General features: G+C 43.1%; 3 protein-coding genes, 1 long non-coding RNA gene and 1 pseudogene across 7 annotated transcripts in view; 3 read left to right on the top strand and 2 right to left on the bottom strand.

Moving 5' to 3' along the window:
• LOC127034313 (uncharacterized) overlaps window positions 1-11,957 on the bottom strand; it is a 24,070-nt gene extending 12,113 nt beyond the window's left edge. For all 3 annotated transcript variants that reach the window (XR_007769348.1, XR_007769346.1, XR_007769347.1), the window contains exon 1: window positions 11,380-11,957. This is a non-coding gene — a long non-coding RNA (uncharacterized LOC127034313). The remainder of the gene's footprint in view (window positions 1-11,379) is intronic.
• A 70-nt stretch (window positions 11,958-12,027) lies between these two features.
• On the top strand, window positions 12,028-20,927 carry LOC127034307 (arylamine N-acetyltransferase, pineal gland isozyme NAT-3-like). Of its 2 annotated transcripts, XM_050923024.1 has the most exons (3): window positions 12,028-12,135; window positions 16,161-16,340; window positions 18,956-20,927. In XM_050923024.1, exon 3 carries the CDS (start codon window positions 18,961-18,963, stop codon window positions 19,831-19,833), a length of 873 nt encoding a protein of 290 aa, XP_050778981.1. In that variant the 5' UTR covers window positions 12,028-12,135; window positions 16,161-16,340; window positions 18,956-18,960; the 3' UTR covers window positions 19,834-20,927. The 2 variants fall into 2 exon arrangements, with proteins under 2 accessions (XP_050778981.1, XP_050778982.1); XM_050923025.1 differs by lacking the exon at window positions 16,161-16,340 and having other exon boundaries at window positions 12,039-12,135.
• Window positions 20,928-29,494: 8,567 nt separating this feature from the next.
• LOC127034309 (arylamine N-acetyltransferase, pineal gland isozyme NAT-3-like) lies at window positions 29,495-47,106 on the top strand (annotated as a pseudogene).
• Window positions 30,306-38,077, top strand: LOC127034308 (arylamine N-acetyltransferase, pineal gland isozyme NAT-10-like). Its single transcript, XM_050923026.1, is given in 3 exon segments — window positions 30,306-30,604; window positions 36,026-36,247; window positions 36,250-38,077. Coding segments are annotated over 2 exon segments (864 nt in total). The 5' UTR covers window positions 30,306-30,604; window positions 36,026-36,030; the 3' UTR covers window positions 36,897-38,077.
• On the bottom strand, window positions 42,785-57,546 carry MPHOSPH6 (M-phase phosphoprotein 6). The gene is made up of 5 exons (XM_050923028.1): window positions 57,343-57,546; window positions 48,365-48,477; window positions 47,118-47,208; window positions 44,173-44,270; window positions 42,785-43,727 (listed from the first exon to the last, which is right to left on the bottom strand). Exons 1-5 carry the CDS (start codon window positions 57,391-57,393, stop codon window positions 43,592-43,594), a joined length of 489 nt encoding a protein of 162 aa, XP_050778985.1. The 5' UTR covers window positions 57,394-57,546; the 3' UTR covers window positions 42,785-43,591.
• Between the last annotated feature and the right edge of the window lie 14,270 nt (window positions 57,547-71,816).

Here is a 71,816-nt window from a genome sequence, read left to right as displayed (position 1 = left end):
AAACAAATTTGAATTTAGCTCAGAAGAGCTTGGCTTTTACAGACTATTTTGTTCGACTTGTCTTGAAAGACAACAGGGCCTCAGTAGTTAAAAGGATCTTGAGATAGAAAGGGAACTGGAAAGATCCTTTAAATAAGGATATCTCCAGTACTTCTTGCCCAGAGATGAATAGTACTGGTTGCAAGAGAAGAAACAGAATAACGCTAGGGGAGAAAAAAATCTTCACTTCCATGACACAGCTGGTTATAGATATCCTGAGGCTAAGGGATAGATACTGTGGATCCTTTGGGAATGTAGAATGAACAGATACCTCTAGTGGTCAGAATGGTGGGTCTGATGGGCCATATTACACCACTGATTTTTAAAGAGCACTTCCCAATGACTTTAAAGGTGAGGCTCTGATTGAAAAATAATCAATGGTGTTATATCACCCATGGCATTTCAAATACCATATATTACACCTTTACAACAGAGCCATGGCAACGTACAAGGACAAAATGGAGATTAAAGCGGAGCTGACTTCGAAGGAGTTTTCTGTTATTGAATCTGTACAGGCAAGTAACCTAGATGAAATGCTGTCATAAACAGATAGCTAAGGGTTAATGTCTCTTTCACCTGAAGCACCTGACCAGAGGACCAATCAGGAAACCGGATTTTTTCAACTTTGGGTGGAGGGAATTGAGTGTTTTTTGTCTTTGTTTTCCGTCTGCCTGCCTTCTCTGAGCTTTGGAGAAGTAGCTCTACTTTCTAGTCTTCTGTTTCTAAGTGTAAGGACAAAGAGATCAGATAGTAAGTTCTATGGTTTTCTTTTCTTTGGTATTTGCATGAATATAAGTGCTGGAGTGCTTTGATTTGTATTCTTTTTGAATAAGGCTGTTTATTCAATATTCTTTTAAGCAATTGACCCTGTGTTGTATCATCTAATACAGAGAGAACATTTGTACTTATTTTTCTTTCTTTTTATATAAAGCTTTCTTTTAAGACCTGTTGGAGTTTTTCTTTACTTCAGGGAAATTGAGTCTGTACTCACCAGGGAATTGGTGGGAGGAAGGAATCGGGGAGATTTGTGTGTTGGATTGCTAGCCTGACTTTGCATTCCCTCTGGGGGAATAGGAAAGTACTTTTTGTTTCCAGGATTGGGAACAGAGAGGGAGATTCACTCTGTTTGAATTCACAGAGCTTGTGTCTGTGTATCTCTCCAGGAGCACCTGGAGGGGGGAAGGGAAAAAGGATTATTTCCCTTTGTTGTGAGACTCAAGGGATTTGGGTCTTGGGGTCCCCAGGGAAGGTTTTTCAGAGGGACCAGAGTGCCCCAAAACACTCTAATTTTTTGGGTGGTGGCAGCAGGTACCAGGTCCAAGCTGGTAACTAAGCTTGGAGGTTTTCATGCTAACCCCCATATTTTGGACGCTAAGGTCCAAATCTGGGACTAAGGTTATTACATGAGTGGCAGCTGGTGGGAGATAGACAGAACCCAGAAGCCAGTAGAAATATTATATTTTTCTTTTCTCTGCTAAGGGCTTTTTAGCAGAGAGAAACAGTTTGGTTTTAAAAGGGAACCAGAGAGAAATTTTTTTTCTGCTCTCTCTGGCAGTTTGTGGCTTGCATGTTAAGCAGAAGTCGTTAAGGACTATTAACAGTCTTTTGTCACACAATAGCACTCCCATTGAGAGTCGTACCAGCACTTATAGGCATGCAAATAAAGTGGTTTTTCTGGTTTCCCTTCATTGAACATTAGCTAGAGAGAAAAAAGGAAAATTAGCTAAAGGCACTGTTGCTAGGCAGACTTCAGGAGGCAACAGAGAACCTGCAGTTCAGAAAATAAACACCGGAGGGCACCCCAACACCAGAAAACAGGAATCATGACTTCTAAGGCAAAAATTGCGGCCGAAGAACAAATCAAAGAAGCTGAACACAGGCGACAGATGGAGATGAAAGAAAGAGAAGAACAAATCAAACAGGCAGCACACAAAAGAAAACTAGAAGAAGAAGAGTTCGCCCACCGAAGGAAACAAGAAGAAGAAGAGTTGGCCCACCGCCGAGAAATGGAAAAGCACCAAAAAGAAATGGAAAAACAACAAAAAGAGAATGAAGAGAAGGAAAAACAGAGAAAACATGAACTGGAGTTGGCAAAAGCTGGGCTGCATGTGCCAGCCAACCCTAACAACCCGGCGCCAAATATTGCTCCACAGCACAGGAAATTTCCCACCTACAAGGCAGGTGATGACACCGAGGCCTTCTTGGAAAATTTTGAAAGAGCCTGTCTTGGGTACAGCATTCCCGAAGACCAGTACATGGTAGAATTGAGGTCACAGCTCAGTGGACCTTTAGCAGAGGTGGCAGCTGAAATGCCTAAGCACCAAATGAATGACTATAAACTTTTTCTAACCAAGGCCAGATACAGGATGGGGATAACCCCAGATCATGCCCGTCGGCGCTTCAGAACCCAAAAGTGGAAACCAGAGGTGTCATTTCCCAAACACGCCTACTACATTGCAAGAAACTATGAGGCCTGGCTAACAGGAAACAACATTCAAACCTTGGAAGAACTGAACCTCCTCATACAAATGGAGCAGTTCTTGGATGGTGTTCCTGAAGACATCACACGGTACATACAAGATGGAAACCCCAAGAATATCGCTGAGGCGGGGGAGATTGGAGCCAAATGGATGGAACTGGCAGAAAGCAAGAAAGCTACTGTCAAGGGGAACGATTACCCCAGGGGGCACACAGACCATAAACCCTACAACCGAGGACAGCCAAAGACCCCACATACCACCCAAGTAAAGCCACAGATACCCTACCCTTCAACCTCACCAGTCTCCAGTAACTCACCTCGGCCCAGTGACCCATCAGATGGAAGATGCTTTAAGTGTAATGAACTGGGACATATCAAGGCCAAGTGTCCCAAGAACACCATGCGAGTGCAATTCATTACACCACCATCACACCAAAGATCCCCAGGCCCGGATGCCTCTCAAATACCCTTGGAGCGAAGGGAAAATTTGAGAGTGGGCGGAAAGAAGGTTACTGCGTGGAGAGACACGGGGGCACAAGTGTCAGCTATCCACCAATCCTTCGTTGACCCCAAATTCATCAACCCAAAGGCCAAAGTTACAATTTACCCCTTCATGTCACAAGCTGTAGACTTGCCTACAGCTCAACTGCCTGTCCAGTACAAAGGCTGGTCAGGAATGTGGACTTTTGCAGTCTATGACAATTATCCTATCCCCATGCTACTGGGGGAAGACTTGGCCAACCAGGTGAGGCGGGCCAAGAGAGTGGGAATGGTTACACGTAGCCAAACCAGGCAAGCTTCCAGACCCATTCCTGTTCCTGAACCGTCCACAGAGGCCCCGTCTGTGTTACCAGAGACCCAGACAGAGGTAGTGGACCCAGATTCCATGCCTACCACTGAAACAGCCACAGCATCTCCAGTCCCAGGCCCGGAACTGGAACAGCAACCAGCACCAGCAAGTGCAACCACATCTTCAAACTCAACGCCAGAGGGCGCCAGCGAGCCAGAACTGGCAGAAGCAAAAGACAGCCATACCCAAAAGGCTCAGCCAGAGCCTGAAATGCCCTCAGGTGCACCAGCGGAGAGCGGTTCACCAGCAACGGAAACAACCCCATCACCTACATCGCTTCCAGAGGGACCAAGCCCAAGTCCACAGTCTGAGGAAGAACTGGTGACCCCAGACTCAAGGGAACAGTTCCAGACTGAGCAGGAAGCGGATGACAGCCTTCAAAAAGCTTGGGCGGCGGCACGGAGCACCCCACCGCCTCTCAGCTCTTCTAATCGATCCCGGTTTGTTATAGACCAAGGACTTTTATACAAGGAAATTCTTTCTGGTGGACACCGGGAAGAATGGCAGCCGCAAAAACAGTTGGTGGTTCCAACTAAGTACCGGGGGAAGCTCTTAAGCTTAGCCCATGATCATCCCAGTGGCCATGCTGGGGTGAACCGAACCAAGGACCGGTTGGGGAAGTCCTTCCACTGGGAGGGGATGGGCAAGGACGTTGCCAAGTATGTCCGGTCTTGTGAGGTATGCCAAAGAGTGGGTAAGCCTCAAGACCAGGTCAAGGCCCCTCTCCAGCCACTCCCCATAATTGAGGTCCCATTTCAGCGAGTAGCTGTGGATATTCTGGGCCCTTTCCCAAAAAAGACGCCCAGAGGAAAGCAGTACGTACTGACTTTAGTGGACTTTGCTACCCGATGGCCAGAAGCAGTAGCTCTAGGCAACACCAGGGCTAACACTGTGTGCCTGGCCCTAACAGACATCTTTGCCAGGGTAGGTTGGCCTTCTGACATCCTTACAGATTCAGGGTCTAATTTCCTGGCAGGGACCATGGAAAAACTGTGGGAAACTCATGGGGTGAATCACTTGGTTGCCACCCCGTACCACCATCAAACCAATGGCCTGGTTGAAAGGTTCAATGGAACTTTGGGGGCCATGATACGAAAATTCATCAACGAATTCTCCAATAATTGGGACCTAGTGTTGCAGCAGTTGCTGTTTGCCTACAGGGCTGTACCACATCCCAGTTTAGGGTTTTCACCATTTGAACTTGTGTATGGTCACGAGGTTAAGGGGCCATTACAGTTGGTGAAGCAGCAATGGGAGGGGTTTACGCCTTCTCCAGGAACTAACATTCTGGACTTTGTAAGCAACCTACAAAGCACCCTCCGACACTCTTTAGCCCTTGCTAGAGAGAACCTAAAGGATGCTCAAGAAGAGCAAAAGGCCTGGTATGACAGACATGCCAGAGATCGGTCCTTCAAGGTAGGAGACCAGGTTATGGTCTTGAAGGCGCAACAGGCCCATAAGATGGAAGCATCATGGGAAGGGCCATTCACGGTCCAAGAGCGCCTGGGAGCTGTAAACTACCTCATAGCATTTCCCAATTCCTCACTAAAGCCTAAAGTGTACCATGTTAATTCTCTCAAGCCTTTCTATTCCAGAGACTTACAGGTTTGTCAGTTTACAGTCCAGGGAGATGATGCTGAGTGGCCTGACGGTGTCTACTACGACGGGAAAAAAGACGGTGGCGTGGAAGAGGTGAACCTCTCAACCACCCTGGAACGTCTACAGCGGCAACAAATCAAGGAGCTGTGCACTAGCTTCGCCCCATTGTTCTCAGCCACCCCAGGACGGACTGAACGGGCATACCACTCCATTGATACAGGTAATGCTCACCCAATCAGAACCCCACCCTACCGAGTGTCTCCTCATGCCCAAGCTGCTATAGAACGGGAGATCCAGAACATGCTACAGATGGGTATAATCTGCTCATCTACCAGTGCATGGGCATCTCCAGTGGTTCTGGTACCCAAACCAGATGGGGAAATACGCTTTTGCGTGGACTACCGTAAGCTCAATGCTGTAACTCGTCCGGACAACTATCCAATGCCACGTACCGATGAGCTATTGGAAAAGTTGGGACGTGCCCAGTTCATCTCTACAATAGACTTAACCAAGGGGTACTGGCAAGTACCGCTAGATGAACCTGCCAAGGAGAGGTCAGCATTCGTCACCCATGCGGGGGTGTATGAATTCAATGTCCTTCCTTTCGGCCTTCGAAATGCACCCGCCACCTTCCAGAGGCTGGTAGATGGTCTACTAGCTGGACTGGGAGAATTTGCAGTTGCCTACCTCGATGATGTGGCCATTTTTTCAGACTCCTGGCCCGAACACCTACTACACCTGGAAAAGGTCTTTGAGCGCATCAGGCAGGCCGGACTAACTGTTAAGGCCAAAAAGTGTCAAATAGGCCAAAACAGAGTGACTTACCTGGGGCACCAGGTGGGTCGAGGAACCATAAACCCCCTACAGGCCAAGGTGGATGCTATCCAAAAGTGGCCTGTCCCACGGTCCAAGAAGCAGGTCCAATCCTTCTTAGGCTTGGCCGGATACTACAGGCGATTTGTACCCCACTACAGCCAAATCGCTGCCCCACTGACCGACCTGACCAAAAAGACCCAGCCAAATGCAGTTAAGTGGACTGATGAGTGTCAAAAGGCCTTTACCCAACTTAAGGCAACGCTCATGTCTGACCCTGTGCTCAGGGCCCCGGACTTTGACAAGCCATTCCTAGTAACCACAGATGCATCTGAGCGTGGTATAGGAGCAGTGCTCATGCAGGAAGCAACAGATCACAACTTCCATCCTGTTGTGTTTCTCAGCAAGAAACTGTCTGAGAGGGAAAGTCACTGGTCAGTCAGTGAAAAGGAATGCTATGCCATTGTGTACGCCCTGGAAAAGCTACGCCCATATGTTTGGGGACGGCGGTTCCAACTACAAACTGACCATGCTGCACTACAGTGGCTTCATACTGCCAAGGGGAACAACAAGAAACTTCTTCGTTGGAGTTTGGCTCTCCACGATTTTGATTTTGAAATTCAACACATCACAGGAGCTTCTAATAAAGTTGCTGATGCACTCTCCCGTGAGAGTTTCCCAGAATTCAGTAGTTAAAAAGTGTTCTTAAAATGTAGAAGTCTGTTAGTTATATACTTAGGAGTATATGTAAAGGTGTATGTGTTGTATTAATCTGTTTATTTTCAAGTTCTAGAAGGAAATCGCCGCCAGTGAGCTTCCCCACTGTCTGCAATTTGGGGGGCGTGTCATAAACAGATAGCTAAGGGTTAATGTCTCTTTCACCTGAAGCACCTGACCAGAGGACCAATCAGGAAACCGGATTTTTTCAACTTTGGGTGGAGGGAATTGAGTGTTTTTTGTCTTTGTTTTCCGTCTGCCTGCCTTCTCTGAGCTTTGGAGAAGTAGCTCTACTTTCTAGTCTTCTGTTTCTAAGTGTAAGGACAAAGAGATCAGATAGTAAGTTCTATGGTTTTCTTTTCTTTGGTATTTGCATGAATATAAGTGCTGGAGTGCTTTGATTTGTATTCTTTTTGAATAAGGCTGTTTATTCAATATTCTTTTAAGCAATTGACCCTGTGTTGTATCATCTAATACAGAGAGAACATTTGTACTTATTTTTCTTTCTTTTTATATAAAGCTTTCTTTTAAGACCTGTTGGAGTTTTTCTTTACTTCAGGGAAATTGAGTCTGTACTCACCAGGGAATTGGTGGGAGGAAGGAATCGGGGAGATTTGTGTGTTGGATTGCTAGCCTGACTTTGCATTCCCTCTGGGGGAATAGGAAAGTACTTTTTGTTTCCAGGATTGGGAACAGAGAGGGAGATTCACTCTGTTTGAATTCACAGAGCTTGTGTCTGTGTATCTCTCCAGGAGCACCTGGAGGGGGGAAGGGAAAAAGGATTATTTCCCTTTGTTGTGAGACTCAAGGGATTTGGGTCTTGGGGTCCCCAGGGAAGGTTTTTCAGAGGGACCAGAGTGCCCCAAAACACTCTAATTTTTTGGGTGGTGGCAGCAGGTACCAGGTCCAAGCTGGTAACTAAGCTTGGAGGTTTTCATGCTAACCCCCATATTTTGGACGCTAAGGTCCAAATCTGGGACTAAGGTTATTACAAATGCTCACATAGATTTCCTTAGGCTCAGAGAACCTGCTTAACTTGTGTTACGAAAGAACAAAGATGATCAGTTTAAATAGCAGAACTGGATGGAAAGTTTTACAGCTAAAGAGAAAACAAACAGCTCTTTGTCTTGGGCAACGCACATGTGATTGATTTTTGCTGGTATAATAGTTTCCCTCTTGTGTACCCGTGGAAAGAAGAAATGCAGGAAACATAGTCAAATTCATGGCTGGGATGAGGTAAGTGACGGCAATTTTAGTGAAACCTGAGGAAAAATTGACCCATGGAGAGTAAACACAGTGGGACAGATTCACAAACAGAAGTAGTGGAGATCAACTGGTGTCAATCAATTTAAGAACTGATCCAGTGTAGGGATTCATACATCATTTTAACAGCATATTTTAATACCCTGCTGGGCCAGCTGACTCGGGGTGGTTTGCCATTAAACACAGAAACATTCAATTCTCGGATATATTGACTTTGCCGTGCTCCAGATTGGTGGTGACTGGATATGCTGGCTGTTTATTAGTCTAGGTGAAGTGTCTTGGGATGCTGCCTGATCCCACTTCTGCCTCCAATGGACACATGCCCATGTCACTCACACACATATCAACCCAATTAGCACTAATTCCTACTCTGGTTGTCAGGTTAGCAGAGATACAGATTTAAAGGATGACATTTAACTGCCTGATTTTCAATGGTAGGGCACACACTTGGCCCACTTTTATGTGTGCACAATCTAGCATGCTTGCATACCTACACACGTGAACTCACATTATGTACACACAAAAGTAATTGGACATCATGCCAGAGTGTGTATGTATTTGGGTACATACTGATGCGCACAATTGCTTTGCACATGGAGGCTGGATTTGAAAATTAGGCTCAAATGCCATGAACTTTTGAATGTGCTGCAAAAATCCATTGGAGTATTTTGCTGCTCTTGCAGGAGCTTGTGCCAGTTGTGAATAAAGGTTACAGAAGCTCCTGTTTGGTACTATGAGCATTCCTGCAAATCTTTAGTCTTTGGATTTTGCCTGGAATGGCTGCAGATTAACAATTAAACTATCAGAGAGAATGGAAATGAACCCTTTAACTCTGGACTGTTGGCACTGAGCGCTAGAGCTTTTCACTTCCCTATAGCTCGGGCTGTGGGAATCTACACCGCAATGTAGATATTCAGGCTTAGGCTGGAGTGAGCCTGATTGTTTACACTGCAAGTTTAAGCTGTGAAGACTGAGCCCCGCAAGCCCAAGTCAGCTGATACATGCTCTGAGACTCAGTGCTGCAGGTGTTTTATTGCAGCATAGATGTACCTCTAAATGATTTACCCACTCTGTGGTGGAGCAGAAAATTAAACACAGGTCTTCTGAATCCCAGGCTAACAGCCTAACCACGGTATTGTCCTTCCTTTAGCAGAGTTTTTTTCCCAAGGCAGCTTTGGACCAGTGTACCCAAATCTTCCTTAGGTTTTGTCTATGAAGGACTCAGTTAAAGAAATTCCTCTCTTTTAGGGCGAGAAAGTTGACCCTTCAGGAGCACTGCTAAAGGAAATGGGAAAAGCTTTCTAGATCCAGAACAACACGATTCTTTGCTCAGGATTTTCAGGTGAGGCTGCTCCTCTACCAACCTGTGGTAGAATCTGCTTTTTATGAATATGTTTTCCATTCAGTTGCACTGATAGGTTTGGCTCACACCCTTTAGGATCTGTTTCTAATGTTGACACTTACCACTCAACAATGCAAATTTTGGGGATGATCCTCCTTCAGACTACAGGTGATAAATTTTATCACATAAACAAGTCAGGTATTATGCATTCTTTCCCATCATTCAGTTGATGCCATCACAATCTCACAAGGGTCTGTCTTTTGGCATATTCTTAGGTCTGGTCTACACTGGAAAATCTACACCCTTGAGTGACATGGTTAAGCTGATCTGAACCCCAGTGTAGACAGCTGATGGTCAACAGAAGAAATTGTCCATTGACCTAGCTACTGCCTCTCGAGGAGGTAGATTACCTATGTTGATGGGGAACTCTTCCCATCAGCATATGTAGTGTCTATACTGAAGTCCTACAGTGGCACAACTACAGCATTGCAGTTGGGCTGCTGAACCATTTCCGGTGTCGACAAACCTTTAGTTCCTTTTAGAATCTCAGAACCCTCAATGATCATTGAAAATGTAATAGAAACTGAATTATTACTACTTTAATTTTGTTTTCCCTTAATTCTAATTATTATATTCAACAAGAAGCTGTAATAGTGTACTGAATAGTACTATATTCTTAAAAGTTCCTTTAATCTTAAAACTAATTTTAATTCCAGGTGAGTTTATTTATTCCAGCCTCCAGTATGGGAAATTTTATACCCAATTTTGTTCCACATTAGATAACTTCCAGAGTTCACTGTCAAATTACCATTCCTATGCCAAACACTAAAATGCTTTTTATCATTTCAAATTAAGTACTTATTCATTAACCAAAATTAATACAATAAACAACTTGATTAGAATTAATACTATTTTCTAATACTAAAACATAACTCCAGTTAATTGTTAAAGGACATTCCCATATGGAAAAGCATGTATATATAACTCAGCATCTCACTGATACTAAACAACTTTACTACAATTCTTAAAACAATAGTAACTAACTTCAATTAAATTTGTAACTATTTTAACTTGGATATTTAGTTAAATTGAATCCACAGCACTATACTCAGAACTTCAGATATAATCATACAAAGGAATATTTGTTGTCAATTTGATTTCTCATATAACCATGACGATCTCTCTTTGGGCTATTGGTTTTTTGTTTTACAAAGATGATAAAAATTACACTTAAGCTAATGGTTCCCAACTTGAAAATCTTGAGGACTTCACCAAAAACTTTTATATTGATTTACATCTTACCAGGAGTCTGGTAAGTGCATGAGACGTCTAGAGTGTGCATTTACTTTGTGGTTGTCACATATTTCATATTGTACCAATTACCAGTGCAATATTATGATCTTGGAAAGGTATCAATCCCTTTAGGTTCTTAATGATTGGAATCTGTACAACTTAAAAAAGGTGGAAACAAAAACAACCCAAGAGGGTTGAACCCCAGGATAAATTCTTCCCTGTGAGCTTCACAGCTGGGATAGTTTCCAGGATGAAAGAAGGCTGTCTGGCTGTCCTCCTTTCACGCAATTTATTGCTCTTTTCAAAGAATAGATAAGGGTTCCAGCAGGCAGCATAAACCTGTAAACTAATCATCAGAAAGGAAACAAAGCACTAATTTGAACCTCTCAACGCTCACCCAGAGGTTTTCTGGGCCTTATAAAATGTACGTCTTTCTTTCAATTTCAGCATTAAACCCTGTATCAACTATTCCTTAATAATACTTCTACATTGCCATTTCTAAATACAAATAAATGACAGCACACATTTGTCTATCAAATTTAACCCCTAACATGCCACTCCTGCATTTGCTGACTGAATCAGTGTGCTGGGGATTAGTTACCATCTACAATTAGTCTCTCATCCAAGTCTTTTTCTTTGTCCCTTATACTGGGAAATTGCATATAGGAGATCACCATTTGTTTATTAAATACTCTTCGGTGGGTTCTGCCAATGTCCATGAATATTATAGTTTGGTTCAGCAACTGAATACTTCTAAACAATAGCTCAGAGTTCCCCTTTTCTTTGGGTTTATATGAGAATAAATCCACACATGGCCTCTTCTACCTCTTGGGTAAAGGGCTAACTAGCTAACTCTCCTCAGCCCATCCCAATCCACGAATTAAGCACAGCTCTTCCTAATCAGGGCTACTCCAGAGCAACTGCTGTTGTTGCAGTGCCCAGAGTGCTGTTTCCCAGCACTCTGTCACACATCTCCCTGCTTACCTGACAGGAAGGTGTTTTCTTTCCCTCTTACTGGAGGTGCTACCTCGTGGGGCTCCCTTAGTAATCCTCCAGGTCCCGCTTGTGGAGCCCACTCATTCTTCACCCATAGAAATCACTGCTGGTGGGGGGTGGTCACCTCCATAGCTTGGTTTCGGCCCACAACTCCTCACACCATGGGCATCCTAGGGATTGCTCTTTTTATTCTCCTCCTTTATATCTGCTGGTGGCTCAAGGACTGTCCCCTGCACCAACTCTGTCACAGCCCTACAAACCTTGTGCCTGACCACTACCGCTAATGACGACAGGGAAATACTTTTTTACTAGTTCCTTGGACCATTCGAGAGGCAGTGTGGTCTAGAGTTCAGATCAGAGAGCGGGTGCTCCCTCCATCTCATGGCCGCCTGCGACCCCCACTGATCAACTCCTCCTCCTCCCTCCCAGTTCCTCCTGCATGCCGTGGAGCAGCTGTTCAGTGGTGTGCGGGAGGCGCTAGGATGGAGGGAGAGGAGTATGGACAGGGCGCGCTTGGGGGAGAGGGTGGAAAGAGGCTGGGAAGAGGTGGAGGGCGGCTGGGAAGGAGTGGAGTCTTGTGATAAGGGATACAACGTATGTGTTGACAAAAGTGATGCAGCAGTTTAATCTCTTGAACTTTGCTACTTGAGCAGACGTCTTTTCAAATACAAGCAGTTTCTACAGCACAAGTCCGAAGTCCCATAGCTAATCCTGAGATATATAGGAACCATCAGGATCAGAATGGTAAGTACTCACAAGGGGTATAAGTACATTAGAAAAAAGTAAAATGTGTCCAGTCATATTCTGGGTCTGAGAAATTGACAGATTGAAAATCTGGGCTATCAAGTTCCCCACTGAGGCTCTTTTTTTAAAAAAAAAAATTGATAGTTCCTTGCACATCAACTCAACCTCAAAACTACTGGTAATAGCTCAACCAAAGACAAGTGTTTAGGTCTGAGTTCCTTTGCCAGACCTGAAGAAGAGCTCTGTATAGCTGGAAAGCTTGTCTGTTTCACTAACAATTATTGGTCCAATAAAGATATTACCTCACCTCTCTCTAATATGCTGGGACCAACGTGGCTACAACACCACTAGAGACAACTTTCTTTTCTGTAAACTTTATATTTGGAACAGTTTTCTGATCACTAATAATGTTTTTTTTACGGAGCCTTTGACATAAGCCTATCAGAGTGCACAAGAATTTCATCACTCTGTTACGCTTGAAGACAAAGTAAAATTATAGTGACATCTAGTGACCATTAAGATTTCACAGTGGTACCAGCAGTAGCAGTAGAATATGTTGCCGGTAGAGAACATTTTAATCACACAGTATTCAGAATTCGATTATTAAAATTGTTAAGAGAATGAATTAAAATGCTGATGGATGTAATAACGTGACCAACCCTATAATTTATTGAAAACAGGCTTGCAAATTCTTAAGAATGCAGTGAATGATTACAATCAAGCCTGGTTAATGTGAATGATCTAAAACAACATGTTTTTTCAGCCTGAAATACAGGAGAATGTGGTTAATAGAGAGTTCTCTGTGGTCAGAGAAACACCAGATCACCTGCCTATCCCCAATAAGAGAAATTGGAGAAATTTAATGTAGCAAAGATTTGCAATTGCCCATTTATTAAATGTATCTGTATAAATAGCTAGAGCTGTACAATTTCATGAGAAGACAAATATCAATGTATAGAACAGTTTCATGGTCTCTATAATGCCAGGTTGTTAAAAATAGTGATTGTACTTTAATTCCTCCAAACTGCATGTCAGTTTGAAATCCCAGGCAGGAGAGTACTCTCCCTGCATTTGGGGCTGAGAAGACCTGCACTAGGACACACATGGCAGTGACAGAGTCTGAACTTGGACCTCTTTGGACTCATAAGACTCAGCTGTATCCTTCTGCATTGAGCCAGGGGTGCTTGCTGTCATTTTAACCCCCCAAGGGGGTAAAATAGCATCCTGTTTAAGACCCACAGTGGTGACTGAATCCTAATGCCTTCACGGGGGCTGCCACAGACCCGCTCTGCCATCCCTTATCCACCCAAACTGCTCGGAGGGCAATAGAAGTTTCAGGTATTCAAGGAATGCAGGACTGGATCATCCTTAGTAAGGAATCAGAGGGTGCTCTGTTCACTTCAGAGTGGTGAGTCTGTTCTACTTAGCCTGTGTAATGACCTGGGCCCAGCTGGGTCATCAGCAGAAGGGCTCGTACCTGGGCACCTCTGGTTCTTTGAATAAGCCTCTACTTCAGCTAGAAGACCTCTCTCTGTAAGCCAGTGCTGCAGCAGGCTCATCGCTCTCATGCCAAGCCACTGCTAGAGGGGCACAGAGCGCAACACTGAGCAGGGGGGTTACCCTGCGAAAAAATAGTCCCCACCACCAGCAGTGGGCCTGCTGCCCAGGAGCTCAGCTGCCATATGAGGGGTCAGCGTGCACCTCTTGAACCCATTCCCAGCGCTGCAGAGCCAGTGGGTTCTGACCTGGGGGAAGGAGCAAGCACCTTGTGCTGCTCCCGAATGACACTTTCTAGCTGATGAAGGGAAGTTGCTGTTGAGAGCTGTGGTCAGCCTTTCCCTCTGAGTTAGAATATCACTGGGAAGCAGGTTCTTTCAGGGCATGATCCAATGCCCATTGAAATCAGTGGAAAGACCCACTAAGTTTACTAGGCTTTTCATAAGGCTCAGAGGAGGGATGGAAGGGGAAATGTGTGAGGCAGTCTCCCCTGACATCAAGAATGTTCTGCAAGGAGGAAGCAGTTAAAGACTGTGTTGTGGGAAATGGGTTCCTTTAGGTGTCGGACTGGCACCGAGCCTGGCTCTAGTTAGTGCTATCAGTCCCTCACATTCCTACAACACCCCAAATGGGGAAATTCCTAGCGAGATTTAAAAAGCAGAAGAATGCTTAGCGGACATTGCTGTCTGATTGCTTGGGGTTTGGCTTGCTCTACAGCAAAACACTGGGTTCTGACTCTGTAAGTACGACAGGATCTAACCTGGACAGTGAAATCTGTTAAGTGTTGCAATCCAGACAATTATTTTTGTCTGCTTACAAACATGGAGCTTTCCAGGGGATGTCTGCCTATGTCAGGCAACCTGTTCCCTTGATGATAACGTGGCTTGGACCTCAGCACAGTCACATGGGGTGAAAGACCATCCACTGATGGCAATGACAAAGAGCAGCAAAGTACTGAGATGTGTGACAGGTTGTGCAGCGGGTTACCACAGAGATTTGTGCCTGAACTTATTTATCTGCACAATCAGCAGTTTAGTGAAATGTTTTGTTGATATTAAATTAGGATGTTGCTGAGCACAGAGAATTAATACAAAAGAATCTAGAAATAGTTGAGGCTTGGGAGGAAAATAGCAAAATGAGATTTTGCTTAGAAAGATTCACACTACTCCTTAGGTGGAAAGCAGTATGAGTTATACTCAGTGACGGGGGGAATGCTACATAGCAGTAGTTATTCTTTAATTCTTATGTAGCATCCAGAGGCTCCAGTCACTATTAGAGTCCCGTAACGCTTGACATGGTTCAAACATCCAAGAAGACACAGCCCCAAAGAATTTGTATTCTGCAAAATCTACTGTAATCCACAAAGAAATGTAGCAGAGACAAGGGATAACAAATTAGACACTAAACTACTGTAGTAAGATGAGGCCCTGAAACATAAATCCTTATCAGAGGCCCAGTATGAGGCCTAAGGCCTGAACTAAAGTAATGGTCAAGACTTTGCTAACATAAAGCAAAGTTAAGCTGTGAGCCCGAGGCTGGTCCTGCTTGAAGAAGCTGGCAAGGAAAGGGCTGATGTTGCAAAAATGCATATACCTAAAAGGTACTGGACACTAGAGATACAAACATATGCCAGGATGATACCAGAATACTCCAATACTTGCACATTACACACACAGATAACAAAGAACAAGTGAACCCACCTAAAGACAGGGCAAAAGGGTACTATGATGGATGGAGTTGTTTTGTTCTAACTGACATGGACATGGTAAGAAGCGGCACCTTGCTATGTAGAGGGGTTGTACCTTGCTACGTAGAGGGGTTGCACCTCAATATGTAAGGAATGAGGTATGACTTGTTTGTACCTGTGTATAAGAATGCATCCCTGGGGCAGTGTCTTTGTCCAGCCTAGGGGGCAGTGGAGTGTCCCGCCACTGACAGCTGTGTCCATTGTCAGGGAGCACATATGTACTAGCAGAACTATTGACATTTGATACGGGGAGCTAGAGACTGTGTTTCATTTGACAAAAAACCTGGCCGGGTGCCTTCGTGTCTTATCAGAGTCTGAGGTCATCGGGGGTTGTCTTGGAGTCTGTTGTGTCAGCTATTTGCACAGAGCTGAGGCAGCACACAGAGGGAACACACAGCTGACTGTTATCAACATTGGACAGAGCAGAGCACCACACCGGTAGAGTCTGACAACCGCTACAGTACAAGAATTTGGGTTTGCTGCCCAATCAGCACTAGGGTTTGTATTTGTATTCAACAGTGCTAGAATCTTGTCATTCTTGTGACATATCAAACAGTGAAAATCTTCTCAGATCAACTGTTCATGAACTTTCAGCCCTAAATTCCTGATCAACACTTAGCTGCCTAATATCCTGAAAAAAGTACCACCCTCCAATATTATAATGTTATTGAAACAAATAACTCTCCCTATCCCCATCTCCCTATCCCTGACAACCAATTAGTGCAACTAAAATTTGCTAGCTCACTACAGCTGAACTCCTCCCTCCTCTGACTTTGGTCAGTTACAGAAGAGAGTGAAAGTGACCTGATGAAAGAAGGAGTTTCTCTCAAGAGAAGCTGGAGAACTGTTCTCTATTCCCAACTTCACCACATAAAGGACTGAAAACTGGGCCAGACGGGTTAGTGCCTAAAGAAGCAAGAAAGTGAAAACTGGTACACCTGTGATTGAACTGTTTTTACAGGTAAGACATCTTTTAAACCCAGAATCTTTGTGGCTGATTTAGTCATAAATGTGCATTCAAACGTTGCCTGAAATGGCTACACAGCATAAGAATTGAGAGGGAATGTTCAGCCAATTTCAGACTTGACTTCTCTTGTATCAGTGTAACAGACTTACTGGTTTATTCTCTCAATTATCAGCCTCAGCCTGAATACACATTCACATCATCTGGCTTGGTTCAGATGCCAGTGTGAAAGGTGACCCAGAAATAACCATGCCAGATGGACAGATTCAGACACTTCTGATGTTATGCCTGGTCCTGATAGTTGTAAGCAATAATACGCTTTATTTTGTTTTCAAAGCCAACATACTTTCAACACATTTAAAATTAGAGTAGCAACAACACAGTAAGATTTCCCTTAAAGAGGAAAAATCATTTAAAATACTGTCTTTACTTCTACCAAAAAAGAAACAAAAGGAATTGAAGATAGCAGTGTTGACAACTCTTGTGATATTTTGTGGTTTTCTTAAAAATTTCAAAGCTGGAATCAGGTTATTACTTGACAATCTCAGATCTCATTTAAAAAAAAAATCTTTTTTCTAGCCCTCCTGGTTGCTGTGGAAAAGCTTGAAAATGTGACCCCTAAATGCACCAGTTCCAGAACGTAAATAAAAAGAACCCAAATTTATTATTTTTTAAAATTTCGTGATTTTTAAGCCAATCATGTGATTTTGGGGGCCTGTTATTTGAACCTTTGGGGTTGACAATACTGGGATAGCTACAATTTACATTTCTATACGTTCTGAACAGCACCAGTTGGGAACATTTCTGACCCTGCCTGAATATTGTCCTAATTGGGAGCAAGCTTGTTTTATATTTGGGGTATTTCCCCCCATTTCTTTCATATGATGGGGTTTTTGTGGGGTTTTCAGTACTGCGTCCTGATAACTTTATCCCAATTGAATACTTCTTATATCCTTAGTGTAGTAAGTTTTAAATACACAAATCATATAAACCAAGGAAGAAGTGCTACCTAGAGAGCAGCGCAATGGGACTTTTATCCCTTGGGCTTCGGACACCTTTATCTTAAGGCACAGAAGGTACCTGAGAATGTTTGAGGCCTCTTGGATTAATCATCTGTGCTCTGACCAGTCATACTGAATCTGATCCTCAGAGTAGGCTGATGTTTGATAGTTTTAACTCTTTGGTCCTCTGGGTATAACCATTAGCCTATTTGTCCATATCAAAATCTCTGTTCCCTTCCCAAAGGGTCACCAGTCCTCTGGGTTTTCTCCACCAGGTCCTGGCTTCTCTCCTACATTACTTACCGTGAGCTGTGATCTTGAGTAGTGATCTGTGCCCACCCAGGACATTATATTCTGGAAACAGCCAGCTAGCCTGCGCACCTTGGTTTGATCTGCAGCTGTTGCTGGCTGGCTTGTCTTTCATTCCCCTAGCAGTGGAAAGGAGAACCTGGTCTCATTGGCCACACTGCCCTTTGTACACTGAAGTTTGGGAGACCCCAGAGTACGTTGAATTGATGGGTGGCGCATTCCCTAATTCCAGTGCATTTGCGTTCCCACTCAGGCCCCAGGGTTTCTAAGAGTCAGGAACAACGGTGCAGACAGAAAGAGCCAGGTCCTGCTGTTGACCGGTAAAGGGGTTGTAGATCTACTTGCCCATTCCTGACCATTGACTTCCAGGCACAGGGTCTGCTGGTTGCCTCTGAAGATTGTGAGAAGGAAAAGCAAGTAGGGAGAATAAGGGCAACTATCCTCCCTGCTGTATCTCACATTATGTAGTGGGAGGGGAAAATTCCACGGTGGAGATGATGCTTTGTCATAGTCCTTGATTTCCTTCTTTTGGAAAGTGAGCATCTGCTGCCTGCTCCTAACACCTCACTTAGACCAGTGAGGCACAAAGCTGGGGAGCTGAGCCACCAGGGATGGTGGTGAGTAAGAGGCAGAAAATGAGCCCCTCCCATTCACCCCTGCTAACGAGAGGAGAATGAAGCTGCTAAACTCACTGAAAGCCCACAGCACCAGGAGTGCTAATCTGCTTCTAGCTCCTGTCAGCACTAAGAGCAGAAGACAGTGGGATGAGTGCCCTCTGCCAACCAGTGTGAATAGCACAGGAAATATTTAACCAAGCAGTGCCGAGAAGGCTGGCCTCACAGTTAAAAAACTGGATCAGGGCTCAGGAGTGCTGGGTTTCTGGCTCCCACTATGACCTTGAGTGAGTTCTTTAAACCCAGATCCTCAAAGGTATTCAGGCATCTAACTCTCCCTGAGGTATGCACCTAAATATCTTTGATAATCTGGGCCACAGTTTTCTCCCTGACTCAATATCCCACCTGAAAAATGGGAACAATACCACTTCCTTTGTCTGACTGGTCTATTTAGATAGTAAGCTCTTCTGGACAGGAAGTACCTCTTAAAATGTGTACTTGGAGTGCCTAGGACACCTGAAGTCACTAGGCACAATGGTAAAACAAACAAACTCGTCTCCTTGTCTTCTGAAAGGGGCTTAGTCATGTTAAACAATCAGAGTGTAAAGAGGTTCTGCTCCTATGATGGATGTTGACACTCATCTAAGAATTTCAAACACACACAATTGTTCGTTTGCTCACCATACAGGTAACATGAACATCACGGAATATTTCACCAGAATTTCTTATAATGGCTCCTACAAAAACCCAGATTTGGAGACCTTGACTGCAATATTCCAGCATCACATCAGGGCTGTTCCTTTTGAAAACCTCAGCATCCACTGCGGGGAAACCATCGAGTTAGATTTAGAACCAGTTTATGACAAAATAGTGAGGAAGAAACGTGGTGGCTGGTGTATGGAAAACAACCATCTCTTATACTGGGTTCTGAAAACGCTGGGATATGACACCACCATTATAGGAGCAAAAGTTTACAGCCCACAAGAAAATGAATATAATCATCATATTAATCACCTGTTGCTAAAGGTAGTCCTGGATGGGAAAGCATACATAGTAGATGGCGGCTTTGGAATGGTTTATCAAATGTGGCAGCCAATGGAGCTGATTTCTGGGAAAGACCAGTCCCAGGTTCCCGGCATCTTTCGCTTCACGGAAGACAATGGGATTTGGTACTTTGAGAAAATCAAAAGGAAGCAATACAATCCCAACCAAAGCTTCTCTAATTCCAATAATCTGGAAAAAGATGCATGTAAGAAAGTGTACCTGTTTACCCTTGAGCCAAGAGAGATAGAAGATTTCAGGCCCCAGAATGTGTACCTCCAGACATCTCCAGATTCTCTGTTCGTAGCAAAGTCCATCTGCAGCCTCCAGACCACTGATGGCCTGTGGGCTTTAGTTGGGTGGAAACTCACCAAGGTTATATACAATTACAAGGAGAACATGGATCTGGTGGAAACCACGACACTTACAGATGAGGAGGTGGAAAAAACAGTGAAAGACAAATTCAGAGTAATGCTAGATCATAAACTCATCCCAGTTAACAGCAGCAGATTGTCTATGATTTAGTTTATTGGCCAGAATATAATTTGCTACAGCTACATCAAATAGAATCTCTTTCCCAGCATCCAATTATTGCAAAAAATGAAAGGCTAGGCTGTCACTGTCTGCCTTGCATAGAACCAGGGGTGGCATGTAGCAGTGCTACCCCAGCAAAGAAATTGTGACTCTTGGAGCTACAATTTCTTCCCTGCTTCTCCCCTGGCATCAACTGATAAATTAAGTCTTCCAAGCTTATGCCAATAGCAGAGTACTTTCCACTCTGTGTGGGCTCCACTGCTCTGGCTGGTACATGGGGTGGGGTTGGGTGTGTGGGCTGAAGGCAAGTTTAACCCCATGGAGCTGCCCTTTCCAGAAGACAAAGTGAGGAGGCCATGCCAGGAATACCCTTATGCCTCCTTGCTCCCCTGCACTGCCATGTAGAGCAAAACATACCCAGGCTCTAAAGAAATGCTACATTATAGCTGAAATTTAATAGCCAGAGATGCTAGGACATTCAGAGTTCAGGTTGTCCCAGTCACCCTACGTGTATCCTCTTTTGCAATTGCATTAGAAAAAGGGTCTTTCATTATGTAGCTGCACACCTGTGATATACTGGGATTAGTACTTATGGACTGACTCTTTGCAACTATCAAAATTGCCATGGATGAACACAACTGCAGCACGGGGTGGGAATTTCCTGCCCCATTTGTGGCTCCTCACAAAATCTGCAGCATCCACATAATATAACCACAAACGGGCAATTCTAGGGAACAATTTTTGAGGCACGGACCAAATATTTTTGCATTTATAATCCTGACCCAGCCATGGTCTTTCTGTAACCCACCGTCCCCTTGAAATGCATATGATTTCTACTCATCATATTATGATAATTAGTCATCATACTAATGACTTTTACTCTCCTTCAGAAAGAACTTGGTCATTTCTTTTTAATCAATCTGCCAGTTGATCCTACTCTCATCACTGAGACTTGGGAAGGGCTGTTATTCCCCTGCCCAAGTTAACTAAACATTCATAAAGACTGTTCTGTTTGTCATGATTATTTGTATGTTCAGAAATATTTTATGAAGACCAGCCTTCTACAGTAAAATATCTGAGGCCCATTTTGTTGTGTGATGTGCGTGGTTGTAGCCATTGTATGCACTGGTTAAAAATGGGCTGCTGGCTTACAAAATCTTAGTCATACACGGAGTTGATACATGAGTTAATGGGATTGCTTCCATATATGAGGGGCACAGGAAGTGACCCGTGTTCTGTTGGTTTTATTGACCAACAGCCAAGATTCCTTTTCACGTAAAAAGTCATTTAATATTCTGGTTGTTGATGAATTATTAAAAAGAAGCTTTTGCATTAAAATCAAGCTTAGTATCAGTTTACTATCAGATAGGGCCTCTATCAGGAGATTGTATCCTTTCCTTCAAGGGAAATTGACTTACTCAGCTAATAGGTATTTTTCCATCCGTCCATCAGTGGTGTCATTTGAACGATATGATTAAAATGCTGAGCAGTCCCAAAAAATGGGCTGAGATCAGTTAAATGTGATTAAAGGAACAGAAATGTGAAGTGTTCCACGTAGACAGAATAACTTCCTGCTGCACCATCCGCTGCGACATTCAAGTGCCCCCAGACTCTCACATGACGAATTCAGTCAGTTTGGCTGCACACATGCGGTGGTTATTTACAACTGCTCATGCCTTCCCTCGTCTTGCCACAAGAGGAAATGAAATTCTAAAGCAAGAACATACAGTGAATCACCATAGAAACAGGCTCAGTGCAGGGAGTCCCGATCTCCAGATGAAATTCTTGCAGGGCCTAGCTAGCAACATGGGTATCCCATCACACATCATAATATTAGAGACATCAGCTCTAGCTATCTTAAGTATGTATGTCACCCTCATTACTGTCTTATCTTTAATGTATTTATCCTTACAAGCATCTCATATCTAGGAAAGCACTATTATCCCCATTTTACTGAGGAGGAAGTGAGGGGGGAGAGGGAGGGATAACTCAGTGGTTTGAGTATTGGCCTGCTAAACCCAGGGGTTGTGAGTTCAGTCCTTGAGGGGGTCACTTAGGGATCTGGGGCAAAATCAGTACTTGGTCCTACTAGTGAAGGCAGGGGGCTGGACTTGATGACCTCTTGGGATCCCTTCCGGTTCTATGAGATAGGTATATCTCCCCCCATACAAAAAAAGAGAGAGAGACTAAAGCCTAGATCCTCAATGGTATTCAGGATTTCAATGGAAATTAGAAACCTAATACCTTTCAGGATCTGGGCCTAAGTGACTTGTCCAAGTTACACAGAGGGGCTGTGGCACAGCAAGGATTTGAAGTCAGGTCTCTTCAGTCTCAGAATAGCATCCTAGTCAATAGGCCACATAGAAAATGGATACACTACAGCGGGCCTGAGGGCTACCTGAAAGACTGGGCTGCAGAGTGCTCCTCTCCTCTGGCACATACGTAAGTTATTGTGGGCATGTTGGAACTATGGTTTGAACAACACATGGGAAATGTTAGGGTTTCCAAAGAATGGGGGAAATACAGGCAACACAGCCTCAGCACCCCAAACTGGATGGAGCAGTTTGACAGGCAGGCCTGATGCTCAGTCCAGAAGTGCTGGAGGAAACTACGAGGCCAAATATCCCAGCTTTACAAGCGACCAAAATAATGCATGCAGATAACATGTTACTCACAGAAATACTGACGCCTGGGGATTATGTGCTGGCAGAACCCACCTGGTCATCTCAGCTGGCCAAGGGGCACCTGGGAAGTTACACACACTTATGGTGAATTCACTCAGCAGTACTCGCACCATAGCATGCCCTCAGCTTGCGGGAACCGCTGCACTTCCATGTGTCTGAGGGGTGGGTGGGAAAGGCTTCTTAGGAGTAAGCATAGTACTCTGGACAGGGTGGGCCAGGACTTCATGCCAGCTCGACACAAGCCAGTGTGGTGCGGAAATTTGTGGTGAGCCAGTCCACCAGCTAATGTGGATCCCCACACCTGGGCTGGAGTGATGGCCGAGAAGGGGCTGTTGTGCAGTTCCAGACCCTCCTCCTGTCACAGTACCTAGGTAAGCTGCTCCTTCTGAGAGCCTTGCCCAGTCCCCTGAGTGCACCCCTTCCAAGTGACAGGCCCACGCCTCCACACCTTCTTGGGGCAGGAGTCTGCAGTGCAATCCAACCACTTTCTGACTGGCTCTCTGGATTGTACCTTCCTGGTATACCATGATACCGAGCAGCTCCTTGTGGGCTTGACCCTGCCAGAGCTCTCCTTTGGGAGCCAGTAACACTGTGCAGTGACACAGAAGCCATTTCTCTAAATCAAAATATGATTTATTTGCCCAAACAGTATACACAGCTGAGAGTAGATTTAAAAAATAACAGAGATACCTATACACATATTGTTTTCCCTATGCTTGGCACTCCCCTCCAGCCCTAAGGTAGACATGACTAAGCCTCAGTGTCCCCTATTCTCTCTGAGTACCACGTTACAACTAGCTAGCTGCAGACCCTGGCTCTCAGGACTGTCTGTCAGCCTCCCTGCTGACTCTGTATCCCTGCACTGTATTCCCCCTCTCTCCCTTTCTGCCAGGGCAGCTTTTAACCCCTGAGGGTCTTTTGAACTCAGTCTTAGCCCTGGGAAGAGAAAAACATCTTAAGTTGGATGGTTCCAGCTTCTTTCCCCAATTGATGGCCAAGCTCTTGTTGTCTTAACTCCTTTAAGTGGGCACCTCAGAGACTGTCTTATCTGTGTCATTGTTTTACTGTTCCTGGGTTCCTTAACAACCCCCCTTTACAGTCTGTTTTGATTTAACTCTATGCAACTGGTCAGGCTGCAGTATAAACCTGAATGAGGAAACCAAGTCAGACATAAGATTTCTACACAGTCATACAGATATTTCCAGTGTGTCAAAACCCTGCAAAAACAGCTTTAGCAGAGGGAACCAAAAGGACCAATCTCTTAGGGTATCTCCACAGCCACTGTAGAACTAATGCATGAAATTGTTTTAAATTGTTCACTTTATTAATGTAACTTCATAAGTAAAGTTTTATGAATGAAACAACATTCATTCACAAAACTGGTTACCCCAATAACTGGCTAATTGACGGTTAAGATGCTTGTTAAGAGCCATAGCTGTTCAGCCAGTTGCCCTTGTAAGTTTCACTGTCAATCCAATTCCTGATTAAATCACTGAGACTTGCACTGTTTCAGTATTGTAACTTCTGTTCACTGTGTGCCATTCACTACACTTGTCTACGTCTGTTCACTGTTTGCCATATTGTAATTCAAACTCCATTTTACAACGCTTACTCCATTTTGTAAAAACTTGCCGCAACCTTCGTTTTTGCAAAACCCTGCTGTAATCTTATTAGTTTAGATGTGTGAATGAGGTATGTATGGATGATTAAATCAACCTCCAGCACCAGCCTGTCCTGATGAAATAGAGTTCAAACACCAACAGCTGAAAATGCAGACAACAGCCCTAACAAAGTAAAAAAAGGTCACCCTAAAAAGAAAAGAACAAAAGTACAATGGAAGGAAGATCAAAGCCAGGTCTGAGGCTGAAAGTCATGTCCGCAATTGATGAGTGATCAATCACATCGAACCCAGAGACAGCGTGACACAGCAAGACCTATAGACTCTGGATTCAAACTAAAGCCTACAAAAAAGGATGGGTGAGATGGAAGACTTTGGAGGGTAACGTTTTGCTGCCAGCATGGGAGTGCAGACCCAACCCTTTCTTGTGCCTGGCTTTCCTGGCCAGTTAGTCACCACAAGCTATGAACCTAAGCTGCAAATCAAGTCACAGACTCAAGCTATGTTCAGGGCTGGTAACTATGCAGCAGCTGCAGAACATTTGGGGTGTGTGTGTAAGTATGAAGGTATTAGCTAGTGGTTATAGATCAAATTGTTATCATAATAAATGTAGCATCTTTGCCTTGCCCCCTGAAATGATCCTGTGTAGTTTTGTCTGCCTAACACCACAAGATGTGATGGCAGCTCAGGCAAACGTGCCCAAGCTGAAATCCAGCTGTGAAGCCATGGCAGGCCATGCTTCCAGAACCCAAGCTAGCTAGATTAGAGCTAGTCTGGGTATGTCTACATGAGCTGCAATCACACCCCAGGACTGCAATGCAGACATACCCTTAGCTGACTCTTCTCCCAGTCACTCTCCCTGCAACCTGTGGCCTGTTACACAGCTAAATACTTCTCTGTCAACCGTTTCGGTGTCCACTGTTCCGGACTTATTGTTCAACATACTCAGAGAGGAGCTGATGAGATCACTGGGCCAAGCCTGGGTCATTCAGCAAACCCACGTTCTCACATGTCAACGGTTTGGTCTTTTCTTAATGTTATCTCAGCTGTTGGAGTCTTAAAGGCAGAGCAACCACATGGGCTCAGATAATTCAGGGTACGCTTACTACACCGTCCACAGCAGTGAACCGCTGAGCCCAGGGCGACGGATGTGGGCTCACGCTATGGTGTTGAAAAATGCTGTGTAGACATTGAGGCTTGGGCTGGAGCTCCAAAGCTGAAGTCCACTCCCATCCCTAGGCTTCAGACCCTGAGCACCAGCCCGAGGTGCAACATAAAAGCACGGTCTCTTACAGCTGTTAATGCTGTAGCAGGAGCCTGAGTCTGTGTCTGTCGAGTTGGACTGGGAGGGTCGCTGCCATGGGCTGCTGCCGGCTGAGTAGATGTACCCTCAGGGGCTGGCTGGGAATAGAACCCCCCTTCCACTGAATGAACAAAGGTGCCTCCAAGGCTTGATATAGGGATACAAGAACTCCTCACCACTACACTGCCCGTTCAAAAGTTGCCCAGCCTGTCTGCAGATCAGTGACTTTAGTGGAATGAATTGGCAGCTCTCCATCTCAGTCTGGGCAGGTGTCTTCCATGCAAACACCACCATCACAGTCATGGGGGCTTGTGGAGTACTGAGCAGGGGGGCTAAGGACTGGAAATCCATAGAGATAGAACTACTCTGACTGATTGGCCCTGGAGGGCAAGTTTGTGGGGGCACTTTGGAACATTGCATAAGGAAAATTTACCCTGGTGATGCCTGTGCTGTACTTGCTCTTTGGATTGCTAGAGAGCTTCTGTCCTCAAAACAAACAGTGATCCAATGTGCAAAGCTGAAAGTTTAAACATATTTAGACTGTGAACCTTTTGTTGTGTTTGTACAGTATCTAGCACAAGTGGGTCCTAGGCCATGACTAGGGGTCCTAGGAGCTATGACAATACAAATAAACCAAACTATTATTAATAATAATGTATAACACACAAGAGGACACTATCCCTCTTTCCCTAAATGGCTCTGCCAGAGAGTGAAACACTCAGTTCTGCTATATGGTAAAAAGGGGCCTGCACCTTTAAGAGCAGGAGTTTCCAATGCAAATATTTTCAGGGAACTTTGGAGAGAGCCAGAGGAGAAAGCCTGACACTGCAAGTTTACAGGAGATTGCGTAGGTGTCTTATTCTTAACTTAATCTGTTAGATACATTCAATGGCGTACAGAAATGACTTTTTTTTTTTGTGGCTGCAGCATTCCAGTGCTTGCACCTACTTCTGCTATTCATTTTGAGGAAGTTTAAGTTTTAAAAATAAACGGAGTGAAATGTGTTGCAAGGCAGCAGCCACACTTTTCTAAGTAAAAGTATCAAGTTTATGTGTTTTTAAGCTAAAACATTTGAGACTTGAATTAAGCATGTCCAATGGCAGTGGAAAAAAATTAGCTCCAATCTCAGAAGCAATGCAACTTTACATCAAATGAACAGTTTAGTTGCATGCAAGAGACTCATACTTTGCAAGTTTTTCATGCATGTTGGCAGTGAGGAATTATTTCTTACTATTCATTCTAATTATGAGAAGATACAGATATTCCCAGGGAAGTTTGCAGAGAGAGAGAATTAATGTGTGAATCTTGCGAGCTGATCCCATGAATGCTGAATGAAATCCTGCTGTGGTGGGAACAAAAATAAATGAGTGAGATCAGATTCAGGGCCTATACTTTTGGCAATCCAGGTTTAGAACACAAACTGGTAACACAGAGACTACCTAGTATACCAGGGCTTGCTCTCATTTCAGTATGATCACTAGTGCGGTGAGAACAGTTGCACAGAGCAATCCAGCCTGTCACAAGAAGGGACACTTGCCCTAGGAAATTTAAAATGAAAGACACATGGCTTATATGTTTTCTGCCTGTCTACCCTCATGAAGCCAGTCTTTAATTGGCTAGCACAGTGGGCCCTTGTGTTTGGCAAGGTTGTGTAGGTGTGTGGGTTTACATCTAGCTCCATCCTTCCTTGCAACTGGGCCATGGCACTACGGCTAATGGCTCCGGGATGAGTGACAACATATGCAGGTAACCTGCAGAGCCTAAGTCCAATACTATTGACTAAGAGGTAGAATCAAATCTCTTCCCCAAAGCTACCTCTGATCCAACAGGGAACTTATAGCTTCTTGAACAAAGTAAAACTCAAGTAGGTGCCACACATTAAAAAAACAATTCAGGCCCATCAGGCCAACCAGATTTACCAGGTTCTGTCTGGAACAGCTCAGCCTATTCATAGTGAGTGGACATTTCTACCCAGAGATGAATATTGGACCAAAAATCTGAACAGAAATAACAGACTCTCTGCAGAGTCCTAGAGCATCCTGGGGACCGACTGTGAAGCGACGATGCTGCAGCTCTGGCTAGCTGAGGGGGTGTGGCAGAATGCCCCCCTCCTCAAACAAAGGGAGGGAGAGGAAGGGTGGCAATGCAGGAACTGGTGTCAAAGAGGCGCTGCCACATTTTTTGTGATCGCTTTGGCTATTCTGAAGTGATAATTTTCCCCCTCTCCTGCCCCTCCTTTGAGTTACACTGCTAGGAAACCAATAGCTGACATCAGGCTGGTACAGGCTACAGATGAAGAGGCCTGTTAGATCATCTGGTCTACTTTCCTGCCAAGATAGCATTATTCCCAACTGTACACCTGGAGTGAGATTTTCAAAAGTGCTCAGCATTAGCCTAACTCCACTCTCCTGGGAGTGCATGGAGAAGCTCTCACTGACTTCCATTGGAGCAATGCCAATGTTGAGACTTTTGAAAACCCCACTCATCTCTCGATTTAGTTTAACACAAGTTTAGTAGCTTTAAATATGCCCAGGGATGTAGTTTCAACTACTTCACTTGGAAGACTATTCCATAGCCTGAGACATCTCACTATCAGGACGTTTGTCCTGCTAAGTATACATTTTCCATATATTAATTTATATTCCTGCTAGTCAACGCCCCCGCTCGCAACCTTTGTTATGCTGAATCGTTCCTTTTCCTCCTCAGTGCTGACAACCTTCAAGTACGCGTGGGCTTCTGCCTGTTCATTGCTGCTGAGGCAAGCAGTCCATATTTAATGCTCCTAATCTTTCCTCAATAGTCAGTTCTCCCAACCCCCTCCTTTGTGTTACTCTTCTCTGGGTTTTCTCCACTCAGTCAACGTCTTTTGAGTAACAAGTGGTGCTTCTCTTTCCCCGCTGTTAGCTCCAAAAGGCATGATATCATTTGCAAGCACTCTCTGACAATAGTAAATTTGCTGGAACAATGTGCCAACACATAAACTGTCATTAGATCACATTCTAGCCCATTTGCGCTCCAGTAATGTGATAGACTTCAGCATTAATCTCACTGCACAATGTGCATGCAGTGTAGCTGGAGAAATGCAGTTTTGCAAGACAGGCTAATAATACACGTGGCAAGCCAAGCAATCCATTTTATATTTCTTTAAGCAATACAGTATTTTACTGTTCAGAAACATTTTGTTCTATGTCGTACAAATCAGTCCCGAGTGTGTATTCAGCTACAGGGCTGTTTCATGCATACACACTGCAGAGACTCACAGTGTAGGTGTGACAATATACTCAACAAAACATCAACCAAGTACTATAAAACTCCTACTGGATTTCGGAGCTGCAAGAGCACAGCTCTGAGTTGCTGATTCTGTGTATGAAATTTGGTTATAATTCACACAGTGCAGTTAGTGTAGTGGACATAGCTGGGAGGTGTTTACTTTGCCCTTATTCTAATCAACAGATTCTTGGCAAGTTTTTCTGGAAGAGAAAAGAACTTTTTTTCCTAAGGTAACCACAGTTCTTACTGAAAGTAAAATAATCTATAACAGATTGCTGAACGGCTCTGGAAAAAATCATGTCACAGAAAAATGTTAAATTAAGTCGAAAAAAGTGCAAACACCACAAATCCATTCAGAGTTCGGATGAGAGAACGGATCAGTAACTAATTATTATTATTTTTATTGCAATAGCAATAGGAACCCCAGTTACGGACCAGGACCCTACTGAGTCAGGCATGGTACAAAAACAATAAAAAGATGGTCCCTACTTGTAGAAGTTTGCTGAGAAGGTGGTGCACAATTCTCATCAGCTCCTAACCTTATCTCTATTTTGAGAATGCCTTGTAAATACGTATTTCTAAAACAGGCGACACCTGCCAATCTAGTGTTTCAGTCTTGTTCTTACCTCCTGCATGGGCTTAGCTTTCTTTCAAAACACTAGAGTCAAGGGTAAAGGGCAAATTTGCAGGTCAGGCAACCAGTGTTACAAAAATGGGTGAATCCCTTGAGATCAGCACAACTATAACGAGTGGTTTCACTCTCTTCGTGCAGGAAAAATGAACATCAGAGAATATTTCACAAGAATTTCCTAAGAAGGTTCCTACAAAAAAGTGGACTTAGAAACCTTAACTGCAATTTTTTAGCACTATGTTTGAGCTGTTCCATTTGAAAATCTCAACGTACGCTGTGGAGAAATCATCGAGTTGGGTATATAACCTATTTACAAGAAGACTGTGAGCAAGAAATGTGGTGGATGGTGCATGGAAAATAATCAGCTTTTGTTTTGGGTCTTTCACGGTTGACTCTATCCTTGGAGGAAACACTCATGATCTAACAGAACAAATATATACTCCTTACATGAATCATTCTGCTGAAGGTGGCTTTTGGTTGCAAATCCTATATAGTTGATGGTGGCTTTGGTGCTCGCTGTCAAACGTGACAGCAAATGGTGCTGCTTTCTGCGAAGGACTAGCCTAAGACTCCTGTCATCTTTCACTTCACAGAAGAGAGTGGGATCTAGTAGTTTGAGAAAATCCAAAGGAAGCAATACAATCCCAACCAAAGCTTTTCTAACTTGATAATCTGGAAGCAAAAGAGGTCAGGAAAACATATTCATTCACTGTCATAGACTATAAATTATTTTCAACGGCTAAACATGCACACTCAGGCATCTCCAAATTCCCTGTTTAGAAAGCAGCCTCTAGATCACTGATGGGTTAAAAGCCTGGAACTTCACATGGACGTGAAAACCAACTGCTCATGAGGAGACTGATGAGCATGAGGGCCTCTCATTGTCCACCCTGTAGAGGAGGGAGGTGACCGTGGCTCATGGGAGTCACTGGTGGACAAGGTGAACAGAAAAGACGTCGCTCAGGTAAATGAACAATTAAGAAGTGACGGTTGAGGATGGGGTGTAATGGGGTTAGGAACTAACCCAGAGTTGTGTAAATCTAAAAAAAAGGCAGTGGGGGCTTAGAGTTGTTTCTTTTCTGAAAATCTCTCAACTGCTCAACAATGCCTTTCTAGAGGACACAGAGGCCCTGGCCCTGGGTATTTCCAAGTCTGCCTCAACAGAGCTGCTTGCTTTCTCTTCAGAGACTGAGAGAGTGATTGCTACAGATATAAGTACCACACAGTTTTCTAAGCAAGCCTACTTTAGTCTGAAGGTAAAGAGCATTACAGAGAGAACATACAAAAACAATAAAAGAACCTGCGTGCATGCAAAGAAGCTTACCAGAGTTCACCCCAGCTCTAACATGGGTGCTGACAGGATAAGTACTTGAACTCTCTCACCCTAGGCGCAGCCTTTTGATTACATGTTCATCACAGTTCAGCTCAGAACACAACCCAGTCTTATGGCCTCAGTCCTTCCAACCCTCCCCTAAGGATTGGGGTCCTCTGTGGAACAGGAGTCCTGTCCATTTGGCCTGTCAGGAAGAAAGCCCTGACTCAGGTTAAATCCTAGGCTTTTATATAAAAATATTTTCTCTCTGTTGGTGTCTGGAGTATTTAGAGTATATGCATTTTTCCTTGGGGCAGGGGAAGAAGCTTCAAAGGCTGATAATGGGGGATGTTCATTGGCATCCCCACTCCCTGTCAGAGAAGGTATATACAACATCACATACACAGTCACAGTTTAATACAATGTACCACACAGGTGCTAATTCAGTAAAATTTTACCTCACTCAATAAAACTTATCTTAATTCCATAAGGCTTTGTGCAGGATATTGTCAGTCTGTCACAGTGGATATTATCTAATTCAAAACAACTATGCTAGATAGAGCTTTTACAATCTCAAGGTAAAACCTTTCATAAAATTAACATTAAAAATGCTAAACTGACTGCCAACTTGAGCAAATAAATTCACAATAAACATAACTATACCATTAACTAATTTTAATGTACTGGTATCATGTCTTTTCTTAATCTTCTTCCCCTTTTCGAACCAAATCCTCCTAGTCCTTTTAATCTCTTAATATGGAAATTGCCTTATATTTCTATTAATTTTTGTTCCTCTTCTCTGGATCTTGTTTTAATTCTGGTATTCCTTTTTTTCTTTTTTTTTAAGTGGGTGGCCAAACTCTAGTGCAAAATTAAAGGTGAAGCTGTATCACAAAAGTCCCAATATTTTCAGTATAATTCTCCATCTCCTCCTTAGTACATTTTTATAAATTATTCATATCCTTGAACAGACTGGAATTGATAGCTGAGCAGATGTCTTTCTTCAGCAGTCCACAACACCACCCAGGAGAGGTTATGACTTAGTCAGAACACACCACAGTGTAGGAGGTGATTAAATGACACTGAAAACTAGTTGGAAGTCCTGAATTCCATTTCCTTATCAGAAACAGTGGGCAATTTACATTGGGTCATATTTTCAAAAATGCTCTGTAATTTTGGGTGCCCAACTTTGAATGCCAAGGGCCTGATTTTCTAAGTCTTTGAGCACTTACAACTGTAAAGAAGGAAACAGGAGCTCAGGATGCTCCTGAAAAATCAGGCCCATGGTATCTAAAATAGAGGCAATCAAAATTAGATGCCACCTTTGAAAATGTGACCCTTCACCTCTTTATGCCTAATTTTCAGCCAGCTATAAAATGGACATTTCTTGCAATACTCTTGAAATACATTAAGTTTATGTAGTATTGTGGGTTTAGCTAGGATTGCATAATTGGGGGGGGGGATGTAACAGATATTGCAACCCCATGCAGTATCTTTGGGGTTGCAAGATCTTCCAAGTACCAGATTCTTTCCCGGGCTCCGCTACACACTTGGTCAGGTCTTAGTGTTCTAGGCAGATTTGGGACCTTTGACAAACAGCATGGTCTGAAAGTCTGGAGCCAAGTTTTCCTGAGTTCTAATTCCTGCTTTGCCAATGAGGCACTGCGTAGCCTTTGCCAAATCACTTAGGGCTTGATCGTGGCAAGGTGCTGATGATAACCCTGATCTAGCACAGCACTCCACCATCTGCTTAACTTTAAGCATTTGATGTCAATGGAACTGTTCATGTGCTTAATGCTAAGCACATACTTAAGTGTTTTGCTGGATCAGGGCCAACATGCCCTGCATTTTGTAGGATGAAGCAATCTTTTTGCCTCACTTTCTCCTTCTGTAAAATGGGGATAATATCTGTTCCACAGAGATAGATTTAATTAAGGTCTGTACAACACTTTGGCCATGGAAAGTGCTAAGTATTATTATTGAAATAAACGACTTATTTTTTCTCATATATACATAAAATTGTGTTTAAGATGTATTTGTCATGGTATTCACTGTTTATCTATAAAACATCCAGTCAGTGCAATGAAAGTTTTAAAAACATTCCAAAAAAAAGAACTTCTGTTAGTGAAGAATGGTTCTGTGTACTTGGTCCTTTGAAAATTGACCCTGCACCACCTGGACAATATACTCAGTTTACTAAGAAGAAAGAGAAGACTGGCTTTCCTAATTCCCGTGGTTATTGTTTGCTGTTCAAGAGAAAATACATCATCCAGCTATAGAGGAATGTCTATGGAATTTTTTTGAGGGGAGAAGACTGAAAATCTAGTTCATTCTGGTTTTAACTAGTGGGAAAAAAACAAAACAAATCTTTTAAAAGGAAGATACAAAGTTTAATTAGCTCATGGATCAATGAAATCCAAATATGTGCACTCATTTCATGGACTCTGCCCTCTCTTGGATTTTAAGATCTAGTACTGAACAGCCCTGAGGCAGATGTGTATTAATTAGAAAAAGAAGCTTGTAGAGGGCAAGACTTGCAATCCGTGTCTGTTCCTGATTTACTGATCCAAAAAGAAACAAACAAAAACCCCAAACGGGTGCAAAACCTGATACAATTGTTGCTGGGTCATTTTCCCAGGTAAGCTCCTTTTTAAAACCAAATTCTTTGTGAACACTTAAGGTCCTGGAGAAACATGCAATCCAAATGACCATAGGACTAAAGTTTGTAGAAAATGGTACATTGAAAATGGTGCAGAAATGGAAACAAAACACAGCCATGTTGGTTTAATGCCATCTCTCAAAAGTGGCAAAACAATAATAGAAATATGTATTGGCTTTTTCTCTCTTATTTTTAGCACCACACCTATTCATTTAAACTTGTTCCAGATTCTACAGCCTGTTCCCAGAAATTATTAATTCTTTTGTTATTTTTAAATTTTGCATACGCAGTAGATTCTTAATAAAGGAAGCAAAGACAAATAAACTAGCCAATAATAGAGTTCATATTAAAAGGGGTAAGAATTCACGACAATCTTTTAAAAATAAACTTAAAAAAAATGAAGTTATCAGATTTTGCTTTCCTTACTGCAAAATGGTCCATTTTCTGGGAACAATGGGTTAATAATAGTTAAATGCATGGTGGATCATTTGCAAATGGATTTACAGTGATAGTGTGTACAGTCATGGTAACTGAATGTGCAAAGATAGTGCATCAATGCCCACACATTTTTGCATGTGCATCGGCATTCCTAGACTTCTGACAGGCCTCAAAATTTCTTTTGTTGATTATTTTCTCTGCATAATTGTGGTCAACAGAGCTGTGAAATCATCTCTCAAATATTCTGGTTTTTATCCAAAACTTTCTACTAGCTCCGCACTCAAAATAACTGTAGTCTGCTCCTCCTAAGAGTTTATGCAGTTCAGTTACAGCATGGAGCTGCAGAGAGGTTTTACATTACCCAGAGGGCCTACTTTATATTGGTGTGACCTATTTTCACTATTTAATGATCAGAAATTGATTGAGTGGGATAGTTACATCTCCACTGGACAGTCAAAGGTGCCCCTACTGCAGAAAGCAGAACATATGTTGTAAACCATTTCAACTCTAGTAGATTCTGAGAGTTTTCACAGCAGCTGCTCTCGCGATCCTTTTCTTGGCCATTTTCTGGTGTTACTTAAACGTACCTGAACACTAAACTCCTTTCAGCCGAGGTTGATTGCATCACATTGCTAATGCTGGGACTCTCTACTAACTTTGGCCAGCATGTGTTGCCTATACCACTCATAGCATGAATCTGTCACTGAAAACCATTTTATGATTCATCCTGAGAAATTTCATCTGGCAGTAAACACTCAGCAGCTGCCTGATGAGTTTATCTCAATGCAGTAGATTGATTCCTTGAGTTGACAGAATGGTACTAACAATCAAAACATCAGCTTACCATAGAGCTCCCATTGTGTACACAGAAATATTTCAAGGGAAATTTACAAGTTGTCAAGAAATTAAACCTTTGAAGCAACGCGGAGTGCTCGGAATGGTTTGTGTTCCTAGCAAGGGGACAGGCGGTAAGAAAACCTTCAAAGCATTTTGTGCACAGGTCCCACTTTCAAAAGGAGCAACATACAGACACTTGCTGTCTCTCCCTCTTGGAACGTTGGGACTGCAGCAAGCCATTGAGAAGAGTCAGAACATTTCAGTGCATGACTTCTCAGCTGCACAGCAAGGCAGGAAAACAAGCTGAATAATTACTATGCAGAAATGCTGACAGTGAGCAGTTATTTGGGCTGTTCAAACTTGCTTGCTTGGTATAGGCTGAATCTTGCTCCCTTTTCATGTGCACAAAAGACTCAAGAAGACATAATGGAACTGGTCCAGATCCTTTGTATGCCAGCTGGGGGTGCTTAGTAGGATTGAGAAAGCCTGGTTCAAAGGGACAGATATGGACCAGTTCTCCTCAGCGGAGGATTTTTCTGGTGTAGGGGAATCCTTGGGTGCCATCAAACCAGGTAATGGGTTCCTATACCACCTCTTGCTGCTGTTATCACAGAGGTTGTGTGGTGAGCTTTTCCAGTTTGGGGAAAGAACATGACTGCACTGTGCTGTGCTCCAGCAATTCCTGGCTAGTGGATAGCTAGGCATATCTCACAGCATTCCAGTATCAGACTGCTGCAAACAGCCCACTACCCCCTTCATCTGCACCTAGGTGAGAGAGAGCACGGCTGAGAACAGAGGCTATGGTCTTTGTCTTTCTGGGAGTTTACCTGCCTCTTCTGAGAATCCTAATTCCAACACCAAAGTGTCACGACTGTATCAAACTAGATGGGATTAGATCATTTTACAGATGAGGAAACTGAGGCATACAGAAAATGAGTGGATTACTTATGATCTCAAACACAGACTCAAGAACAGAACCAAGGACTCCTGACTCCTAAGTGCCTGCTCTAACCACTAGATAAGACTGCTTCCTTCATCATTTCTTCAGATGAGAATATGGTCATGAGAACTGTCTTATTAAAAAACCAGTTAATGTTTCTTAATTTTGTCCTATTTTGACTGAGTCGTGGTATCACACTGACCTAACGTAGATACCAAAAATCTTCCTTACATATGCCTGTGCACACAAGGGGGTAATTGCTCTATTGTGTCCACCCTTGTCAAGAGATGGCTCTGGACCAAAACTCAGATCCCAATATCCATGCCCTATCATTACTCCTGCCTTTCTCTACTACAAGAATCGGTTTTCTTTTCAATACTACTCTGTTGGGGTTCAGTAGATCATAGCATCTGTGCTAGCCAGACTCAACAAGAAATCCCTTCATATCATCATAAATAATGAACTTTTTGTTAATATTACTTCCTTTACAGGCAATATGTACATTGAAAAATATTTAGCAAGAATTGGATACAAAGGCTCCCATGAAAAACATGATTTGGAAACCTTAACTGCAATCTTCCAGCACCACATCCGAGCTGTTCCATTTGAAAATCTCAGCATCCTTTGTGGGGAAATCATTACCTTGGATTTAGACCAGGTTTACAACAAAATTGTAAGGAAGAAGCATGGTGGATGGTGCATGGAACACAACCAACTTGGGTGCTGAAAACACTGGGATATGACACCACTCTTTTAGGAGCATATATATACAACCTGCACCAAAACACATATGCTTCCCACATGACCCACCTTCTGCTAAAAGTGGATATTGATGATAGAACCTATATCCTGGATGGAGGCTTTGGTGTATCCTATCAAATTTGGCAACCAATGGAACTTATTTCTGGGAAAGACCAGCCTCAGACTCCTGGCATCTTTTGCTTCACAGAAAACAATGGGACTTGGTACTTTGAGAAAACAAGAAGGAAACAATACATTCCCAACCAAAGCTTCTCTAATTCTGATCTTCTGGAAAGGAGTGAGTGCAGGAAAATTTACTTGTTCAGTCTTGAGCCACGAACAATCAGAGATTTCCAGTTCCAATGTACATATCTTCAGACATCTCCAGATTCCCTGTTTACAAAGAAGTCAATCTGCAGCCTCCAGACCACTGATGGGTTTCAAGCTTTAATTGGGTGGACACTCATTGAGACAATTTACAACTACAAGGACAACACAGATCTGGTAGAATTCACTAATCTTAAAGATGAAGAGGTGGAGAAGACACTGAAAGATAAATTCAGCATCACATTAGAGAGAGAATTTGTCCCAATTAACCTCAAAGGATTGTACGTGATTTAGTGTAGTGCATAAAACATACAATAATTCTATGCAATTGCAGCATCTTTCACAGTCTGTTTAATATGACATTCAATAAATGACCTAAAATTTGTTAATACCAGGTTAAAATGAGAACTCAAGTTCAGAAAAAAAGGCACTTCAGAGTCCATGTTGATTAGTTACCACTGAGAGAATGAATGGAGCCCCCACACACTTTTGTGGGCACAAATTTAGAGACTGGTTTGAGGCTGGATGAAGATCTGAGAGCACATGTGGTCCAGGGAGGAAAAGTTTTCTAGTGGCGTAAGAACACAACTGGGCGAGGAGTCCTGGAGTTTTTCTGCTACTGACATATATATGCTCTGTGACCATTAGGGAAATCACACTGGCTGAAATTTCCAAACTTGGCTGCTTAAATTTAGACACCTGAAGATCAGACCACTTATTTAGGTCTGAACTGTGGATTTAGAAGTACCAAGCACTCAACACCATTTCCCCATCTGTAAAATGGGGATAATATACTTCCCACCTCCAGGGTGTGTTAGGAGGAATAATTCATTCATGTATGTAGGGCACTTTAAGGTCCCCAGACTTACAAGTGCAAAGTATTATCCAATTTCTCTCTGTGATTACTACAACAAACCACACACGTTAATTACGTTTAGTATGTCCACATTTTTCTTAGGATGCTTTTGTAGTGGTACTAATTCACATCCTGTCTAAAGGATAAATTGTAATATGGTGCCCAAACTTGTTTCTCTATTGTGCCCACTTCCATTCCACATGGCCACAAATTGAAATTCCTTAATGACAGATACAACTGGGAATGTTATCAAGGTGACGAGCATAAAAAGCATCCAACTGAATCAAGTCTATTTAAAGAAACTCCTTGTCTAACTAACGAGTCCCCTCTTCTAATATCTGTGGTTTTGCAATTGCAGTTTCCTATTCTAAAAATGTTTCTCTCTGTCATGTTGCTATGTGAAAGACTCATAAAAACAGAGAAACTGACTGTGCAGGGGAAACAGTGTCAAAACAAAGTTAACAGAGTAGACCACTGAGAAAAATAATTCTCTAGTCGTTTTTCCTGATGATAATCTTACATGTTGCTTTTAACAACAGCAGGCTAAAGAAGAGAATCAAGACATTTTCTTTTCAGTGGATACCTTCCTTGTTCTAACATGATTTATGCAAAACTCTCATGAAATACAAAAATATATTAAAAATCAATGAAAACAACAGTCTTTGTAAGTATCAATTGTAATTAAGTTTTTATTCCCCCAATATCAGATAAGTACTAAGTGTTTCAAATAAAACTCACCACTTTCTCTTTAGCTGGGAGGAATTTTCATCTGGTGCTCACAATCCATAGCACAGAAACCCTTCTCTTCTACGTAGCCTCCTTTATGCTGATAATGGCTCCTTCTCTGGTTGGCTTTAATGTAGCCTTTGACATCCTGGTTATTCCATCCTCCTGTGTCACCTCCATAGGCACCTCTGCTTCTGCTGCCACCTAACTGCTCCTGCTGTCTGCTAAGGGCCTATTCCCTGTAGAGCTCCATATGGGTCAGTCCTCACCCCACCCACCCTCTGCACGATCATTTATAACAACTCTCCCACAGAGATTTTTTCCCCAGACTTGACAATTATTACCAGGTCCTGGCTTTACAGTGTCAGGTCAAATGGAGCTCTGCTGATTTACACCTGCTAAAGATCAGTTTTTCAGCCTGGCAAATTCTCTTAGAGTTGATAAATACAGTAGTTGTTTAGCTGTGAACACTATACCCCAAACCTCTGAAAGACAGATAACTAGGCCTAAGAATGGTATTAAATATAAGAGTCACCAAACCACAGCCCCATACCATTAGGGAGGCCTTGTGATAGGTACCTTCCAACAGGGAAAGGGAAAGGAATGATTAATTCCTAAAAGGATCTGGCAGGAGGCATAGGAGAGATTTATACTCCTGTTATGCAGATAAACACGGGATCTTATGTCTACAGGGCAATTCAGCTGACACCTTTCCCCCGCGATACATTTTAAAGTTAAAGTGGACCATCTCTCTTTCAGGCTAGTTTAATGAGACTCCAAACTATTGTGCAGCATTTTAGCTGCAGCCTGTTGCAAGTCACATGGCACCAACACTGCTAAAACCATATCCCAGCACGTTCAAAATGTATCTGGAATTAGGCAAGCACGGTATCTTGATTTACAGGAAGACAAGACAACTTTGCTTTCAGGCTGAGATCTGAATAATTGTAAAATTAATGGGAGCTAGGTGTTCAAAACCCATAGATGGCTCTGAATAATCTCAATCTAACTGCCCATTACATATGCCCAAAGCCCAAAGGAAAATACCATCCATTAACAATTGTATGTGGAGTGTCTTTCAGAAAAGAACTGTGAGTAACAGGAGAAAACCAGTTCAAGCTTCATTTCACCATTGGAAAAAGCAATTAAAAAAACAACAAGGAACAAAGTTTAATCAGCTCTTGGATCAGTGTAGGTAAGATACAGGACGAGCACTCACTTCAGCTAGACTCTGCCGCTATGGCTTTTAAGGTCCAGCATCAATTAGATCAAAAGAGACAAGACAGGAAGAAGGGAAGAGAAGGGAAGTTGTGCAGTCCTCATCTATTCCCAGCATTGGCAACTATAGCAGTGGTAAAAATTTCAACCCAATTGGCACCAGAGAGGAAAGAGAGAACTAGCTCAATTGTTGCATTATTATTTCAGACAAATCATTTAAGTTAATCATTTTTGAGAGATTTTCTCTTGCACGCTTCATTTCATCAAACTGCACAGGCAACAGCTAGCAAACATAAAAGGAAACCACCAAGTTTTAATGCCTCTTCTGGAGGGGAAAAACAGAAAAAGATAAAAACACAGGTTGGCTTTTTTTCTATTATACTATTGGATCCCGAGAAGTACAATTTAATTATTTACAGCATGCTAGATAAGCTGTTAATCCATTCTCAATGATGCTGGATGCATTGACTGACTAGCACATCCAAACAGAGGGTGAATAAAAACAAAATTGTTTCCTGCCTCAGTTTCTTTGTTAACACTAAGCAGCAGAAGAAACCGATGACTTGCCAACTAATTTTGTAGTTTTCCTGAATTCCTTCTCTGGCTCCTCTCAGCCAGTGTACCTCAAATAGGACACTTCAGGAAGAGTGATGATTGCTAATGATATGTGCTTTCCTCGTGCAATGCAGTATTAGACAGATGATGAATCTGGACCTAAAAGCAGCAAAGAATCCTGTGGCATCTTATAGACTAACAGACGTTTTGGAGCATGAGCTTTCGTGGGTGAATACCCACTTCGTTGGATGCATGTCATTCACCCATGAAAGCTCATGCTCCAAAACGTCTGTTAGTCTATAAGGTGCCACAGGACTCTTTGCTGCTTTTACAGATCCAGACTAACACGGCTACCCCTCTGATACTGGACCTAAAAGATCACTCTCAAAGACGACAGGACAAATAGGTCTAGATGTCTGAAGACAAAGTTTAAACTATTCTGACTGCTATGAACTCTCAGTGAGCGCATGAATGCCAGCTGCTGTAGATTGCAACCATCACCCCGGGTCTCATTCTTGGTCAGAGTTGTGCCAAATCCACACATTATTCATTTCACACCACAAACAATTCTGCTGTTTTATGCACCTCCTTCCTCCAAACTTTGCTTTATTTGCAAGCTTGAGAAAACAGCTACTTCCAAACTAAAAATGCTCATTCTAAAATCCAAATTACATCTTCAATCAAAAAGGGGTCCTCTTTGATTGAGAAATAGGCCCATTTATGCTTTAAAAATGGCAGCTTAACAAAACTGTCCACAACAATGGGTCTATTTTTGAGTTTGTAATAAAGGCAAGAATGCTTGGTTAAATGTAGATTTGCATCATGAGCATTTCGTGTCTAAACTTAAGCCTCCATAGTGGTCTAGTTATAGTAAGGAATGATGTATAGAGAAATTCTGTAACACACCTAGATGACTTGGGAGCCTAGGATCAGATTTTTAAAGATATCTAGGCACTTAAAGATGCAGATAGGCACCAGAGAGACACCTTCTGGGATTTTCACAAGAATCTAGGCACTTATATTTTGCTGATTCTACAATACACTTGATGCTCCAAGATAGCTGAGTGAATAAGTAGGTTGCCCTAATCTCAGCAGCTGCTTTTAAAGTTGCATTTGAAGAGTTCAGCTAGCCATCATCAAAAGCTGTTCAATCAAACTTCTGGCCACTAGGGCACCAACCTTTAAAGATTATACACTGCTAATAATTGTAGTGGGGTTACGCATTTTCTTATAACCCTCCAGTAACAGAACGTAAGTTTTCTGTGAAGCTGTTGAAATTCATGTCACTTCACCTTCAAAACCTTCCACACAAACACATGCAATGCAGCGTACACTCCAGGACTCAGAGATATCTGACTACAGAGCTGTTATTTTTCTCCCAATCACATGCAGCTATTTTGCCTTGGAATGGAGGACACAGATGTCCTCTCTGCATACATTCTCTGTGCAGAGAAGCCTCTGTGTAAAGATTAATGCTCTTTTTGTTATATGCATGCCTCAAATAATTATTCAATCAAAGGAACTATTAGAAAAGATTATGTGAAAGCAACAGAACGTCATCAGTTCAAGAATCCTGAAGCACAAGCAAAATTTTAGTGACATCTAGTGGTCACTAGTGTCTCACTAGAATATAGTTTCCCCAAAATACCTAGCAATATTATTCAGAAATCCTGTCATCACCAAAGAAATTTATTCATATAACAGGGTAGTCATTTCCTAGTAATAAGCAAGAAAGAATAATGGGATATATTATGAGTTTTTCTTGTGATGAGCAACAATAAATCAATTTGTAGTTCAGGTCACATTTGGGAAGAAAAATGTCTTGTGATCATTAACTTTTGTTCAATTGATGATTATATATAGTCAAGTTTTAAGTAATTGAACCAGTAGCATTTAATTAGCTCTGAAAACCTATATGAGATCATGAATCATAGACTTTCCACCTTTATGAAGCTCCCTTACTAGGTTAAAAGTGTATTTCTCTTTCCACGTGTGATCCGTCTTGAATATCTAATGAGGTGCTTTTGATATATGGATTATAGTCCATATATCATACATGCAAACCACTGTAGATGTACGGCCTCTTACTTTATATAATTGAGTTTCGTGTCTTGCTTCACTGAGCTGTTCCAAAAAGAAAAGAAAAGAAAAGAAAAGAAAAGAAAAAACGACTCGTGTCTGTGATGGAACGGCCACTACTTGCTTCAATTTAGCTAACTCCTTGAAATCCCTCCTTTCTCAAGACAGCCAGCATCCTGGACAACTAGCCAGGGAAATAAAATAACAGAGCATATTTCTTGCTGAAGGGTAGGATACAGAAAACTGCTATAATTTTAGATCTGACACATGCTGACAACAAATTTCAACATGCCCAGAGCACCAATTGATGGAAGGCCAGTACTGCCTCTCTGTGCAACAATGCTTCCAACTGCTTCATTACTTTCTAACTAAAAAAGGCATTTCAACTCAACTAATATTTTGGGGCATGTCCTTAAGGCCTAGTTTTTTAAAGGTATTGAGATTTTGCTGTGCTCAGAGTTGAAATGCTTAATTGCTTTAGGATCCTAAATTTCATTCTCAAAAGGAATGTAGGCATTTAGGAGCCTAAATCCCATTGACTGTCAACCTCTAAAGCCCTTTTGAAAATTAGATTTAGGGTCCTAAATCAGTTGGTATTGCAATGTTGTGTGCATTAATGTCTAAATACATTTAAAAATCTGGGCCTAAATCTAAACACTATCAAACAATACACAAAACATCTCACAGGCTATGTTAAGTCTCCGGGTTTATATTACATTACCTGAACCAAAATAATCAGACACAAAAGTCTTTTAAAAGTTTTTATTCAGCTTTAAGATGTGTTTCTGAAGCGGTCATTATCCTGCCATCACAGAGCTTGTTTATAAGATTGGAAAATTTTTGCCAGAAAAGAAAACCACAACCAAAGGAACATCAAACATTTTTTTTGGACGTGAGAGATTGAGCAGATCATGATTTATAAGTGTCAAAGTGAAAACATCACCCAGTATAAATATTTAGCTTATTCTAGAAAAAAAATGCTTCTATTACAAAAACCTCTCTTTAAATAGATTTTATAAAAAAAATAAAATTCAACTAAATGGATTTAATCTCTCTGTTCCTTTTTCAACTTATTTTTAGATTGCTTACAGAAACATGTAAGTTTCTGCAGACTATTTCTTTCAATTTAAAAAGTATAAGGGGTTTCAACTTATACAGTAAAAAAAGCACTGAAAGCAGAATTGCTTTATAAGATTGGCCATAGCTCATCTTTAGTTGAAATACTTGCGTTCAATTACCATCATAAAACGTAAAGATTGTTGCTCTCAAACACACGGGATAGCCATCTTACTTATGCACAACATTTACACAGCTAATGGGCTTAGAGCCCCATGGTCAGTACAACTTGCTCAGACGGGAAAGGATGTATGACATCCATTAAATACGCGTCCACTTTGAAAGTATGTTTGTCATGAGGACAGCAGAAATTTCAATCAGAATAGACTTAGATTTACAAACATATCTCACATTATTTGGTGGAAAATAAACACTGCCCAGTTCATGTTACTCCACCCTGTAGATAACATTTATATTAGCTTCAGTTGTGCAGTTCACATCAATCCTGGGGTTTTAAGAACATTTTCTTAGCTTTGCTAGGTCTCATGTTACTGTTCTCATCTTCATCCTGTAGCACACGCTGGTCTCTCTTTTTCAAGAATTTCTTCCTGATAGTTCCCACTAAGGTTTCATATCTGTTAAGATATTTAAATTAATACATAAATCACTATTATTCATAAAATCAAAGCAAACTAGTGCATAGCAAGTCATAAATCCTATCAGCAATACAAATCTGTGGTGCAACAGAGGACTGCCAATGTCACTCCTCTTACAGCACCCTGTAAGAGACACAGCTACTGCCTGTATCAAGATATCAATGTATTAAGGGGCCAGTTTTGCCTTCTGTCACACAGTATGGGACAGAGTAGAGAATACAAAGGTGTAGCAGAGGGTAGAAAATGGCCCCAAGTTACTTCCCCAGGACGTAATGAAGCTATTCGACTGAATACGATCTTCAAAATTCTTATTTAAAAAATTCTTGTGCACAACACAAAAGTTTGCTCTTTTATAAACACTCTGATGAGAGTGCAGCAACACATCATCTTGGTAATTTTAACTATGCCATAAAACATAAATTACCTTCTGGCCATTTCTTCATCTGATACGTCAGCCTCGGCTGTATCATCTGCTTCAATTTCTTCTTTCTTGTACCTAGAGTTCATTTGGATCATTAACTTCTGAAAATGAAATGGGAAATAAGTCTAACAGTTAACTCTTTCACAGAATTTCAGTTATGTAGATATTACTGATAAGAAACTCATTTTTAAAACGGACATGCAGGACTCTTTCCCCCCCCCGAGTTTTAACTGAAGCTGATTTCCTATATTTGTAGTATAAACGTAGGGCTAGGTCATGGATTTACCATGAACTGTGAATAAAAGGGAACACATAGACGTGCTTTGCTGGGAGAAAAAAAGGGAATGAACTGTGACTGGCTGCTTCCCCCTTGCTCCATGGGCTGGTAGTGGTGGTGATTTCCACCAGTGCTGTACCTGGTGGAGCTTAGTTCCTCCTCTGTTACCCCACCTCCACAGTGATTCAGATAGCTTGTGTAGGGGAGCGTCTTTGTCCCCCTACAACCCAGCCTGGCCCTGAAAGCAGCTCATGACCCAGCCCTTACAAAACTTCAAATAATGAATTTTGTTAAAATTTTCCTGCATCTTAAAATTGTTCTAATACAAACACAACCTATTTTTTGTTTGCACACCAGTATGGGTGCCTGGAATCTGGGACTAGGTTTTCTTAGCACTCTTTACAATTATTGGCACTTAAGTGGCAATGCACTATTGATCGTAGGTTCTACAAAATCAGTGGATAAATCTTTTTAAAAGTTATGTAGCAGATCTGTTTTTTCACTGTCAAGTATAATCTAGTGTATATAGTTCCCAGGTCTTAAGGGTGAGTCAAATTTAGGAACTAAACTACTTGAAAATGTTTATTTAGCAGGGAGAATGTCTGAAAAGCTTTACAATAAAATACTACTTGCATTAAAAAAAAAAGCCAGTGAAAATGCCAACCATGGCGAGACAGTAATCATAATTCCCCCTAAATTACATTAGATCTGAATTCAGCATCAGTAACTTTTCATTTTAGGCAGTTATTTATCTGCGAGACACAGATTAATGGCAATGTTATTGTTACTATTATAGCATCATAGACGTGTGTGACGTTGAATAGAAGTTAAAGACACCTCTGCTCAAAAGAGTTTTTATTTTAAAGGCATGATTCTGCAAGACCTTATTCACAGGAGTAGTTTCCAGGAAACGGGACTGAGAATTTGCAGGTTTGGTCCCTAAATTAAGCTGCAATATGATGACTAAAGATCCAGACTGGATGAAAGGTGGGAGAGCAGTGAGACTGGGCAGTTGTTTTGCTGAGCAGTGTACAGAACATGGAGGCTTTGTTCTCTGAGGGGAGAAAAATGTATAGGAATCATGCAACTATTGAGCTGTTGACATATGGGGGGAAAAAGCCAGATATTTACCAGAAATAGCAGTTTTTATTTCCAAAATCTTGGTTTGAATCACAATGTAGAAATACATTTTATAGACAGCGCCTGCAGAAAGCACTGCATTGACAGAAGACCAGCAAACAGCATGAACTCCTCCATATCACCTGCTTGTATGTCTTATTGCTAATCTGGAGCCATCTCTCAGTGGAGGATGGGAATTCAGCTGAGATAAACACCATGGGTGCCAATGGACGCTAGAGTGCGACATGGATATGTGTCAATCTGGGACTGGAAAGACTCATTTCATAGTGCCAGACAGATTTCATCTCTCTTGACCTGGGTAAAAGTACCTCAGAGGTGAAAGGCTCCATTTGTTCAAATGGATCAAACATACACCACACAAGTGAATATACCACTTTTCATCCACGGATTTATTTATTTATTTTTTTTAAATTATTAGGACCTCCTTTCACAGCTGGATAAATCAAGCACAGAGGTGGAGGGAGACTTGTACCAAGGTCACAGAGCAAACGAAAGGCAGAACCAGGAACAAGTCTGTTAAATACTAATCCAGTATCTAGGCTCTTACTGAGGCAGTGTGACCAAGAGTAAATACTCCCCACAATGTTGTATTTTCAGTGCAGAATTGCAAACGTTTCATAAAATCCTTCAATATGCTTTGCCTGCATTTTAATTTATTTTCAAATTCCTGCAATCAAACAGCTCCACTTCTAAGGTTGAAAACAAGTGCGAGCACAGAGAGAGGTATCAGCACATGAATTTATGACTGTGTATCAACAATCCAGTTAAAAGAGCAGCTGATTTTGCTGAATAGCAATAGGAATGTTGAACAGGAGGAAGAAGGGGAGTTGAGGTGGCAATTACCATTTTCATCCCACCTAGCGGAGCTCAAATTAGAAGCACAAAGATTGGACACACTTAGGCAATAATCCACTTCGTGCTACAAAGTATATAAAGCTCAGTTCGCTCTCACTGAAGTCAACAGAAAGACACTTCTTGATTTCAATGGAAGTCACACTGAGATCTAATTCCAATTTATAGTTTTTCTTAGTTACTGAGGCAGTGCATTGGTGCGACGCCCTCTGGCCAAGCGTAGTGCAGCCCCCAGTGGGGCTGTCTGTCTATTCCTGGTGCCCAGGGGTCTGAAAACTCTTTCTTTACTCCCCACCCACTCCAACGGGTTCCAGCTCAGGGCCCTCAAGTTAAGTAAGCAGGATCAGGGCTCTTCAACTCTGACAGTGCCCTGAGCGTCTTCCTACCTTCCCCTGGGTCTCTGCAGGCTCTCCAGCTTATTGGTCCATTCATCCCCTCCTGGGATGTTGCCTCAGGGCAGCTCCTTAGTAGCTTGCTGCCTGAGCTCCTTTCTCCAGCCTGCTCACTCCTCTGGTAGCCACTCCAACCATCTGCTTCCCAGCCCTGTTAACCCTCCCAGCTGCTGTGAAGCTTCCAATCAGCAGAGGCTGGCAGTGCCTGTATTAATCCTTTGGTTGCTGGGCCAGTGTGGGGTACATACACTCCATGACCCTAACAGAAGTAGAACATTTGACAGTACCTCAATTTCTGGATTGAACCCTTTAAAGGACATTCTGCCATAAAGTAGGTCTTCACATGGCATAAAGCTTCTCTCTTCTATTATAAAACTCCTGCACAACAAACAAAACAAGTATTTGTCTGAACAGCGTGTCTTAACATAGTCACAATAACCAAAGGCAAGAAAAAGCAAAACCAAAAAAATTAAGTGTCTTAGGCCAGATCTATGTTTGAAAAAGTTTGCCGCTATACAAAATGTTGCCCCCCACCAATTCCCCTCCCACCTGAAAAACTCAAACAAAAAAAGCCCCACAAACAAAAACCCTCAAAAAGACCAAACACACAAAACCTCACACCCCTAGGTGACATTTTTATACCAGCAAATTTCTAGTGTAGAGCTGGCCTTAGCCGAGACTGGTAGGAAATAAAATCATGTAGTTCTCTCTCTCTTCAAAGATTTTCTTTTCTCTTTTAATGAACAAAACAAGAAACAAAAAGAAGTCTGCCCTCAGGAATTATCACATACGTGTACTACAGAAGCGTTCCACCTCTTCATCCCCACCCTGCACACGTAAAATACTAAATATCAGTAACCTTATTCACTTTAATCACATGTTATTAATTCTCTGAACTCCAGATGTAAAGAAGAGACTCCCTCTTGTTAAAAATTTTCCTCTTTTAAAGGACAAAATAAACATATTTTTAAAACAGTTTTCTTACTGTTTATAGCACCCCTTCAGAAGGCAGGAATGGAAGTTTGTGCCCTTACTAGAAGATATTTTCCTTATTGTTGCATGTCCATTAGGAATTCTGCAACTGGATATTCCTGGATTGACTCCTGTACCCGCATGAAACCTTAATGAAATCAGTGGAGCTCCATGCTGAAGTCAGATTCTCTCTCATGGACTTGATTGCAAGATTGGGGCCTAATTTATATGGTTTCAGCCACTTTTTTTTTAAAAAGCAAAAGCAGCATTAAATCACCTGGTCACTAAAAAGAAAATAATTACACTGATGCTAGGAAAACATACAGATGAAGGAAAAAAGAAAAAAGAGAAGTAGGTCAAACCTTGAGAGTGGTTCCTTAGAATAAAATGCTGCATAAGTATGCGACACCTACCAATCTGACTATTTTACTAATGTCTACTGGTCACTAAGAGTTACTACTATTCTTGAGGTATTTCTGGTACAGAAAAGGATTAATACACAACACTTTGCTTTGCCTCCCAGATAGTCGATATACGTAATGCAAAAATATGACAAACTTACTCCTTTTCCTTGAGTTCTGGTAAATCCAGATACCAGTGCTCTTCACTGATTATCTTCTTTTCCTCCTCGTCTAGTTGTTTTTTGGTTTCTGAATCCAATCCCCTCTGCATGAACTGAAAGAAACACGCACAAAGATTTTTCTGCATAAAGTTTCTTTTTCCAATATGTAAGTTACAACTATTTAATAGGTTGCCTGACATTGATTGTTCATACAGTATTTCATGAAAAGATTTCAGAAGTTTTGCCTGACTCTTTTAAAAGTCAGCTCAACGTTAGGGCAATTGCCAATGTACAGACAGAAACAACTGCAATGTTACAATTCAGTTGCATCGCCACTTACATACCCAGGTGACCAGCACTCTAGTAATACCTGAGATAGTTTTGACTTCCTTGGCATATTACCATCCTGCAATTCCTGGAGGTTTGGCAAAGGACTGAGGAAAATTTAATGATTTCAAAGCTGTTGCTGCATACTGGATGCCAAATGATTACACTCCACCACATAAAGAGGTCAGGACGAACTGGACCTGGCTTAGGCCAGGTTAGCGTTTGTTTTTTTTTACTTTATTCTTTTGAGGGTGCCCCCTTGTCCTCCAGATTCTCAGATTTCATTAAAAATAAAAATAAAGTTAGTCTCTAGCCCACAAGGCTGCAAAGTGAGCCTTTACGTCAATGTTAGGCCTGGTTTTCACTTCAAAATTAGGCTATGTCTATACTTAAACCACTGCAGCAGCACAGCTGCATCTGCACCACTAGAGTGCTTCAGCATAGCCACTCACTACAGCGACAACATAGAACCACAGAATAAGGATTGGAGGGAGGGATAGCTCAGTGGTTTGAGCATTGGCCTACTAAACCCAGGGTTGTGAGTTCAAACCTTGAGGGGGCCGGTTGGGGACTGGTCCAGCTTTGAGCAGGGGGTTGGACTAGATGATCTCCTGAGGTCCCTTCCAACCCTAATAATCTATGATTCTATGAATATCAGGGTTGGAAGGGACCTCAGGAGGTCATCTAGTCCAACCCTCTGCTCTGAGCAGGACCAATCCCCAGACAGATTTTTGCCCCAGATCCCTAAATAGCCCCCTCAAGGATTGAACTCACAGCCCTGGGTTTAGCAGACCAATGTTCAAACCACTGAGGTTTTCCTGTTGTTGCAGTTAATCTACCTCCCGAGAAGCAGTAGCTAGGTTGATGGGAGAATTTTTCCATCGATTTAGCGGTCTCTGCACCAGGGATTAGGTTGGTTTACCTACGTCATTCATAGGCGTGGATTTTTCACACCCATGAGACACATAAATGGGTCAACCTAACTTTTTTAGTGTAGACCTAGCTACATTGTTAAGGGGTGAGAAATATTCACACTGCTGAGTGCTACGGTTAAGCTGAGTTACCCCTCTACGTAGATGCCACTCAGAGAGGTGGATTAACTACAACAATGGGAAAACTGTAGAAAGTGGCTACACTATGACCGTAGTGTAGCTATGGTGTAATGCAATGCTGTTTGAGGAGTTCACAGAGAGACTGGAACAATAGCTTGAAGAAGTGTGAGCTGCCCATTTCATCTCCATGAAGTGTTAACTCAGGTGCCCACTGAGTACAATTAAAAGTCAAAGCAGCAAAGAATCCTGTGGCACCTTATAGACTAACAGACATTTTGGAGCATGAGCTTTCGTGGGTGAATACCCACTTCGTCAGATGCATGTAGTGGAAATTTCCAGGGGCAGGTATATATATGCAGGCAAGCTAGAGATAATGAGGTAGTTCAATCAGGGAGGATGAGGCCCTGTTCTAGCAGTTGAGGTGTGAAAACCAAGGGAGGAGAAACTGGTTTTGTAGTTGGCAAGCCATTCACAGTCTTTGTTTAATCCTGAGCTGATGGTGTCAAATTTGCAGATGAACTGAAGCTCAGGAGTTTCTCTTTGAAGTCTTGTCCTGAAGTTTTTTTGCTGCAGGATGGCCACCTTAAGGTCTGCTATAGTGTGGCCAGGGAGGTTGAAGTGTTCTCCTACAGGTTTTTGTATATTGCCATTCCTAATATCTGATTTGTGTCCGTTTATTCTTTTCCGTAGCGACTGTCCAGTTTGGCCGATGTACATAGCAGAGGGGCATTGCTGGCATATGATGGCGTATATTACATTGGTGGACGTGCAGGTGAATGAACCAGTGATGGTGTGGCTGATCTGGTTAGGCCCTGTGATGGTGTCGCTGTTGTAGATATGTGGGCAGAGTTGGCATCGAGGTTTGTTGCATGGATTGGTGCATGAGCTAGAGTTACTATGGGGCGGTGTGCAGTTACTGGTGAGAATATGTTTCAGATTGGCAGGTTGCCTGTGGGCGAGGACTGGCCTGCCACCCAAGGCCTGTGAAAGTGTGGGATCATTGTCCAGGATGGGTTGTAGATCCCTGATGATGTGTTGGAGAGGTTTTAGCTGGGGACTGTATGTGATGGCCAGTGGAGTCTTGTTTTCTGAAAGAAATTCTTGCCACAGGATTCTTTGCTGCTTTTACAGATCCAGACTAACACGGCTATCCCTCTGATAATTAAAAGTCAGTGTTAACTATTTCAGTGACCAAACCATGACCGAACATTGAAGCTTCACTTCTCCACAACTAGAAAGGCTATAAACATTTATTTTTAAATTAATGCTTAGGGTTTGACATCACCATGATTGGAGTTGGGGCCTCAGACCTGGTCTACAGACAGCTTTTGTACTAGCATAAATATGTCTGTTAGGGGATGTGATTTTTTTATCCACAGGAATACCGATACAACCCCTGGTGTGAATGCAGTTATACTGTTATACCTTATTCCCCTTCCCGAAGGGGAATAAGTTATATTGGTATAAGCACATTTATACCAGTATAATTAGGGCCCTACCAAATTCACAGTCCTTTTTGGTCAATTTCCCAGTCAGAGGATTTTAGAAATAGTCAATTTCAGTTTCAGATGTTTACATCTGAAATTTCATGTGTTGTAACCATGTGTGTCCCAACTCAAAAGAGTGTTGTGGGGGGGGGGGGGAAAGGATCACAAAGCTACTGTGTATGTCAGGGGGATGGTGGTAGGGGTGACGAACACAGGACATGTGGGGGTCATCACTTTTGCGGGGGGTTAGGGCTGGCCAGGGCCCATGGTTGGGGGGTGCTGTGGTCCCCTTCCACCCTCCCGCCAGCTCATAGTCCCCTTAAACCTCAAGTTCTTGGCTTGGAGCCGGGGAGTGGCAGGGCTGGGGGCACCCCAACCGGAAGCTCCTACCATGTGCCAGACTCCTGCTGCTAGGCCAGGGAGGACCAGGGGAAGAGATTCTCCCAGGGCTGGTTTAGACCCATTTCCGGGAACCTCCCCATGCTGCAGTAAGGGAGCAGTGGGAGCCACTGCAGGGAAAGAGAAAGTCTCGCCCCTCCCCAGCCCAGCGCATGGTAGGAACCCCCAAGTGGAGCACCCCTCGCCCTGCCCCTCCCCTGCAATAGCCAGATATCACTGGAGAGATTTTTCACAGCCATGAATTTGGTAGAGCCCTAAGTATAACTGCATTCCTAGTGGGCGTGGGGGGGGGGGTAGGGGGAGTAGGAGGAGGGGAAGGGGAGACAGGTGTACTTCTAACTGCACTAGTAAAGCAGTACAACCTGTATTTAGACAAGCCCTTAGGCACATCCCTATCACGCTTACACCTTTATCTGGCATTAACCATGAGAACATCCAAACCTTACCAGAGAAGATGCTAGCAAAGCACAGCAGAGCATGCATGACCCTATTTCAAACGTCTGCACAATCTATTGTGACAAATCATTTTGGTGTCCCAAGTAGACAGAGCTTGGTTTGTGGATGGAAATTGGAATGTGCCACTACTTCCCCACCCCCATACAAATATATATATAAATGGACAATCAGAAATTAAAGGTTGGTTTATCACTTTTTAGGCTATAGAAAACATTGTGTATTTTTTTTTAATTTATATATTAATTCTATAGCATAGTCTGAAAAGTGATAAGCCATCTTAATTTCTCATTTTCACTGCTATATGTACCCATACTGTGTGAGTTTCTTAACTAAATAAAGTTTAGATTCTGAAAGAATTCAAAAACATGTCATAGCCTTCCATTTAAAATTACAGTATCTAGATTTTCTCAGAAGTGAGTAAAATGAGGGACTCTGTGGAAAAACACGTTAATCAAGGAAACTGGAATCTCAATGGGAGAAATTTTATTATAAGCATTCAATTAATGTTCATTTGTATTGATTACGTTCCTAAAAACAAATGACCTAGGAGATCTCTTGAATAAAAATATCTGGTCACTTACATTTAAAATGATAACAAAAATACAGATTGCAATAATTGCAAAGCACATAAAACATGCTGAGTGTTTTTTTGGGTCAAAGTTTAGTCTCCATAGAAACACAGATTTAAGCCTTTGGTGAGCAGCGACTTGTAATTGTGCTAATTATTCTGCTACCTTTATGGAAAGTGAACTCTGCTACAACTGAGGATTGAACTGAGATTGCAAAACTCATTTCACTTAGTACTTTGAAGGGCTAAGGTCCCAAATACCAAGCTAAAAGAGGAACGGCACAACTAAAAAGAAGCAAACAGCCATGAAGGCTCTGCTATATTAAGTTATAAATATTTAATGAATATTTATATTTTTAAAAAATTAATGGCGATTCGGCTTCTGTGTTGTTCTGCAGAAACAGAGAGAGCATCAATCATGCCAGTGTGTACTCTAGTGAATTATGTGTTGCATTACACGACATGAACCAGAGTCCATTAGCCACTGAGCTGAGACTAATTTCACTTTGGACTTGATGCTAGATTCACAATTCCAAGGGCGATGGCTAGGTTGGTACTTTATTAATATCCCTCTCTCATGCTACTACATTTATGAGTTGGGAAAAGAGTGGGGGTAGGGGAAGATGATGACAATGGTCTAAGTTAACACCATTATAGGATATTCTTCTAGCAGTCAAAGGAAGCCTGGCCAGAAAAATTAAGTGCACAACAAAATCCAAGGCTAGGAAATATTTCAAGTCAAGCCAGGTCAACCCAATGTGGCAAGCAAAGGGAGTATTTTAAATTAAAGATATAAAGAAAAAGAGTTTGAACATTTATGATCATGATAAAGAGGCCAGCACAGATAGCTCATGGGAAGAAAGGAATTTCCAGATGGTTTTCAGCAAAGAAATCCCAGTTTTGCTAATGCAAGATTTTGCTGAAATAAGGAAGGCAGTTCACAGTATGTTCCTGGATCAAAACAGCAGGAACCCTATAGTTCATAAAACCACTGGAGACTTCTTATGGGAGTCTAAGGAGTTGGATGTTTGGCTACAAGTGAAGATACTGTGGTACTCAAGGCAGTGTTATAAATGCCATTTCACCAGGGGGTTAGCACAGCGATTTTTTCTAGTGTTTGTAATACAACTACAAAGTGGAACTTAATGTCATCAGTTTAGTAGTTACCACAGAAGAACTATGGATTTTTTTTAGCCAAACCTTCCAATGCCATCATTGCCAGTGCCCTCTTGTTTAGTATATTTCTAGAGCGCTAACAATGAACATTTGAGAAAGCTGGAGAACTGATGAAGAGAGCAAGCGAAGCCAGAATTACCTGATACTAACTTTTCCTTAAAGGGTCAATGATATATATCTTTAAAAATTCTTAACAAGGACATAAATGACCTTATAAACCAAAACAAATAAGAAAAATGTAAAGAGACAAGCTGGGTGCATAATATCTTTTATTGAATCAACTTCTACTGGTGAGAGAGAGACGCTTTCAAAGCTTTTCTTCAGATGTAGCTTTCAAGCTCATCTATCTCATCAACAGAAGTTGATCCAATAAAAGATATTACCTCATCCTGACCATGTCTGTCTAATATCCCGGGATCAACATGGCCACATGCATCCAAGAAATATTTAAGTCAGTTAGTGAGGCGAAGAGGAACATAATTTGAAATGACAACAACAAGACAAGGCAAATTTAAAAGTGTGGCCTTGTTTATCCTGGCGAAAATGTACTGTGGTAGAAAACATGTTAACTAATAAAATTAAAATACAATTTTGCCTTTAGTGCAGACAAGGACAGTTGTGTTTAAACCCATATTAGATCGTCGTGGTTAACCCTAGGTTTCTACATGCACGTCCCTTGCCAGGTATTTTTTACCCATGACTTATGGCTCATCCATTAATTTGCTGCGCCAGGGCCTCATTTACTGTACAGGACCCAATCCCAAATCAGGCAAATTTCCACCTAGATGAGGACCCCAGGCTTGGGTCCTGAATCATGCAACAGTAACAGACACTCTGAGTCCATCTCCCCTTCCATCCACTCAAAATCTCAAGGAACATTTAATCCTCATCTCTCATTATATTATTTGACCACTGTTTTCACCAAGGGTTTTCCCACACTACATATTTACTACAGAATTCTTACAATAGGTTTTTGGTTTATACTGTATTTACACATTTTTATCTACACAAATAAGCGTAGCACCCTGTGGCTTATTTTATACATTGGCTTAGTTTATATACACCACTGGTGTCTATGCCTCCTACAAGCCTGATGACATGTGTCCCTTTGCACTGACTCAGGACAAGGGCCCTAATTCCAGAAACAGCACCTTAATTCAAGCCTTGTGTCCGAGCAGGCTGGTCTGGGTGTGGAAGAGCTTGTAGCAGAGAAGGGGGTGCTGGTTATAATGCCATGTCTCTTCCCTGTTTACACTGCAAAACCCACTTTATGATCTAGTTCTGCATGCGTTTAGTCTCCCTTCAAACATGCTCTTCTCCATTCCTTCCAAGCCCCCAGATGCCCTCAGCTTCCCATCGCCCCATATCGCTTAGCCCCATTTAGTCTTTTATCCCCTCCCCCCATACTTCCAAGTACAATAGCAAGCAGCAATGTACAAATGCCTAGGCAGACACACAAATCCTCAGCTCCTCACCCTCAGCATCCATGCCAGCCCCCCAATCCCAATGCCCTACTCCCTATCCTCTCATCTCTGGAGAGCCCTAACTACTTCAGCTTCCCCACGGCCAAGGTCATCTCCCCTGCTACCCTGAAGAGGCATTCTTCCCCATCTGCACCACCCCTGGGAATAATCTCCTTTCTGTGACTCCCCAATCCTTTCACAGTATGTGTGTATGTGTGTGGGGGTGGGGTGTTTATCATAACGTGGGAGCAGTAGTTTTGGTAAAACAAAGCTTAATGTGTGTCCCTCGGGGCCTAGGTCAATTTAAAACAAAATCTTTTTCTGGGTCTGCGACCCCTTGTGACCACCCCCCACCCCAACATGGGAGGGCAATCTTTCCTTTTGTCATCCCAACAGGTCTCATGTCATGTACAGAATCCTCCCAAATCTCTTCCCATGAGCCCCAAACCCCAGTGCAACTAGCCCTTCCTCCCCTCCAAGCCTCCTAAATACCACCCCCTACTCCATCCCTACATGCCAGGCCTTTGCCTTACAGTCCCACAATCCACCCAGGGGGCACTAGGGTGACCAAATAGCAAGCATGAAGAATTGGGGCAAGGGGTGGGGGTAACAGTTGCCTATGTAAGAAAAAGCTTAAAAAATTGGGACTGTCCCTATAAAATCGAGACATTCGGTCACCAACCCCAAACCTTGCTCCCTAAGCCCACAGCCCCAGCTCTGCCACCAGGGTAGGCTCCCCCAATCACCTCTCCACCTGGGAACCACCCCCCACCAATCCCTATCTAGGGGGAAAGCTTACCCCTTAGCCCCCCCCACCTGATCCCAATTCCCCTCACTCCTTCCCTGACATCTCCCAGCTCTCCCCATTCCCCGCTGCTGCCAACCCCCCCCCAGGGGGTATCTTGCTCCATACACCCCCAATACCCGACCCCAACCCCCCCCCATTCTAAGCCCCAGCTCTCCCCACAACCCCCATCCTGGCCACCTCTCCACCCCATACACAAGGGGCAGCTCTCTCCATGCACCCCCCACTCCCTGCCCCAGGGCCCCCAGCTCTCCCCATAACCCGCATCCCCTTCCCACCACATACACAAGCGACAGCTCGCCCCATACACCCCCCACTCTCTGCCCCAGGGCCCCCAACTCTCCCCATAACCCTCATCCCCTCCCCACCCCATAAACAAGCGGCAGCTCGCCCCATACACCCCCCACTCTCTGCCCCAGGGCCCCCAACTCTCCCCATAACCCTCATCCCCTCCCCAACCCATAAACAAGCGGCAGCCTGCCCCATACACCCCCTACTCTCTGCCCCAGGGCCCCCAGCTCTCCCCATAACCCTCATCCCCTCCCCACCCCATACACAAGCAGCAGCTCGCCCCATACACCCCCCACTCTCTGCCCCAGGACCCCCAGCTCTCCCCATAACCCTCATCCCCTCCCCACCCCATACACAAGCGGCAGCTCGCCCCATACACCCCCCACTCTCTGCCCCAGGGCCCCCAGCTCTCCCCATAACCCTCATCCCCTCCCCACCCCATACACAAGCGGCAGCTCGCCCCATACACCCCCTACTCTCTGCCCCAGGGCCCCCAGCTCTCCCCATAACCCTCATCCCCTCCCCGCCCCATACACCCCCTACTCTCTGCCCCAGGGCCCGCAGCTCCCGCCATAACCCCCATGCCCCACTCTCTGCCCCAGGGCCCCCAGCTCTCCCCATAACCCTCATCCCCTCCCCACCCCACACACAAGCGGCAGCTCGCCCCATACACTCCGCCGCGACTCCCTGCCCCAGGGCCCGCAGCTCCCGCCATAACCCCCATGCCCCACTCCCAGCCCCAGGGCCCCCAGCTCCCGCCATTACCCCCACGCCCCACTCCCTGCCCCAGGGCCCCCAGCTCTCCCCTCCCCCGGGGGTAGGCTGCCCCACACGCGACCTGACATCGCTCACTCCGATCCGCCCCCGACCCGCCCGGGCTCCCAGCGGCGGCCCACCCGGCGGCCTGCTGCTGCTGCCCCGCGCCAGCGGCCGAGCCGAGCCGCCGCCTCTCACCTTCATGCGCAGCAGGTTCTTGGACAGCTTGGTCTTCACCTCCGCGGCCATTGCGGTGCCGGGCCTGGGCAGGCCCCGCTCGATCCCCGCCCTCTCCTGCTGCAGAAGCCGGGCCCGCAGCCACGCACACAGGCCGGGAACTGGCGGGGTGGGCAGGACCAGATTTCCGCCCAGGGGCCTCTGCGGCCGGACTGGAGCGGGAGGCGAAGCTCAGCCCAGCGCGCCCCACGGGCCTGGAGCCGCTTCCACCGGGACGGCGGTGTTTCAAAGCGGAAGAGGCCCGCGACACGCGGCGGGGGGGTCACATCCCATAGAGGGGCAGGGCCCCCCAGAGCCTGGCGTATGCACGGGGACAGGGGGTGGGGCTCAGACACGGGGAGACCCCCCCGCCTCCTCGGCAGGGGTAGGGAGAGGGGCTCAGATTCCCCCCCCCCAGCAAACTGCCCTGAGCCTGGCTCACGTGGGTGGGGGGTGTCTCATCCCATAGAGATGTAGGTCCCCCCCCCCCCCAGAGCCTGCCATAGATATGGGAGCAGAATTCAGGCACCCTGGGGGGTGGGGAGACACCCCCCTAGATCCTACCTCACATAAAGAGGGGTGGGGCTGCTGATTTTGGTTGGACATATTCCTGGAGGTTTCATCCCATGGCACAATCTTTAATTAAAGATTAATCTTTAATTCCTGGAGACTCCAGGGCAATCCTGGAGGGTTGGGCTCAGAGACCCCAGGACAGCAACCCCACCGAACCTGGCTCACGTGAGGGGCACAGAGATGGTATACTGGGTGAGGGGGCTCCAGACCCACATAGATGGACTGGAGAGCCTCAGAGCCTGGGACACACATGGGTAGGGGTATGGAGCGGCTTACACACCTTGGGGACAGGGACCTACAGCTCCCAGGTCACATAGGGGAGTGGGGAGGGGCTCAGACTCTCCGAGATAGGTAAGTCCCCTCCAGAACCCGGCACTCGTGAAGGGGGCAGGGAAAGGGAAGGTCACACAGCTGCCCATGGAGTGCCCATAGAGCGTGGCCCATACATGGCTGGGGAATGTGAGTCGGACAGGTGCCTCTGTCCCTATTCTTCCCCGTCCTCCTGTGATTCACTCCCATTTCTCCATTCCTGTTGTTCCACCCCTCCCCTCCTACATTCCTTAGTCCCCCCCCTTTTTCCATCCCCATAGCTCCTAGTCCCTTTCCCTCTATTCCCACCTACTCTCCCACCCCAAGTACCCTGCCCTCCCAGCCAGCATTTGTTTATGTAGTTTTTTTTTTTCAAAACACAGTTTTAGCACCTTCTCAACATTCTGCTGTACTCAGATTACATTTCCCCAAATAAGAATTCTTATGTGACAGAGGCAGAGTGGAGCAATATTCCTATTTTTTAAAAAAAAACTTGAGATTTCTGCCCGGAGCTGGATTCAAACCTCACAGTACCTGGGATGCTATTTAGTTTTAATAATTGTTAAGAGTCCCCTCAGAGCCACCCAAGTTCTAATGGTGATAATTTCCCAGACAGTTAGCCTGTCTCTCTGCATATACTCAGTGTACTCCATTAGGATTACAAATGGACCCACAAGCCTTAGCGTGCCTAGCTGAAGAAGCAAACTCTTTCAAAGAACCTTTTAATTTATCCTCCTCTCCCCTCGCCTCCATGGTCCCTTAAGGGCAGCCACTCCAGGCTGCTGGCTCCTCAGCATCATCTCTCTTTGTTCGAGACCCACATCTCTCTCCCTCCTAACTGGGCTTTTTTTCTGGGCTGCACAGTTCCCTGCCTACACTGTGTTATTCTCAGCAAGCCAAACTGCTTAACCAGGCCGTTGTCTGTGCTTCGCTTTTTCTTTGAATGCTACAAACAATGTAATTGACAGCAGTTATACGTTACCACACAGCTTTTTAGAAGCAAGTATATTTATTCTTAAGGTGAAAGCATTACAGAGAAAACATTAAAAACAATAAGAGTTCCTACATGCATGCAAAACCTTACCAGAGGTCACCCATCAGTCTTATGGGGTCTCAAGTAGGCCAAAGTCCTTCCAATACCTCCCAGGAATGATTGAGGCCCCCTGTGGACAGAAGGTCCTGTCCATTTGCTGGACCAGAAAGAAGGTCATGTATCAGTTTAAACTCAGGCTATTTATCCAAACTTCTTTCTTTGTCTGTTAGTCTCTGGGGAATCTAGTTTGAACTGGTATACCTGAGCCTTTCCAGGCAGTGATACTTCTCTGGGGATGTTACAACCTGAGTGAATTTGCCTAAGCACTCCCCCTTCCCCCACCCCCAGTTCTTAATTCTATGGGAGAAATTACATACAATCCCTGACCCACAAAGATACATACATTTAATATAGTAAGATCAACAAAGATATTGCAGGAAATTGCTCTAGCTATCATAGGTACCTTGCACTGTTGGGCATTTGAAACCCTGGTGCAATGATCTGACCCCTGGGTTGGTCTCTATCTGTGAGCAACAAAACTTTGTCAGAATGCAAGCTGTTTTTTCCCTGGCAGCTATATCCTGGGACCCCTTGATCAAATGGTCCCAAATTTGGATCACTGGCCTTACGTTGCAGCCCTATGAGGCACACCAAATTTCAAGGCAATCCGTTTAACCATACAGTTTTAGAGCACTTAGAACAGTCAAGCTTTAAACAGAAAGCTGGTCGAAACCTTATTGGTAGTAGAGCTATTGCTTTGCTAGAATTCCTGTGCCCATGCCCACTGATCAATGAACCCTGCTCCTTTGGTAGCATACTTTCTGTATGCAGTTGATGCACATATCACTTTGCTGATGCCCGGGGGACCATGGTGGTGCCAATTGTACTATAATTTACACCACTGGGTTGTCCTTTAAATCTGTTATCAACTGCAGATGTGCTAAGAGATGGGAATGGTGGGGAAGATGAGCAACTTTCTCACCTTAAATCTGACCCCATTCTCATACATGGCCAGCCAGAACGTTAGGCTTTGCAGTCTCCTAAGAACAGGGATTGTTCCTTGCTTGCACCCCTTGTGGGGTAGGGCGGTTTCAGGGCCATGATGCCAGCCCAATGGGGAGCTCCAGGACAGTTGTGCCAGTCCAGAGCTCCCACTGTGTTGGAGCCCCTCCACACCACCATCCACTGGTTTTACCTGAGCCCCAGCTTGTGTAAGTAGTTGTATAATGATTTACATCAAATGAAGATCTGGCCCAATATGTTCAAGTCTAAAGCACTCTGTTTTGTAGTCAATACAGTATGGTAGATGTTATGTTTATTTGGAGAGGCAGAGATTGTAAAAAGGGTGCCTTAACATATGATCTACTTGGGCAGTAAAAGAGCATCAAAGAAAATTTTTAGATTGCATCTCTGAGCATCTATACCCCTCAATTGGATGGTGAGGAGGCTAGACAGATATTTTGGGCAAGATCATGCTGTGTATTACACTGATTAAACATTCCATTGATTTCAGTGGAGCTCTTCACAATTTACACTTATGTCAAGGAGAGCAGAATCTGGCTCTAGCGCTTCAACCTCTGATGATACGAGGTTAGTCTAAATGAAAGAATTAAAAAAAGTGGCTCTAATGATGGGATGGGATTCTGAGTGGACCTGCCCCCTTCTAGCAGCTAAAATTGCAACTCTGCTTTCAACCTACAAAACAGCACAGGGGAGAGAAAACCTAAATCATCAAAGATGCTACATTAAACGGACAGATCAAAGATGTTATTTCCTAGGAGACAGAAGGTCCTTTTCTTCAGTGAATATCAAAGTTAAATCAAAGTTTTAATTAACATTATTTAAAGAGCAGTTTCTTTTTAAATAATGTGAAATAGATCATAAATGATCTTTGTGAATTGATTTCATGCCAAGTGGGTTCCAGTTTTAGATAGTGCAAAGGTTACCTACCTGCTAATATTATTTCTCTCCTTTAAAAAATGCATTTATACTTCCAGAATGATTGTAATTCTAGCACACTATACCTATTTCAAGCATTGTACTGGCCTTTGAATTTACTAGGATTCCTTTTGAACTACCTTTGGATTCTGAGTTGCCTTTTAAGGGCATCAGAATATTTTAAACTAATTATTTCTCTAAAAACAAGCCCCTTAACGTATGGCAGCTAGGTCATTAATTTGCGCCAAAATCCTCAACTATATTGTAATTAGGGAAAATACATATGTGCCAGGACTCACCAGGTGCTAAGATCCTTGTGCAGCAAGCCCCTGGCTAGCCATATAATAGTTAATTGAAATTCAATAGTTGATCGAAATGACCACCTGGGCTTTTAAACAACAACAAATAAATAGTTTGTCCTATGGTATAACGGAAGATGTAGTCAGTTTGTTAAGCCCAGGTCTAGGTTCAGAACAAGGACACTACTGTCCCAACTTCACCTAGCACTCCCCTTAAGAAGATTTAAGCACTTTTTTTTAATTTCACCTACTGGATCCTGATTGGCTACTGCCTTTTCTTGGCCTTTCTAGCCACTGGATGTCTAAATCTTGTTAGTTCTGCTGGTTTCAGAGCCTGAGGGGCCTTTTTAGGCAGTGCTCAGAGGTCTAAACTACTGCCCCTCTTTCCCAGTGATACTTTTCCTTTGGGCTGGTGATGCCGCCAGCAAGGAGTAGGCCTAGTACACCCCATCAAAGTGTGTCTAAGAACAAGCAAATGAGACAGAAGTAGGTGTTGGTGGTGAGTTTGAAAACTGTGAAAGATGATGTAATGGGCTGTAGGTTGCATACTGCTGCCCTCCACTGAATGCAATACAACTACTTAGCGCACGTCCAGACTAACCCACGGCATCGGCGGGTTAAAATCGATTGCTCGGGGATCGATATATCGCGTCTAGTCTGGACGCGATGTATCGATCCCCGAGCGCGCTTACATCGATTCCGGAACTCCATCAACCCGAACGGAGTTCCAGAATCGACACGGAGAGCCGCGCACATCGATGCCGCGCCGTCCAGACGGGTGAGTACCTCGATTTTAGAAATTCGACTTCAGCTACGTTATTCCCGTAGCTGAAGTTGCGTATCTAAAATCGATTTTAATACCTAGTCTGGACGTGGGCTTAGTTGTGTATCCTAAGCTCTATAGAGAAATAGCAGCTAAATGAGTTTTCTTTCAGCTTTAGAGGTAGAGTCCTGTGTTTTGAAAGGGGAAGAGCTGATCTCTCTCTCTCAGATATGACATGAAATTCTGAGCAAACAGCTGGTATAGCATTCTAACACCTCTGAAGGTCCTAGGTGGCCAGAGATTTGTTAAAATATTATTAGCCTTTGATGCATGCACGTGTAATTCAGTGGTCAGTATGCAATTTGCTTTGTTCTGAATCAGCAGAGTATGTAGGTCTGTTATAGCTCTTTGTTTGAATGGTTAGCTTGAACTACAGTAACTCATGCTTTTAGTTCGTGAAGTCCCCAGTTCAAATCCTGGTGTTGGCTGACATGGCAGTTTTCACACATATACATCTGATTATCTTACACCGAGCTCCTGCATTCCTCTGTGCACTCTAAACTCCTGTGATGGCAGTGGGAGTTTGGGGTGCACACGGAATGCAGTACTAAGTCCTATATAGGAGTTAAACTGAAACATTTTTGCGGCACTAGACTCATATGTACAGTTTCATGTTCCTGTTGCTTATGTCAAATCTGTGTTTCCCTCTGAATGCATTTTCAAAACCTTGTGCCTCAAAATATAGAGTGAAGAGTCATGAATTTAGAATACACCTTGGAACAAAATACGGCAAAGTGTTTCAAAATGACAAAGAGATGTTGTTAATCTGAGGAAACATCTGTTCTCAATCTGGGAAACGACAGTTTTTCTAAAGTGTTTGTCAGCCCAAATGGCAGGGAGGCTATTTATGTATAACAAGTACAGTAATTCCTTTCTGCTTACGGATAGCAACAGCCTCATAATAGCAGTTTGCCTCCCTAATTTCAACGCCCCTCCTACACTGGAAGTGCTCCAGGTGTCTGTTATTCCCTTGGTATGTAGACAAGCCTAGAAGTTTGGTCCCATGTTGCAATGACTTGCCTGTCTTCTGATGCTGGCGCCTAGAGCCAAAAGCCTTTATGTAATGTCAGTCTCTTTGCTTTCCTTGAAAAATAGCTAGAGGGCTTAAACTTCCTGGCTTTGCCATAATCACAATTAAAAAAGAAAAAGGAAAACATCACAATCCATTTGTTAAGTACAAAAATGCAATCCAAAAGAAATGGTGATGGTTTGCAATTTCCAGGGTCAATAAATGGCTCCCATGACTTTAACATTGATGCTGGAAGCTTGTTCCAGAACAATTGAACCTTTTAATAGTTTCAGCTACTCACGTTATATCATAGCATGAATAGTTGGAGGCTTTTTGTATTTTTTTCCTCAGGAGGGTTGGTCCTGATCGATTAAATTGTCATTGTTTGAGTTAGTTGCTGAATTATAACTTGGCATTTTTAACAGTGTGATTTGTTTAAAGAGACAACTTTTTGATACAGCAAACTAGCGGATAATTTTAAAGTAGAAAAAGCAGCTCTAATTCACTGTGTGTACTCAGCCTTTTGCCACTACCTCAAAAAAGCATTGGAAAATAATGTAGAGATTATGACAAAAACGGAAAGTACACCAGATTCAAACCTACTCCTTTAACATATCATAGGCCTGGTCTATATATGGTACTTATATGGCCTCCACATAGTATCTGAGCACCTTACCATCTTAATTGGATTCATCCTCCAATAGGATAGGCAAGTACTATTATCCCAATTTTACAGGTCGGGAATTGAGGCCCATATGCCCAGTTTAATAGAAGTTAGGTGCCTAAATACTTTTAAGCATCTGAGCCAGAGAGACTTGTGCCAAACTCCTTGCCCAAGGTCACACCAGAAGCTTGTGCAAAGCTGAGAATCAAACTCCTGTCTCCTGAGTCTAAAGTGAGCATCCTAATCATTGAACAATCCTTCCTCTACATAGCAAGCTTCAGCCAAACATTACAAAGCAATTTATAAAGGTAGGCAAGTATCATATTTTACATGGAAAAACAGAGACAAAGTGTTTAAGGGATTTACTCAAGATCATGCTATAAATCAGTCAGAGAGGTCTATTTCACCACATGGGCGTGGATTTCTCTGCACCAAAATGATGAGCCATGAGCTTCTGAACACCCCCAAATTCCTTTGACTTCAGCCAGACTTGAGGTTATTGAGCACCTCCCAGAGTGTGCCCAGTCCTGAAGCAGCTATCCAAGTCCAGGTAAAAGACTCATCATTTTTGATGCAAAGAAAGTCATGTCCATGTGATGCAGATGCTTTTTACTCTCATGAATGGTCACACATGTTCTCCATATGGCTAGCTGTTTGCTTCCAAGCCCCTGCACAACAAACATGCTTGTCTTTAATGTAAGACCAGTGGCAGCAGAACAATGTATGTAGGGGAGATACTGATTAGAGCAGGGAGTGGCTGTCTAGAGACCTAGGCCTTATTCATACCTATGTTACTTCAGGTTTATCTGATGTAATTGCTTATGTTAGAATAACACAGTGGTAAATTAGACCTCTGAGCTGTAAACCCGAGTCAGTCACTAACTTGCAACGTAATCTTAGTTATTCCATTAAACCGTTTTTGCCTCAGTTTCACTATGTCAAATGAGATACTTGCCTACTTTTATGAATCTTTGGATGAAGCATGCTACATAAGTCCATAAGTCCATAAGAAAGCATTTGTATCATTAAACCACTACTTTTATCAAGCCAATGTTGACATTTAACTTCAAACTTCTTATATGCCTTAGGTCCTAGCAAGTCTTTTGCTAAAATGGTTACAGTGGGATTCACTGAGATTGGAAGTCATAGACTGATATGCTGCAGGTAGATTGTTTTATGACCATTGATCATTGCAATGTAGAGTCACAGAGTTTAAGGCCAGAAGGAACCACCAGATCATCTAGTTTGACCTCCTGTATATCACCATCCACCAACCCCACCCAGCACCTGCATATTAAACCCAACCATCAAAATTAGACAAAAGTATTACAGCTCACAGGAACTAAACTATTATGTGCCATGGGCAGACAGTAGGAGGGACTGAGGTGCACCAGCCCAAGGACCTGCAATGGTAAGTAATTGATTGTGAGATGTACCCAGATAATCCAGCCAAGTGACCGGCATCTCATGCTGCAGAGCAAGGCAATCCTCCCCACCCCCAAGTTCACTGCCAATGTGACCTGGGGGATAATTCCTTTCTGAGCCCACATCTGGTGATCAGTTAGACCCTGAGCATGTGGGCAAGAACCAGCCAGCTAAGTATGGGAGAGAGAGAATTCTTGGTGCCATCTCAGAAAAGTGGTTCATCTCCAGCTGTGGCCATCCCTAAAACTTCAGAGGAAGAAAACCAAATAAACCCTAGAATACACTGGGCAGGGTGAGGGAAGTCCCTTTCTGACTCTTGCAGGTGACTATTTGAAGCTCTGAAGCATGAGCTGTAGGAATATGAGACACATACCAGAAGGGATCCCAAGGAAGGCAAAGCCCTGCTTCCTACTCTCAAAAGCAACCCCATCATACAATTCCATTCATAAATTTGTACAGCTCTCTTTTAAAGCTAATTAAGTTGTTTTTCCCTACAACTCCCATTGGGAGACTGTTCCAGAACCTCACTCCTCTGATGATTGGAAACTTTCTAATTTCCAGCCTGAATTTGGTCATAGTCAGTTTATACCCATTTGTTCTTGTGCCAACATTGTCCTTTAATAACTTAAATATCTCATTACCCTCCCTGCTGTTTACTTTCCTGATGTATTTATAAAGAGCAATCATATCCCCTATTAGCCTTCTTTTTGCTGGACTAAACAAGCCAAGCTCTTCCAGTCTCTTCTCATAAGATGAGCCCTCCATTCCCTTGATCAGTAGTTCTTCTCTGCACCTGTTCCAGTTTGAATTCATCTTTCTTGAACATGGTTGACCAGTATTGTACACAGTATTCCAGATGAGACTTTATCAGTGCATTGTAGAATGGCATTAATACTTCTCTATCTCTACTGGAAATGCCTCACCTGATACATCCTAGGACCACATTTGCCTTTTTTGCAGCTAGTTGTCAAGGTACTCAAGTGGAATCCATGAGTCAAGAAGAGCTTTCTTTATGTGAATGCCTTCCAGCTGTCGATCATCCCCAAAATTCCTCATAGCACCAATCCTTGAGCCATCTGATGATCTTCATTATCTTGGCACACCTTTATCCTCTCTCTCTTCAGGGTTTGGAAATATTCTGCTGAAGATCACCTGACCTTTCACTTCTTGCCTTGCATAATCATCCTTGATCCATACCAGTGGGAATCTAGCAGTGTCTTTCATCCTGACATTCAGCATAGTCAATGAATTCTTCCCCATTCCCACTAGGATCCTTTTCAGCCTCCTGTCCACATTTTGTATCCTTGCTCCCAGCAGATAGCACACTCTTCTGTTCTCTTGATCTTGTCCAGTGACAGCCTCTCGATTCTTCTTAGTACGGAGCCCCCGATCAAATACCTCTCTCTTCCTGGTGTTGAGAATTTGTCTTATGTTCTCTGTCGCAGTCCTATGAACATCATCCTCATTTCCTTTGGCTCTGGTCCCTGACTATCTCCATGGTCCCTTATTCCCTTCTGCAGGCACTGGCTTCCCTTCTTTTCGTCTTTGCCACCCTGTCTTCTCCCTATTTCTCCTCCTTGTTCCCCAGTGCAGCAAACCTGTTACTCAATTCTATTTCACTTCCACTAGCCAGTCTCTTCCTCTGCCTTATCCTTATGGTCACATTTTTCCATGGATTACTCTCCTCTCCTGGCAACCCACCCTCCGGGTCCTTTTGTTTGTCAGGTGTTCACAAGTCTTGAGTTGTCTCTCATCCTCTCCTGCATTAGACTTTCAGCTCCCCGTATGCGTTCCTTCATCGTTCCCAGCTCCATCTCTAATCCTCGGATCCTCTCTGCCATGTGACATTTCATGCGTCTGTACCTTCCATCAGATATCCATTCAAGGATTACATACATCCCACAACTTCCAGATCTAATCAAGTTATTTGTCTCCTCTACTCCTTAGCTCACTTCTAATGCTGCCTCGGTAGCCACCACTGTCTTCTCTTCCTAGTCCCTACTGCAAGAGGGGAAAAAAAAAGGAAAAAAAGAATCCCCCCTACAATCTCCCCCTCCAACTGAAACTCTGCTGTTAGCTGCTAGCTGTTACAAGTATGGATAAGCGGATCCATTCATGGGCCAGGAAGAAACTTTCCAATCACCAATTTAGAACACTGCACAGCTAGCCAGCTGCATTATGGGTGTGTAAACTTTCCATTGAAGTATCAACAGTGGTAACTCCTGGAGGCAGGATACTGGGCTAGATGATGGATCACTGCTCTGATCCAATGTGGCAAAACCTGTGTTTCTAACACCTGTGTTGCTAATCCGTGAAGGACAGCACAATGGGATATTGGTATATGAACAAACTTTTAATGACAGCAGTGGATGGTAGGTATTTTACTGTATTTATTAGTAAATAATTCATAACAGAAAGTAATATGTAGTCAAGGGTAGTCATTTTCATGTGTCTTCAGAATAATCTGTAAACCCTTGTCAGTAGTAGGAAATAAGCTGTGACAAAAAAGGGTAAAACATTCATTAAAACTAGAATGATTTATATCATAACATTATGAGATAGTCTACTTCACCTCTTAAAACAGCAACCCCTCAGTGACTGTTTTCCTAATTTGCATAAGTAATTGACCTCTCATTAACAGCTCATTAGAAAAATTGAGGTGCCGTGACAAACGCAAACCCACTGCGACGAAGCCTCTGAATATGAATATATTATTGAAAACTCAGCTGGATTTTTAAAAGGAAGGTCCAGAAAAGCTTGATTTCTCTGAAAATATGAGTTTCATTTAACCTCGTAAATGAAAAAGTTGGGCCAAAATTTGAACACTCAAGCACTTGAAGTTAGGCCCTGAAATCCATACTAAGACACATTACTCAGTATTTGATTTTCAAATATTTTGAGCAGCCATAGCTCTTGTTTCAGGTAATCACAGTTGTAGGTGCTCAACACACTTTCCAAAAAAATCAGCCCACTTATTTAGATGCCTAAATACAGAGTTAGGTGACTAACTTTAGGCAGACAGGTTTGAAAATCCAGATCCCCAAATCTACAACAAAGCACTTAAGTAAGTGGCCTGCTTTTCAGAAGTACTGATCACCGTACCCACAGTTTCTATTGACTTCAGTCTGGATTTAGGAGTATGAAAAAGAGCAAGAATTCTGAACATTTTGGCTATGAATTGTTGTGATTAGCATCTTGTAGATTTCAAATGAAGGTGTCTGAAGGTACAACTCATCTTTTTTCACGGAAGCTAATAAGCAATTCATGAATGTTAATAAGCCCAAATAATTTTTACACATGTAAGACCATTAACCTAAATAACCTTTTCTGTCTGTCTTTCTAGGGACTGAAAAATCATTGTTAACTTAACTTTTCCCCACAGTAATCTTGGAGCGAGGGAGGCTTACATTTATCACACAGTTTTACAAGCCCTGTCTGCTGCTGGACAAATGCTCAAAGCTCCATTCTATTTAGATAAGCCCTAAAAAAGTTCAGACATTTAGGTGAAACACATCTGAAGGTAGCTAAACTTTTGAGGCCCAAGTTATTTTTTCATTACAAAACTATGAGAAAGCCCTTTTTTACTGGCTCAGAGTTGCACTGCATAGGAGAAAAGAAGAACCGCAGTGACCCTCAGCAGTACCAGCTAACAGAACTCAGCATCTGAAGAGGGAATGAAAGCAATGGAATAATGTGAGAAAGGATATGAAGAAGGGCTGCTGAGATGCTCTGGATCTGCACTAGGAAAGAAGAGAGAAGCAGGAACAAATACTTATTCAGTTCAGGAAGAGTGTCTGTTGAATGAGTGACAAGACTACAGGCCAGAAACCGCTACCCAGGCCTCACTGAGATTTGAATTGGGGATTCCTGGTTTATGAGACCAATGTGGTAACTCCTGAGCTATAGAGCTAGGGCCCAGACACCTTCAGTATGGGGTGGAAGTTGGTTCTGGCCAATGAGTGATGCGTGACTGATGAACAAACCTTATGAAAAGTTAGTTTTTCCAAATTCTTCTGTTTCAACTTTGTTCTTCAATCACTGATCACAACATGTGATTGTGGGTGGGCTATCACATGACTTTATCTTGGCATGTCTGCATATATGTTTTGTTCTCACAACTGCCAAGCTAGGAGGCAAAACAATGACAACGAAGGGTTTTTCCTGTTAGGCAAACAGGATTACTCAGTTTTTTATGACATTTAAAGAGAACAGGTCAAACTATAAGAGAAGAGATAAACAGCAGTCAATTAGGTTCCTTCATTGTAAAACATGTTGTGTCTATACCAAAGGCTGTGTTGGAACTATACCAAGGGATGAGAATCTCATTCTGCATCTCTCATCCTGTGCAATTCAGGTTGGTTCCTGGGTCTCTCTCATGGGGGTGCAGATCACAGTAACTGTCTAGGCTCTTGCCATTTGGTTTGAACCCAGATTAGGAATGAAATGTCCTCAAAAAATGGCAAATGGCTCCAAATAAAGGAAAAGTTTTTCTTCTGCTTGCCGACAGACATAGCATGGTCAGAGGATAGTGAGAATATCATAAGTGATCAACTTTCTGTTCTTTGGAACTTGAACTTTCCATCACCCCTGAACAACATGGCATGATCTATCAGTGTTGCTTCATAAATGAAGGTTTCTTTACTGGACTAGCTATGAAAGGATTAAATTTAGCCGTGGTGTAAGCCTTTGGTTTCACTGGAACCTTGCAACCTTACAGCAGGGCTGAATTTGGCCTGAAAGGTGGATTTATGAGGTCATAGTTGAATAAGTTTGCAGGTGAAGGTTAGTATCTCCATAAACACAGAGACATCCGCACACATTCAACTTTTTTGTTGTAACCCTGATAGCACTGAATTGCAAGTCCAGCTCTAAGTCTGAAAAAATAATGCTGAGAATGTGTCCCATATATAGATCCTGAAACACCTCCATAACCCAGCAGCTCCTTTCTGAGCTTCATGCCTGTCATAGCAACCGTTTTTTAAAAGCTCCTGAGCAACAAGCAAATCAGTATAAAACACCACGGAGGTTTATCAGTGCAATCATTCACCATTCTAGTACGCTCTTCCATCATTATGCATGGTGTTGTATGGTAATGCTGTTCATTAGAGCCCACCTACACCCATATAGCAATGATCCTCCCACACCGTGCATAAGAATGGCTTGTGTGCTGAGTTTCTTTTGGATTTAGGAATAAACCTGGATTTCTGCTGTGCATAGAAAATGTGCATATTCTCCCTTATGCCCACGCACATACGATATATATATTTTCATTTCAAATGGGACCTAAATTGGCAACACTAACATTCAAAGTTCAAGGAGGAGTAAAATACATTTATGATTGTTCCCTTGTGTGACCAGGATCCCAGAGGGGGCCAGCTATGCTCACCCAATTATGGTGAACTGCAAACAAGGGGACAGACAATCCCCATAAAGCTGGTGGATATTCCAATACTTAGATTTACCAAGCTAGCATAAAACAGCTTCTTTATTACCTTACTAGTTACTCAGAAGTCCTAACAACACAGTTCCCTTAAAGTGATTCAGCCTCAGGCCTCCACCCAGGTACCTAAGTCAAATGTGATGAAGATTCCTGAAAATCTTATTTCATCATATAAAAGAAAAGGTTCTACCAACCCCAAAGGATCGGACACATTACCTCCCAGGTTGTTGAATATTCCAGATCATACCCAAATACACGCTACAGACAATTCTTATTAACTAAACTAAAATGTGTTAAAAAACAGGAGAGAGAGAGAGAATGGTTAAATGGTTAAAAGATCAATATACATACAGACATGAGTTCAGTTCACTGAGGTTCAGATTCAGAGCAGAGATGGTGAGCTTTGTAGTTGTAAAGAGTTCCTTTAGAATTCAGTTAATAGGTTATAGACCAATGTCCAAATATCATATTCAGGGCAAACCAGCATAACTGGGATCTCAATCTTGTGACTCAGATTTCCCCTGATGAAGCCTAAGCAGATCTGAGATAACAGAATCAGGACTCAAGGATCTTTTATCCAATTTCATGTCCTTTTTGACAAATTATAGTTCAAAAGATAATTAGCATGACTTTGAAGGAGGTCCATCACTGGTACTTAGCTACAGAATTAACATAAGGCAATTTGCTTGTTCCTCCACCATTCACAGATTATTTGCTATACATCTCAAAGAGAGATAAATACAGAGATATCTCGTGTTTACAATTCATTTAAATGCTAGGATGTTCTTTTGATCTCTGACTGATCAGAATACAGCAAAGATAGGGACTGTTGATTACATCAGTTGACCCTACTCATACATATGTAAATAAACAATAACAGACATTATCTCCCCACATGTCTTTTGAGGGTTATTTATTTTGCAGGAATACCCTTTATTTTGCA

This window comes from Gopherus flavomarginatus, chromosome 14, assembly GCF_025201925.1.
Source record: "Gopherus flavomarginatus isolate rGopFla2 chromosome 14, rGopFla2.mat.asm, whole genome shotgun sequence".
Classification (NCBI taxonomy): domain Eukaryota; kingdom Metazoa; phylum Chordata; order Testudines; family Testudinidae; genus Gopherus; species Gopherus flavomarginatus.
Note: the sequence above shows the minus strand (reverse complement) of the source record. Positions and strands in the feature narration are given on the sequence as shown.

What these genes read in the sequence shown, in the direction of transcription:
- LOC127034307 (XM_050923024.1), top strand. Translation starts at nt 18,961, where the DNA reads ATGAACATCACGGAATATTTCACCAGAATTTCTTATAATGGCTCCTAC.
- MPHOSPH6 (XM_050923028.1), bottom strand. Translation starts at nt 57,393, where the DNA reads ATGGCCGCGGAGGTGAAGACCAAGCTGTCCAAGAACCTGCTGCGCATG. An exon ending in AGAACCTGCTGCGCATGAAG is followed by an intron (nt 48,478 to 57,342) that starts GTGAGAGGCGGC and finishes TGTTTCTTTCAG; the next exon opens with TTCATGCAGAGGGGATTGGA. An exon ending in CCAGAACTCAAGGAAAAGGA is followed by an intron (nt 47,209 to 48,364) that starts GTAAGTTTGTCA and finishes TTTGTTGTGCAG; the next exon opens with GAGTTTTATAATAGAAGAGA.